This window comes from Medicago sativa, chromosome 2 (assembly GCF_051527215.1).
Source record: "Medicago sativa cultivar Bolivia chromosome 2, Bolivia_mono, whole genome shotgun sequence".
NCBI classification, from domain to species: domain Eukaryota; kingdom Viridiplantae; phylum Streptophyta; class Magnoliopsida; order Fabales; family Fabaceae; genus Medicago; species Medicago sativa.
In genome coordinates this window covers 83,109,223-83,171,229 of record NC_140750.1, presented here as the reverse complement: position 1 = coordinate 83,171,229, position 62,007 = coordinate 83,109,223, and the positions used below count along the sequence as shown (strand labels likewise).

General features: G+C 32.6%; 4 protein-coding genes, 2 long non-coding RNA genes and 1 pseudogene across 8 annotated transcripts; 4 read left to right on the top strand and 3 right to left on the bottom strand.

Annotated features, from left to right (window-relative positions):
- The first annotated feature begins 9,484 nt into the window (after positions 1-9,484).
- Positions 9,485-13,698, top strand: LOC146951595 (alpha-L-fucosidase 1-like; annotated as a pseudogene). The gene is made up of 4 exons (XR_015028093.1): positions 9,485-9,489; positions 9,540-9,755; positions 10,979-11,221; positions 12,124-13,698. The product of XR_015028093.1 is annotated as an alpha-L-fucosidase 1-like (transcript).
- A 2,992-nt stretch (positions 13,699-16,690) lies between these two features.
- Positions 16,691-20,834, top strand: LOC146951594 (beta-ketoacyl-[acyl-carrier-protein] synthase III, chloroplastic-like). The gene is made up of 8 exons (XM_085747593.1): positions 16,691-17,103; positions 17,434-17,582; positions 18,211-18,347; positions 18,940-19,045; positions 19,124-19,242; positions 19,614-19,678; positions 19,762-19,984; positions 20,181-20,834. Exons 1-8 carry the CDS (start codon positions 16,937-16,939, stop codon positions 20,400-20,402), a joined length of 1,188 nt encoding a protein of 395 aa, XP_085603719.1. The 5' UTR covers positions 16,691-16,936; the 3' UTR covers positions 20,403-20,834.
- A 1,639-nt stretch (positions 20,835-22,473) lies between these two features.
- On the bottom strand, positions 22,474-26,745 carry LOC146951592 (uncharacterized). The gene is made up of 2 exons (XR_015027952.1): positions 26,606-26,745; positions 22,474-23,855 (listed from the first exon to the last, which is right to left on the bottom strand). It is a non-coding gene; the product is annotated as an uncharacterized LOC146951592 (long non-coding RNA).
- LOC146951593 (ACT domain-containing protein ACR11-like) lies at positions 22,735-25,516 on the top strand. Its single transcript, XM_085747595.1, has 10 exons — positions 22,735-22,984; positions 23,489-23,540; positions 23,641-23,766; positions 24,083-24,177; positions 24,283-24,367; positions 24,462-24,521; positions 24,599-24,654; positions 24,752-24,857; positions 24,990-25,058; positions 25,251-25,516. The coding sequence occupies exons 1-10, from the start codon at positions 22,827-22,829 to the stop codon at positions 25,311-25,313; spliced, it is 870 nt and encodes a 289-aa protein (XP_085603721.1). The 5' UTR covers positions 22,735-22,826; the 3' UTR covers positions 25,314-25,516.
- LOC146951591 (uncharacterized) lies at positions 26,607-28,295 on the top strand. 2 transcript variants are annotated; one of them, XR_015027951.1, is made up of 3 exons: positions 26,607-27,537; positions 27,958-28,030; positions 28,113-28,295. XR_015027951.1 is itself a non-coding variant. In XM_085747594.1 (2 exons), exon 1 carries the CDS (start codon positions 26,607-26,609, stop codon positions 27,531-27,533), a length of 927 nt encoding a protein of 308 aa, XP_085603720.1. In that variant the 3' UTR covers positions 27,534-27,537; positions 28,031-28,295. The 2 variants fall into 2 exon arrangements, 1 of the variants encoding a protein (XP_085603720.1); XM_085747594.1 differs by lacking the exon at positions 27,958-28,030 and having other exon boundaries at positions 28,031-28,295.
- Positions 28,296-32,357: 4,062 nt separating this feature from the next.
- Positions 32,358-33,923, bottom strand: LOC146951590 (putative WRKY transcription factor 40). Its single transcript, XM_085747592.1, has 3 exons — positions 33,685-33,923; positions 33,214-33,561; positions 32,358-33,109 (listed from the first exon to the last, which is right to left on the bottom strand). Exons 1-3 carry the CDS (start codon positions 33,838-33,840, stop codon positions 32,660-32,662), a joined length of 954 nt encoding a protein of 317 aa, XP_085603718.1. The 5' UTR covers positions 33,841-33,923; the 3' UTR covers positions 32,358-32,659.
- Positions 33,924-43,592: 9,669 nt separating this feature from the next.
- LOC146951589 (uncharacterized) lies at positions 43,593-46,339 on the bottom strand. Its single transcript, XR_015025516.1, has 2 exons — positions 46,190-46,339; positions 43,593-43,786 (listed from the first exon to the last, which is right to left on the bottom strand). It is a non-coding gene; the product is annotated as an uncharacterized LOC146951589 (long non-coding RNA).
- Between the last annotated feature and the right edge of the window lie 15,668 nt (positions 46,340-62,007).

The following is a 62,007-nucleotide window of genomic DNA, read 5'->3' as shown; positions in this document are numbered from 1 at the left end:
CACGTAGGCATTTAGGTCTAGCCGTCATTATGTTGTTTATTTTTTTGTTTACCATTTTTTTTTCTAGTTTATGTTTTTTATTTTTTTTCATTTACATATTTTAGGTTTCCTCAAAAATCAAAATAGGTTAAGTAAAATATTTATCAAAAGGTCCCGCGATCATAGCTCAGTTGACGATGTTGCAATATAGGGACAGAAGGTTCGAACCCGGATTCCCCACTCATTCACTCACCATAGAGAGAAGTTCTATCCTCCCTTTCCTTTAAACCCACCATCGTCCAAACCTTTTCGGTCGAGTCCGGTCATATCCAAACTAGACATGGCAACGGGGCGGGTCAGGGCGGGTTTAAGCATCCCCGCGCCCGCTTCCATGCGCCCGCCCCCGTCTCCAAACCATATTGGGTGTAAAATTGAACACCCAACCCCGCCCCCAATGGGGACGGGTCTCCCGGCCCAGCCCCCGCCCCCACCCGCGAAAAATCTATTTTTTATAAAATATTTAAAAAATGCATTTTTTTTTTTTTCATAGCAACAAAAAACAATAATTATATTAATAATTAAAAATCTAATAAAATTTTTTCAAAAGAGCAAAATAAATTATAATAAATATGTTTCTAAAGAGTAATAATATATTAAAATAGGTTGGTGCTTATGGAAATAAGATTATAAAATTTAATAAAGTAAACTTTAAAAAGCGGGTGCGGGGCGGGGGTGAGTGTGGGGCGGGTTTAAGCATCCCCCGGCCCCGCCCCCGTACTAAAAACCAAAATTTCCCCCACACCCGCACCCAGTTAAATCGGCTTTTCCCAGTTAAATTCGAGGCGAGGGAGGCCGGGTCTGGCGAGGGCGGGGCTTGTTGTCATGTCTAATCCAAACTCCAAGATCAAGATGTAGTGATTTGATCGTGGTGCGCACATCTCTGCGACGGTGGTGGATCGCCACCCCTAAACCCCATTCAGGGTAGTTTTGTGAATCGACAGCACCACTACAGTTTGGCGAGATCTTCTCACTGTTGTTACTCCTTCTTTGACAAAGCTTCATCATGTACGGGTTGATTTCAAAAGGATTGTGTTTGATTCACGTGGGTTTGCTTATGCTTAATTAGTGTTATCTCCGTCTTCGGCGGTGACCATGAGTTTTCAGCAGTTTTGGTTCTTCTTCGATCTCAGCTCCATTTTTGTGGATTTGGCACTATGCTAGTTGTTTGTTAATTAGGGTGTATTTTCCTTTTATGGTTCAGGTTACGATTTGTTGCGATTGTGATTTGAATATCTTGGATTTAATCGCTTTCTAGATTCATGACCTGGATTTGTTGATGTATTCGAGGCTTTTTGTCGATGGATTCTCAAGAAGTTTGGGATTTGAGTGGTTTCTCGAAAAGTGTAACAAAGATGGGTTTAGGCATGGCAACAAAACCCATATCCGCGGGTACCCACCCGAACCAAATCCATTTTGATAGGTTTTCCCTGTTTTGACTGGGTTTGGGTATGGGTTTGGGTTTTCCCCAATTTCAAAATACGGGTACGGGGAGGGTAACGGGGATATAGGTAGGTACCCACCCCAAACCCATACACAAACCCGTTCCGAATGTATAAAATCAATTTATTACCCCTTTTTATATAAATAGAAACCGGAATACTAAATCATTTCACTCACACAGTTAAAGTCTGAGTCTTTCAGATGACACTCACTTATCATAGTTCTCTCTTATCTCCTTACATATCTCACACTTTTAGCTTCTCTCTTCTTCATCACCATAGTCATCGATCGTCATCGTCTCTTTCCTGGATAATGCATTACAACATTACACTCAGGGTTGAAAAATACCTTAATTTTTAATAAAAAAAATTATCCACTGCGAGGGATGTATATGGGGCGGGTATACTTGAACCCATCAGGGACGGGGATGGAATTCGATTCCTCATCTCCGTTGGGTATGGGCAGGGTAACAGATAAGTATATGGAAGTTGGGTATGGGGACGGGGAAGGTAAAACCAGTCCCCACCTCGCCTCATTGCCATGACTATATGGGGTGTTCTTGAGGGAAAAAAATGTATATTTGTACATCGAAAGTGGTAAGGGAATTTTCAATTTTGTTATGGTGATGATAATGAGATGGGCTTGTGGGTTGTTTTTTTGTTGGTTAGGGATTTGTTTGTTTATCTCTCGTTGTCGGATCATGGTGACCTCATAATTGGGTCAATCTCCACCGCCACTAGCTCGTGCTGATTTTGGGTCTCTTTTTTAGTGTTTAGTGGCTTTATATTGAGTTATTCTCGATGGTTCGTTTTTTTGGTTGTTTCTCACTCGTGGCTTTTTCAATTTGGTTCTTTTTGCACTACCTCTCTTCAGTATTCTAGTGGGTTGATTGTTTTTGCTTCGAGATCGGAAGTTAGTGTCTAGTTTCAAGTTTTTGGGGCTAATTATGGGATCTTCTCTTATTGACCGGAGTTGAGGGGTGTCTTGTGTCCATCTAAGAATTTCTCTAGGTCGAAAGCCTCTCATTCATGTAGAAGCATCTAGGTCGCCGTCACAATTCTCATTAAGCTTCTTATTTTATTTTTTTTGAGAGGAAGCTTCTTTTTTTGTTATGTTTTTTTTAATACTTTTTTTTATTATGTTGGATTTTATTTTTTTGACATAATATTTTTATATCTTGATTTACCTATTTAAGATTTCCTCAAAAATCAAAATTGGTTGAGTAAAATTTTTATTCATAGGTTTTTTTTTTATTGTTAGTATATTAGTTGTTATTTTAATTTTTATCTTAGTTTTTTCTTTTTGTCGAGATTTGAACCCATAACCTCCAACTCTTAACCTTTTGTTAAAACCAGATGAGCTATCCAACCCCATATAAGTTGATTAATATAAAGGTTTCATTTTTCCCTTAAAAAAAAGGTTTTATTTTCAATAAAAAATGTTTTATTAAAAGGTTTAATTATGGTGAATAATTATTCTCTCTAATAGCATATTACAATTGTTGATAGAATGAGAAAAAAAAAAGTATAAAAGAGTGCAATGGAAATAATATTGATTTTGAGAGAATTGTTACATCAAGTAAACACGTCCTGATTTTATATAGCCAATTAGGCAACCAAACTCCTAACTACTCTAACTAACCTGTATTAACTTTTACATCTGTGCTAACAATTGAGATTGAGCCACATGTTGTAATCTTTTGTACACAAAATCATGAAATCGCTACGAAAAGATTATAATTACAATGCGAAATCTTGAAAAGATCAGGTTCAACTGCGAAGAGTTCAGCGTCTAAGTTTGTTGAATTACCATATCCATGAAAGTCACAGAGTAAGACGAAGAAAGAGGCAAAAAGTGAAAGGTAAATGTAAAGAAGCTTTTGTGGTTGAAGGTGAGAAAGTGGAAAAAGAAACCTCTATGAATGTTCTAAAAGTTTACGTGGCTGAAGGTGAAATCTCTAAGAAGGATGATAATCAATTGTTGGTTAATCAAGAAAATCACACTTGTTATAATAGCAAAATTGTCACGAATAAGCAATTGATCGGAGCACATCGTAGACAACTCAAGTAACATCATTTTAACAAAGGTGATATGTTCAGGAGAGTCATAGAGTAAGACAAAGTAGAAGGAGAACAAAGTGAAAGGTAAAGGTATAGAAGCTTATGTGGTTGAAGGTGAGAAACCGAAGAAGTAAACTCTAACAATGTTCTAGAAGTTTATGTTCTAGAAGTAAACTCTAACAATGTTGTGGTTCCTTCTGCAGTCTTGATTGCATGACAGTGGGTGGATTGTTTGTTAATCAAGAAAATCACACTTGTTAAATTGTCACGAACGAGCAATTGATCAGAGTAAATCGTAGACAACACACATATCATCATCTTAACAATTTCTACTGCCTGAAATCTTCAACCTTTGCACTGCAAAAGACATAATGATCGGTCAATATTGAAAGAGCAAGTCACTCAATTTTTATTTGGCACAGAAAGCATATCAATATATTTTTTTGTTTTTAACTGTAAAAATTTATTTAACAAGCTAGTATAACACAAGAAGTGAGGAGACCATAATTTCGATTCCATGTCAAGAGCATAAAAATAGATAAAATTAATTAATGGAAATTTTTTTACCATCACTATAACTTGCTACTACCACTGACACATAAACCTAAATATGCGAACACAAAACCTTCAACAAACAAATTATATACAACAGTATCTCGATTGAATTCGTAAAAAAAACATTGAAGGTGAATAGCAAAGAATAAAGTTAAAATAATACCGAAAATTTTACCTGTGTTAAGTAATGGAAGAGGTTTAAATTGCATGAGATGCAAGAGTGCAGTGTTGTAAAAATGAGGTTAGCTAGAGCAAAGGGCTGAGTTTTAGAAGGGAGTAAGAATACTGATACAAGTATTTGACCATGAATCAAGCCATAGGAAGGTAGCAAAATCATATTGTATCTTTCGACACACAAGCTTTTGGTATTTGTTATGACACTATGCGTGTCTCTATAGAAAATAAATCATCACAACACATCACACATATAAACACCTAATTTTTAATATAAATCTAAAAAATGCAAAGCTACCTTCATGAATTAGAAAGTGTGAGACTCTATGTGAAAGATTAGAAAGGATTATGAGAGTGTTATAAAATAATATTGAAAAATGATTTTGTCGTCAAACTAAATTGAAAAAATTGCAAGCCAATAATTTATAAGCAAACTCTAGTCCCACTGACGAAAACAATATGGCATACTAAATTTATCATCGGCTATTTACTCAAGTAATGTGTGAATCCTCTCATTGTTGGGGATACTTAGATCACAACGTTTCTCTTATCCATATAATCACAACTCCCTCTAAATGTGGATCCACACTTGTTGCTTCTTTCGTCAGTACTGCGCTACAAACATGGAGCAAGATTAAACTGTTTAATTGCCAAGTACTCTTTGATTCTATTACCCTCGCCACCTTTTGTAGACTTCAATTGACTTGAGAAGAAGTATTCGACAAACTCATATTAGATTGTGTTTGCACTCACCTAACCTTCAATTGGCTTAGGAAACTTCGCATGACCCTAAAGATCGTATGTCAGTAATTTTATTAGATTACTTCTTAGGGTCTGATTGGTTCAAGAGTTTTGGAGGGGAGGGGAGGGGAGGGGAGGGGAGGAGAGATTTTTAATTTGAAGTGTTTGGTTCAGTTTTTAGAAGGGGAGGGGAGGGGTGGGGAGGGGAGCAAATTTTACTGTAGTGCCAAAATTATCCTTACATTAATTTAAAATCTCAATATTATCCTTGCAACAATATTTATTATTATTAAGTTATATTATTTTCAAACAACTTTTACTATTATTAGGTTATAGGTTATGTTATCTTATAAGACCATCTACAACAGAGCACTCCATTTTGGGTGCTTAAATGGGTCATGCATGTACAAATCATCTATTTTTCAATTTTCAATGATATTACTTAATAAACACTCAATTTCTCCAACCCAGCACCTCAGAAAAAAGTTAATAAATAGATCATATTAATAACCCAATGTCATTGTATTTCAACAAAGTTTATTGTTTTGTGTACAATTTATTACGTATGACCAACAAAAATTAAAGAGAGAGAGGGTGCTTATATAGCCACCCATCTTTATAAGCACCAAGCATTTTCTCTCCACAATGGGGGTGCTTATTAATTCCGGTGCTAAATAGGTGAAGCACCCACCATTGTGGATGCTCTAACAACTTTTATTCCATACACCCTCCGTTCACTATTACAAGCAAAAATCAATATTTTAGGTTCATTCATTAAATGATGTATGTGGTCCATAATAAAGATCATATACATCATTAATTGAATGAATCTAAAAAATAGATTTTTGCTTATAATAGTGACCGGATGGTGTATTATTAACAATTTTTTCTTGTAACAACTTTTATTACTACTTGTAATTGTAACAACCCTGTTACTAATCCATTATTCTGTCGTCTACATCGTGGTTATCGATTACGTCGTTATTGTTTCGTTACTTTATTATCCTTGTTTAATTAAGTTTAAGGGTTAAACAGTAAAATAATTTTAAAATCCCTCCCCTCCCCTTGTGAACCAAACACACTTTTAATTAAAATATCTCCCCTCCCCTCCCCTCCGTTAAAATTCCTCCCCTCCCCTCCCCTCCCCTCCCCTCCTAATTCTCGAACCAAACGGTTAACGTAATGAAAACTATCCTCTTAATTAAAGCAAATTATTTTCACTAATATATACTCGGTTAAACTCTTAATTTCAATAATTTACGTATAAAATAAAATAAAAATTAATAGAAATAATAGAATAATGTTGATATTTTGAATATGGTCATAAGTTTTCAAAATTTTATCATACAGTACATAAAAATTTGCTTCCGCAATTATAAACACATAAAATCTGCGACGACTACGGTCCAAATATTTAGCAGTATTTGCATAAAAAATAAAAAAGGTATTTGTTATAGAAACACCAGATTAATGTTAATATTTTGAAAATAATTACAAGTTTTTTTTTTTAAAAAAATAGCTTAAATGCAGTTTTACCACCCCCACCACACACACACACACACACACACACACACTCATATTTTGATTGAATCTGAATTTTGCTCCCCTTATTTTAAAACTCGGAATTTTACCCCCTTTATTTTATGTTTTTCAGGATTTTGCCCACCTACCACATTTGAGTTCATTTTGGCCGATGTGGTAGTGCTGACTTAATTATATTATACAAATATTCCACCTAATTAATTATTTAGATAAAATGTTCTTTTTTTTTTTAATGAAATTTTTTTGATTCAATAAAAAAAGAGACAAAAATAAAATAAAGAACCAAAAAAATACTATAAAAATAAAGAAACAATCAGAAAATATTAATTCAGTAAAAAAATATAAAGAAAACTAGGAAACGTAAAAAATAACCCAACAAAATAATAAAAAAATAATAATATAAATACCAGAAAAAATTCAATTATAATACATGAAAAAACTAGTTTGCACCTCTAAATATTTGCTATTTTCATGTATTTTCTTACTAGTTTTATGAATTTTTATCCTGCATTTTTTACTATTTTTCTGGTTATTTTTTTGAAAAAAATATTCAAAAAAATCCATTAAAAAAATAAATAATAAAAAAAGAACATTTAATATACATAATTAAATTATGTGTATATTTATATAATATAATTTAAGCCAAGTCAGCACTACCACATCATATAAAATGAACTCAAATGTGGTGGGGGTGACAAAATCTTGAAAAAACACAAAACATGGGGGTAAAATTCTAAGTTTTAAAATACGGGGGGAAAAATCTGTTGGGGGGTGGGGGGGGGGGGGGGGGGGGGGGGGTGGTAAAACTGCATATAAGCCAAAAAAAATTATCATGTCGACTTTCTCATATAAGCACATGAAATTCACAATGAGTGTGGTACAAATATTTAACGGTGTTTTGCATATAAAATATAAAATATTTTATAAAAACACTACGTTAATATAGATATTTTGAAAATAGTTATGAGTCTTCAAAATTTTATCATATCAACTTTCTTATATAGATACATAAAAACTTGTTTCCTCAAATATATACAAATAAAATCTTCAACAAGCGCGGGACTTAATCTCACCATTTTCCCTAATATGTACTAGGTTAAATTCTTCATCTCACTATTTTACATATAAAATATAAAAAAAAAATTTAATAGAAACAATGGATTAATGTTGATATTATGAAAATAGTCATAGGTTTTCAAAGTTTTATCATATTGACTTTCTCATATTGATAAAAGAAAAATCTACGAATATAAACATATAAAATCTGCAACGCGTGCTGTGGAAATATTTAACGGTATTTTGCATATAAAATAAAAGTTTAACAGAAAATTTACATTAATATTGATATTTGAAAATAGTCGATTTTAAAAAAAAATCATAACGACTTTCTCATATCGATACATATAAATTTGCCTCCGCATCTATAAAGACATAAAATCTGCAATGAGTACGGTGTAGATATTTAACTGTATTTTACATATAAAATAAAACATATTTAATTGAAATGCTAGATTAATGTTTATATTTTGAAAACAGATACGAGTTTTAAAAAATTTATCATATCGACTTTCTCATATGGATACATAAAAACTAGCTTCCTCAAATATAAAGAAATAAAATCCTCAACAATCACGGCGCAAATATTCAACAAATTTTTGCATATAAAAGGAAAAAAATATTTGATGTAAACAATAGATTAACGTTGATATTTTGAAAATAGTAATAATACTTCAAAATTTTATCAAATCGATTTTCTCATATCAGTACACAAAATTTGCAGCTGCAAATATAAACACATAAAACATGCAACGAACACGGTGCAAATATTTAACGGTATTTTGTATATATAATAAAAAAAAATTAATAGAAACACTAGATTAATGATTTTGTCACACATATGGTGGCTTAAATCAAGTGAATTGAAATCAAGCAAGACAAGGAAAACTCTTCTTGTTCACCTTTATTGATCCATCTTTTGGCTCCTTTGGAAATCTCTTGATAAAGTTTGAATCATTGAAGGAAATATCTACATTATATGGAATATATAGGGGTGTTAAAAAGCGAACCAATCTAATAGAAAAATTTTAAACTAAACCGAAATTGCAAAAAACTGCATTTGGTTTGGATGTATATAATTTTTTTTTACTCAACCGTATGGTTTGGTTTTTGGTTTTTATTTTTTCTTACCAAACCAAAACAAACCAAACCACAACATAAAAAAAAAAAAAAAAACTAATTAATTTTATGTTACCAAGACCAATACTGATAGAAACTCAATACTTAGACATAATTCAAAAGTATTTGAACACACTTATAAATATAAAATTCTATAGGAAAAAAAAATTAATCACAATCACTTGAATATTTGATATTATTTATCCTTTAAATTTTATTGTTGATGTAGTGTGTTAATATTAATTTTATTTACAACTATGAAAGAGTTTTTTTTTTTTTTTAACAAGTATGAAAGAGTTGGGAAAATATAGATAGACACCCTATTTCCATACCACTCTTGTACATGTACACACTCTATATGAAAGAGTACTTTGGATCTACATTGTCACATGTTGCATTTATGTGTGGGGGTTTAAGGGGTGTATGTGTGTCTATGTATAAGCAGTGGGAGAGTTGATCTCCCCATATATGTCGTTCGAACAAAAATGTAGAAAAGTCACCCAAATGAAAGTGCAAGTTGAGGAAAGTCAAACTTAATCTCAAACTAAGCATGAACAAAAACTTTGAAAACAAGAATAAGCTTCTCCATCAAAACCCACAATCCCAATCACAAAATCCAAACTTTCACTTTACTCATTTTCCCAATCCAAACACTCCTTATACAACTTCTCTGTTCATCTCTAACTCCAGTGAGTCTCATCAAACCAAACCCAACATCATTCCAGCTCCAATGGCACAAATACCTTCGCAAACTCCGAATGGGGTACTGGTCACGCTAACTCAACGCATCTCAATGGACTCACGTTGCTAAAGATTCTGGTTTTTCGCGACTTTGTTAAACTCCGAATGGGGTACTGGTCACGCTGACCCAACAAAACTCAACGCATCTCAATGGATTCACGTTGCTAAAGATTCTGGTTTAAATGCTAAGCATCATGATGGGTTTTGTTTGTGGCCTTCTGAGTATACTGATTACTTGGTTCGGTCGAGTGGTTGGAGAAACGGGAATGGTTTGGGGATCGGCATGAAGTAGTGTGTTATGGTGATACCTTGCGGCTCAAATGACTGAGTTGAGTTGCTCACTAGGTATTTGTCATTTTGCAGCTTATAGCACACACGTTCATTTAGAAAAAGATAAAACAGAGTTGAATTGTTTTTATATGTGCTATGATTCATAAGCTATATTGGAGAACTTATGAAAATAAGCCGAAAAAAGCTTGTAAAAATTGTCATTAACTATTTTCATAAGTTATCCAAAACAGTCTCACAAAATGTATGTAAATGGATAAGCCAATCCAAACTGGCCCTTAATCTTTAAATTTTGTGCTTAAGGAGTAGAAGTTCCTTCGCTGATTTTATTTTATGTCTTCATTGTTGCCCAATTGGTGAATTTTAATTGTTTGATGAGTTATTAGCTTCCATCTCATTATTATCACTAGGATCTAGCGTGAGTGGTTAGTGCGCAAAAAAGTGTGTTAGTATTTTAAACATCAGGGTATTGAGTTTGATTCCTAACAATCATAAAAAGCTTCCACCTTGTTATTACAACAATAAGTTTTTTTAGCTCTTTTTTTGAAAGAAATTAGTTTTTGTAGTTATCAAGCTAATTATTATGACTGTTATATGTATGTTCATGTGATCAGTTGGCGTTTTTTTTCTTCTTCACGTTTAACCCTGTGGTTTCCAAGGAAAAAGGGTCGTTATAATTCAGGGTCATTGTAATCCAGAGTTTGACTGGTAGGTAAGAAAAGTCTAGCAAAACATGGTTTCAACTAGGGATCAAACTTGGTTGTTCCCACTGAAGCTTATTAACCACTTTAGCTCAACCACTTGACTTGGTTGGTTAGTTTTTTATCCTTTTCAACTGGTATTAATTTATTTAAGAAATGTAATTGTTTTGCAAACTTGTAATTAATATGTTACTTATTGGAAGTAACTCTTGGAACAAACACTACTATAAAGTAAGTTTGTAACTTAATTCTGAAGTAATAAATTTAGGGTGTGTGCTCAATATATTTAAGCTAAAACTTATGAAGTAAGCCCGTACAATTAACTTGAGAATAAGTACGTCCTTTCTATTTTAGAACCATGCTAGTTTTAAAGGAATTTTTTTCTTTTAAACTATACTTGATTTTTATTTTTATATTGAGGAAGTTGTTATTTGTGATTGGTTTGGATTGACCGATTTGGTTTCTTTCCGTATGACAATGTATTGCTAATACAATGTGCATTCACTTTTGCATTTAAACCAGGTATGGAGAGATAAAGGACGTTTTTCTGGATGGTGCGAAAGGAGAAGGGGAGAAGAACATGAAATATTTCTTTGAGAGTTGGTTTTCTCTCATTCACCAGCTCTAACCAGGTGCCACCATTTTTTCTGATTCTGGTTCTAACACAAGGTGGGTTGGTAATGAACAAGGGGTTGCTGGATCCACTTGTTGGTCTCTTTTCAACCAGTCCGTCATTGAAATTGGTCGCGTTGACAATGATCCACAGTGAGTTCTCTTTCATACCAACACTCCTAATTAGTTTCCTTTGCTTTCACATTAGTTGGTTCATTATGTCCTTGTTTAAAATTATGTCGGATTCCAAAATCTGTTACATTGTTCGTCATCATCATATAATTAGTGCATTTTCGTAAAACAAGTTAATTATTCTTGGAGTTGAGCCTTTGTATTATTCATCCATCTGGACTCAAAGGATTTAACTTACTGTGATTAAGATGATTTATTGATTTCAAATGAAGTTGAAGTATGCAAGTTTCAATCATTTGCTCTTTGCTGCGAATATTAATGACAAGGCTTCACACTCAGGATGTAGATGGGTAGAAATGGGATTTGGATTCCTTGTTGTCAAGGGATTTACAGCATTAGATTAATTACTTTTATCTTTCTCTTTTAGCTAAAGACTGCATGAAATCCAATGCTGTGTAAATTCACTGACTGTGTGACAGTGTGTTCTCTTGACATTGACAACATGGAATCCAAACCCTAAAAATGCTTTCAAAGTGGCATGTGATAAATGTACTATCTGAGCTTAGTGTCATGGACTCATGGTTGCATAGGGTGAGAGGTCCATTTGTTTCAACTCAGATTAGGCTTGTTTGGATTGGCTTATTTGAGTTTATCTACTGGCATAAACACGAGACTGTTTGGGAGAGTTTATGAAAACATCTTATGACATGTTGTCCATAGCTATTTTCAGCTTATTTCCATAAGCTCTCCATGATAGCTTATTAAAACAACATATATGAAAACAATTTGACTTTAATTTATCTTTTGTTATAGAAATAGCTTATACATCATAAGTGTTTATGTGATAAGTGCTTATAATTTAGCTGCTTATCCAAATAGGACTTAAGATAGCTACTTTTTTAATGTTTTGGGGTATCTAACAGATACCAAAAGCAGGGAGATCCATTTGGTCTTGATTGGGTGCCTGCACTTTGTGATGTCTCTATCAGACCTGGTTGGTTTTGGCATGCTTCAGAGCATCCAAAGTCTGCAAGGAAACTACTCGAAATATACTATAAATCTGTTGGTCGAAACTGTAAGCTATTATTGAACGTCCCCCCAAACACATCAGGCCTTATTTCAGCTGAGGATATCCAAGTTCTTCGAGAGTTCAGTAAACTCCGCCGTTCCATATTTTCCCACAATTTGGCTGCAAGTGCTTCCCTTATTGCCAGCAGCATAAGAGGAGGAATCCAAGACACTCGCTTTAGTCCCTACAAAGTTCTCGAAGAAGGTATATACATATTGGACTCCTGAGGAGAACCAATCTAAATGGATATTGTACATAAATCTCAAAAAATTAGTATCCTTTAATGTTCTCCAAGTTCAAGAACCTATTCTTATGGGACAGGGTGATTAAATTTCATCTGAAGGCATTGAACCGGGACGGTTTATGGATGAGTGTTGTAAATGGCACCACAATTGGATATCAGCGGCTGTTGCTGTTTCCAAAATTAAAATCTCAGTATTTGAAGCTAGTTGTTGACAAGTCAGGGGCAGAACCTTTGATGTCTTACTCAGGGGCGGATCCAGACTTTAGGTACATGTGGAGCTAAAATTTCAAAGAAACAATAATGCAAACTACATTTAAAAATAAGAAATAATATTGTTTGATACAATTCATTACAATGAAAATCATCTTATATCCATTTGTCGAAAATGAGCTAAAATGACATTATCGTCTTCTATCCATCTGTTGAAAATGAGCTAAAATGACATCATTGCTAATTGTTAAAAGAACATCTATTTCTATATATAAGTTACAAGACGGTCATTTAGCCATTGATCACCCATTTTGTTACATAGGTTACTCTTCACAACTTTCATATCTGAAAAAAATACGTTCAACACTTGTAGTTGCTATCGGCAAGAGCAAAGCCAACTTTAAAAGTTTATGAACCATAGCAAATGTGTTGCACTTATTTGTTTCCACAAGATTTGCACAAATATCTAAAAGCCCTTTCAACTTAGCAAATTTTGGGTCAGAACATAATTCTTAAGTTGTGTGTGTAACGTCACTTTTGACACATCTATAAAATTATTTGGATAAAACTCAGTCATCCTCAATAACTTGTTCACATCAAAAACTGCAAATGACTTTCCGGGACTCAAGCATGAAACACACTGTAAAAGTTCAGTATTCTGGTGCTGCGTTTTATCTATTATAAAAAAAAATAAAAAAAAAATAAAAGAGAAAGCATGTGGAGCTATAGCTCCACATTGCCCCAACATGGATCCACCCCTGGTCTTACTTAGGAATCAACATGGATCCTATTATAGTTTTGACTAAGGACATGCCGGATAAAAAATCAGGTCCATATTTCAATGGAACCCAAGTTCTTCGCAGTACCATGAAAATTGATTCTCGAAGTGCTACAATGTAAACTTTTATGCCGTTGATTTGTTTGTAATTGTAAAATTTGAAAATATTTTAAAAGGAGTATCCACATTCAATTTTCCCACCGTGTTTATTATTCTTCAAGTGTGGAGTCAACCATGAATAGCATGGCCTAGTGAATTGGTTGAGAATTTAAGAGATAGTAGAGGCAAAAAAAACAAGAATTTGAGAGTGACTTAGGGAAAAACAAATGTGTTTTATTCATCATTCCAATGTTTACAAGGAAATGCCATTAATGTTTATACAACAAGAATGTGATTTTAGTTTTGTGCTGAGTGCAGTTTCCCTTGCATCCAATCTTGTAACATCTGAAGTGCTACTTTTGGTTGATCCATAGGAACCATGTGACCAGCCTCTTTCACCTATTTTTCCAAATATGTCGAACATTGGACGCACTTTTTAATTATTTGAAGTGTAAGTGTCTGTGTACTATGTAGATCAATAGCCTCTTATGCTTATGAATACATCCTTAAACACAAACCTTAAGGAAAGCCAAAGGTCCATGGCTTTTCAGAATTCCAGCTTCTTTGTTTTTTATTTCAAAAATATATTTATGTGCTACTTGAACTTTTGGAGAATGATAAAATTTTAGTCTTTTACGTTTCTTATAAAATAAGATTAATTTTTGTCCGTATTTTTAATTTGGTCTATGTTGATGGGTGAAAATAAAATTGTAATGTTGCATGAAATTTAAAAATTGTTGGAAATATGTTGTGTTTTAACTTTTTAACTCCATTTTAATGTTGGAAACAAAAAATTGTATTGTATAAAAAAACTGCATCAACCAATCCAATACAAACCGCATTTGTTTGGTTTGGTTCGGATGTTATTTTAAAAGCCAACCGAACCAAATCAAATTGCACGCTTTTTTATTTGCGATTCACATGAGTTTTAGCCTCAAAATCAAACCAAACCGCACCGCGAACACCTTTAGAATACACAACCAATAGTTTCCTTTAGAGAAATGATATTTTGACAACCATTTTTTGAGAACTTTTGGACAACTTTCTCTCTCATACTCACATGATGTTGTTATCCTCTCTCTTTCTTTTTCTCTCTCCATTGTTTTTGACCAATAAGAAGTGAGAAAAACAAGGTTGTCAACAAAGTTGTCATCAAATGGATGTCAAAATATCATTACCCTTTCCTTTATATTGGATATAACATTTATTATCCATATTTTATTCGATTTTTCCTTTTTGTAACACTTAATATGGTTTGTCTAATTGGATGATTTTTATTGTTTGATAGTGTAAAGTTGTTTTACACTGTTGGTCTATTCTAATGATAGAGAGTAATAAATGATCTGATAAAAAAATAATCATTAATGATTCATTGATATTGTAAAATAACTTAACATTGTAGAATTTTCGATCTAGGTTCAAATTCATACTTCATATGTTTCAGATTATGTCATTCTAACAAAATTTGTTTGTTCTAAATATGTAACTTTTATAATATTAAAGAATCATTAATGTTTATTTTTTTAATACGCTATTACTATTTATAAATTATATTTTTCTTATATAAATAAATTTGTATTAATTGCAGTTTAAATTTAAAAAATCATAGTTAGTTCACCCAATTGCAAATTTTAGATTATCCCACTCCCAACTGCCCCGACCACATGTGTATATTGCTATTTTTTTTAAAAACAAAAGGCCATGTGTGTAAATAGAAGAATTAATTAAAAAATAAAAAATGAAAATAGCAAAGGGATTGATTGGCACGTGATGCATCTTTCTTTCAAACCCAGAAGAACACAAACTCAAATCTATCTCTCTCTCTATGCGGCTCCTTTTGTTCCCGCTTCCATTCCATCATTGGCAACTTTCCAACTCTCGAACTCGCTCGCTACTCGGGTACCCGTTTCAAAATCACTTGAGTGTATGTATATATATTGTTTTGATTTCCCTTTTCTTTCCAGCTGGCTTGTCAAATCGCAACTATTTTTGGAATCAACGAGGTTGTTAATGATGTTTTCTACATTTTCATATTTATTGTTTTGATTATCACTATGTTTCTGATGTAGAGAATTGTTGTTTATTTATGTTATGTGTATGAGAATAGGTTGCTAATGATGTTTTTTTAATGAAGATTGTTGTTTTCCGTAAATAAAAAAACAAGAGATTGTTGTTGGTTGAGATGAAGGAGTATTTTTTATTCAATTCTTGGCATTTTTTTTTTTTAGGGTTAAATATGTTTTTGGTCCATATAAATATGTCAACTTTTCGTTTTAGTCCCTCTAAAATTTTCCTTCGACTTTTAGTCCCTAAAAAATTTTCCATATTCACTTTTGGTTCCTCTTTTAAAGTAAACTCTCATATGTAGAATTCATATTTTTGAATAAAATTTTGCAGAAAAACTCATAATATTATAAGAATGTCTCTAAAAAAATTAGAATTTTTTAACAAAACATGAATTTAATATGAATTTTTATATTTTTGACGGTTAAAAATTCATATTTAATTTATGTTTTGTTAAAAAAAATTAATTTTTTGGGGGAATATTTTTACAATATTCTACACATTTCTGCACAATTTTATTAAAAAAATACAAATATTAACTTAAAAATAGAGACCAAAAGTAGTGATTGAAAATTTTATAGGGACTAAAAGTTGAAGAAAAATTTTAGAGGGACTAAAACGAAAAATTGATATATTTATAAGGATCAAAAACATATTTAACCCTTTTTTTTTATTTTAAATATGTAATTACACATGTAGCATGTCAAATCCTTTAATGAAGTGTCACACAAGCGTTGACTCAGTCAAAATTGTCAAAAAGAACCACAATTGCAAAGGGGGCTAATTCATAAGGGAACAAAATTTTCATTTTTTTTAATAAGGTGTCAAAATTGCAACATTTAAAACTTAAAAAGCGAAAAATGCAGTTTAGCCAAATTCATTGTTAAAAATATTCCTCAATGCATCATACATATTTGTTTTATTTGAATCTGAACCGTTGGTTAATTATTTTGCCACGTGTCAGTCATCTGTGAAAGGGAAGTGGAAAACTGGAGTAGTATATTGGAACAGAGCAGATCCGAACTCAGAGAAAAGTAAAACAACACAAGACAAGAAAAACAACAACATTGGAGTTTCCTCAACCAAAATCGTTTCGGAGCAACCTAAGATCATTCATTTCATTTCATTGTTTTTAATCTCTCACATGTTCATCTTTCTTATGCCTCTCTGTTGTATTTCTCCTTCTCCTTCTTCATTCTCATATGCTATATTACCAAACTATAGCATATAATAATAATTTGTAGTACCATACCACTTTGATTTGATTTGTAAATGGCAAATGCATCTGGGTTATTCTCTACTCCTTATGTTCCTAACTTCAGACTAAGCCTTCCTTCTCTCTCTACCACTCATCGATTTCAAACTTTCAAAATTTTTTGCTCTGGAACTATCCAAGGTGCTGCTTCCACTCTCCCCCCTTCAAAATCTCCAAAACCCAGGTCAGTTTTTTACTCTTACGGATCTATATTTCTTTCAATTTTTTTATTATTTTTAATCACACAAATGGGTTGGGACCGAGGAATTGGACCCTGGAATTGTCTGTCTTTGGACTACATACCGAGTTTAGAGCTAAAAAAAAATTATATTTTTCAGCATTTTAGTTATTATAGGTTAGAATCAGGGCTTTTTCATGATGATTCTTAAGCTAAACATGGCCTAAATGTTCACATTTGTTCATGTTATTTGGGTTCGGATCATAATAAGAATGCTAGGTTTGTGTTTTTTTAATTTATTAGTATTCATGCAATTCATATGTTTCTACTTTACAGATTTTTGATTCAAGGGTGCAAGTTGGTTGGATGTGGTTCTGCTGTGCCAGCTCTTCAGATTACTAATGAAGATCTTTCAAAAGTTGTTGATACTAGTGATGAATGGATATATGCTCGCACCGGGATTCGCAAGCGGCGTGTTCTTTCCGGTTAGTCTTTGGTTTTAGCTCATGTTATTGATTTAAACAAGATAAATAAATATATTGGTTAGTTTACTTGCTTAGTTTCTGATTTTTGAGGTTTTTTCGGACGCATTAAGGGTCTTCGGCTGCTGTGCTGCGTTTTTATTTGGTCACAGTATTCTGTTTTGGCCTTTGCTGTTTGTTGTGTATCGGTCCTGGGCAGCATCCTGGTTAGGTGTTTTGTTGCTGCCTTTTGAGCAGTTCAGATTGGTTCCTTTAGTGTCTAGCAGCCGCTTTTGTCACCTACAGGATTTTTATTGGGGAGTTCCGCCTATATACGGCGCCCGGTTGTATTTATTTTTGCCGGCTAGTTTGTTGTGCTTCTTGCATGGACTATGCCTTAATAAGGTTTGCTGTTTCAAAAAAAAAAAAAAAAAAAGACTCTTGATGATGAATTTGCAAGATGTAGTTCTAAGATTAGGCAGCTTGAGTGTTGTTTTGTATAAGATGAAGCTTCCATTTATGGAGAGCATTGGTAGATTTACAAACCCTTTTTTTCCCAAGATAATCCCATAAGTATTTAGAATCTTTTTGGCTGTTTTATAGTATATTAATAACCTTCTTTGCTTGCTATTTGTCGTTGGTGTGCTTACAGGTGAAGAGAGCTTGACAACCATAGCGGGGGAGGCAGCTAAGAAAGCTCTCGAGATGGCAAAGGTTCATCCTGATGATATTGACCTTATATTAATGTGCACATCGACACCGGATGATCTTTTTGGTAGCGCTCCACAGGTATGGGTTCATAATGTGTCATATTGAGGATAATTCTTTACATTCTGTTGATGTCTTTGTCTTTAAGCTTAGATGATTATTATTTTTCTGAACACGGCTAAAATATATTGAACAAGCTAAACTCTGCCCAAGACGAGCAGAAAAGCAAAACTGATACAGCAGAACGGATTGCTGTAAAGACGAGCCGTTAAAGGCCAGAACAGCAGCAAAACCATAGCTAAAAAGCCACAAACAGGCACAACACACACACAAACAGCAGATGTGAACGAACACACCCACACCCCCACTGTCCACACGAACCAACCTGCACAAAACAAACACAAAAACTAGCCAACAGAACAGAACACAGAAACAAAGCCTAGCAGCCTGCCAGGCGAACCAGCCCCACTCAAAACCAAACACAAAAACGCAAGCCCCACGCCACTCATCTATTAATCCGTTGGTTTGCTTTCACACCCTCTAAGTGATTAATTGAGTACTTGAGAAATTATGATGCTGCAATATCCTTTTGAAGTAATGAACTTATTCCTTTGTTGGTATCTTTCAGAGATTGGGTATATTATTTTAATCTTAATTATCGTATGAGTTGCAGATTCAACAACAACTTGGCTGCACAAAAAATCCATGGTGTTATGATCTTACGGCTGCTTGTAGTGGATTTGTGTCGGGTTTACTATCAGCGGCATGTCACATTAGGGGTATGAATTGGTTATTTTGTTTTCTCAATGCCCGCTAAATGTGGTGAAATTCATTTCTGTTAAACTGTCTGGATGCAGGGGGTGGATTTCAAAATGTCCTAGTTATTGGAGCTGATGCGCTTTCACGGTATGTTGATTGGACAGACAGAGGGACCTGTATTCTTTTTGGTGATGCTGCTGGTGCTGTAGTAGTACAGGTAATTGTTTATCTTCATGACATTGTCCAATGTGTAACAAATATCAGTTAGCAATTTGAACTTGTTCCAATGTGCAACTATTAATTTGTTGGCCATGTTTGTCTTTTCTCTGTTTAAGATGATTGCAAAGTATTGAGCCTCTTTTGTAAAATTTAAGACGATAGAAAAATTTTGTCCTAATCCTTTGAACAAACTTTTCAACTGCAAATAAAATACTATACAAGTTCTGAGGCAGCTGTCCTTATATTTTCACAAGATATGAATGTTACTTAAGAACAACAGTGAACTGATTATTTTTTATTCAACAAGGAGAAGTTCTTTATGGTGTAGAGATATAAATTGATGTCATTGGTATTATCATTGCACTGCAGGCCTGCGATATTGAGGAAGATGGTTTATTTGGTTTTGATGTGCATAGTGATGGTAGTGGTGTAAGGTACGTGCGTCTCATATTATTGAGAAGGGTAATTCTCCTCTTCCTCTTAGCTATGTAATTAAGCACTTACTCTCTTCACGTAGGCATTTGAATGCTGGCATTAAAGTTGACGAGTCAAATAATGCATTTGATTCAAATGGTTCTTTGCGGGGTTTTCCTCCCAAGAAGTCCTCGTATTCGTGCATTCAAATGAATGGAAAAGAAGTCTTTCGCTTTGCTGTACGATGTGTGCCACAGACGATCGAATCTGCCCTTGAAAAGGCTGGTCTTCCTGTATCTAGTATTGATTGGTTACTTCTACATCAGGTACAAAGAAATTCATAAAACTAACTAAACTCAAGCATGTGATATTCTTTTGTATACAACAATTCATTAGCTGCATTTACGTTGTGTATCACTTTTCTGATTGGTAGGATAAATTCTAGTTGAAACTTGTAAGTGAAAACAAAATGTCATTTGAGTTAACTTGGGAATTTTGTGGCATACATGATAATAAATGCAGGCAAACCAAAGGATTATTGATGCAGCTGCGACTCGGCTAGAAATCCCCTCAGAAAAGGTGATATCGAATTTGTCTGATTATGGTAACACAAGTGCAGCTTCCATTCCCTTAGCTTTAGATGAAGCAGTTAGAAGTGGCATGGTTAAGCCAGGACAAACTATTGCAGCTGCTGGCTTTGGTGCTGGTCTTACTTGGGGTTCGGCAATTGTTCGTTGGGGCTGAGTCGCATATTTCACATCGGCATTGCATTTTCAAATACAGAAGATTTTCAAGTGCAAGTGCAACTTTATACATAACCCAATTTCTTAAACATACATGTAGAAATGGGGTTTGGTTAGTTTGCACTAGGATAATAGCCGGAGCATCCAGCACTTCCACAACTCATTACCTTTTTGTCTTCAATTCATATTGTCCTTGGTCTTGTTTTGTCAAGTACCAATTTTTCTTTTTTTTCTGAGGTATGTATTTGTTATTCAGATTTATTTTAAAAGAGGCTTACTATTTACTTTGTAATTGTAAAAAACAATGCAGCATGGACAGTGGTTGCTTGATTGTACTCTAGACATCTTTGTCAACAGTCAAGTACACCAACCAGCTACCTAATTGTAGACATTTGTTTTACTATCTATTAAATGCACCGCATAGGAATTTCAATATCTTTGCCTAATCCATGTGGTGTGGTAGTACTTTGATGACATACAATTTTGGAGGCAATAATGATGCCATAAAATCATCCTAGAAGTTGACGATGCATTATTATAGGATAGGATAGGAATTGTGTTTGAAATTTATGTTTAGTTTTGTTTGAAAGTAGTTTTTTCTTGCTTGGATTAGTTTATTCCACGTGAACTCTGGATGCTGCTAAGGAAAAAATAAGTCAAGTTACCACTTTTTAACTTAAAAGTATTAAACACTAATCTTTTAAAGAAAGGTCTAGAACCTGGAAGTGCTTATTTCTCTTTGGATTATATCTGTGACAATTTAAGAGTTTCTTGCACGGAACATTGGTTATGAGTTATGACTAATGACAAGTTTATGATAAGATAGGATCGTACCCTTAAATGTGAAGTCTTTTGTTCTTCTCTTCCACTCTCATCTTATGGAAGCGTATACAAGTCATTAACTGTTTCAAATAATACAAATCTCTCTTTGTATGCCCATACAAATGATATATGATGCGATTACAGCAAGAGATTTATTGGTGGTTATAAAATGGAAAACTAAGGACATTGCAGAGAAAGTCTTGGATGGTCACGGGATCAAGAAATGACATTTGATCACCCTCTCTTATGTTTTTATTCTTCTTTCACATTTTCCATTTCCTCTCTCTCCTCTCTTTAAATGTCATGAAGTGTCAGTTATTGGTTGGTTGTGACCAAGGGCAATGGTTTGGTCATGTGACCAACTAAGAATTACTCGGACATTGTAAACATTCGTTTTATACAAGAAAATTGTTAAATGACCTAATACTAGTAACTTTGAATATTTTGGTAGAGGATATTTCTAGACTGAATAAAAGCTTGCCTATAAGTTTGTTGTTAGTTGTTGTGGAAATGTACTTCAAATTTTTAACCACGTTAAGATTTTTGGGGTCTCTTGATCTCATTATCATAACATCATTTGTGCCCACATGACAATAATAACTGTAAATTAAAACCTTCCTTCAAAAAAAACTGTAAATTAAAACCTTAATTTGTCCTACAATGAATGTCACTTTTCAGTTTTGAATAGATCATTATTAACTTTTTTTTCTTTTTTTTATTTAGGAAAAAAAAACTTATTTTTTTCTAATTGTATTATGTAGTTAATAGTATGACCATCACTCTAAAATTACATATTTCACTTCACATTTTTAATAATTATGAATATACCATCACAATAAGGATAATTTGATAAAATTATTATTATCTTTATTTCATTCACATACTTTTCTTAATTTGTCAAAAAAGAAAAAGCAAATATGACCTCTTTGTAGAACAATTAAGTATTATTTTTTTCTTCCATTAGTTCTCTCCCCTTGAGAGTTGAGATAATCTTATTCGAGAGTGAAAAGAGTGAAAACACCGTCAACACTAAATGTAGACCACCTTTTTCAACTGATATTGGTATTTTAGCAAAGGAAGTATTATTATTATATTATGTAATATAATAGAAAATGCAAATGTAGACCACCTTTTTCAACTGATATTGGTATTTTAGCAAAGGAAGTATTATTATATTATGTAATATAATAGAAAATGCACACACATGAAGGTGAGTATTATTAGTATTGTGAAAATAAAAATGAGTAGTAGTAGCTCAAATAGTTATTATTATTATTATAAAATAAAAGAATAATAAAGTGAGGAGGGACCAGTTTTATCTGCTCCTATCCAACATAACAAGGATGGTATGGCACAGTTGATTCACAGAAATATATAATATCCACCAAACGCGTCACTTTTTAATTAGTTGTACAAAAACATATCATCAAGATTAGAAGTGGACGTCACATATTTCATCACATTATTATTATAGAGATATAGATAAATTCATTCTGCTCTCTCATTTCCTCATATATCTCCATGCTATCTGCTAAGCCATGTCTTCTGTCTCATTGAACTTATAATTTTTCTCTCCTTTTCAAATCCTTCAACTCTTTGAAAAATGGCTGTGGCTATGGCTGCTTGCAGTCTTGGACTTCACTTGAGTTCTGATAATAACTTCTTCAGACCTTTGGAAAAATCCATTTGCAGTGCCTCCATCTTGAAGACCACTTCTATGTATGATACTAGTAAACTATCTTTCAGTCTTCAAAAAACTAGGTAAGTACTTTTGGTTATTATTATTTTGCTACATATAAACTCTTTCTTTATAAAAATTTATAAATATCTAGTATAAGTAATGTGTCTATCACTTGGTACCTCTGCTTAAAGTTGCTGATTCTGGCAAGTAATTTATCTTTTTACTATTCAGTCTTTTTGTTGGACTATATTTAGATATAGAGGTGTGTTATTTAGACATACAAAAGTCGGACAAAGTAACACGTATAAAATACAACTAGGACGTGTTTGGTGTTAGAAACGAGGTTTGAGAAGAAAAAAACTATATAAAAGTTAGAAACTATTGTTGATATCGGATTTTGTGTCCGAGAAACATTTATGTTAGGTATATACTTGTTAATTGGGCTGATCGAAGGCGTGATGAGTAAAGTACTTAAAAAACAGCACATCATTGATTAATATATATTCAACTTGGGAAGTGACTGCTTGGATTGCACCTCAAATGAAGTGTCCATTTTGTGTTAATTGTATGTACCATTTTCTCAGATTATCATCTTCAGCAATTACAATCATCCCTCGAGCAACAGCTGTTTCTGAGGTATTTGGCAAAATCAATCTTTTGCAAGTGAATAAGTCATGCAGAATAATTATATAAGCTTGTCACCAACATTTCCTTTTAACTCTCGTGTGGAGAACAGGATGGAAATCAAGGTGTTGCTGATACTGTCCCAACACCTATAGTTATAATTGATCAAGACTCTGATCCTGATGCAACTGTCGTCGAGATTACCTTTGGTGATCGCCTTGGTGCTCTTCTTGACACCGTAAGCATTTCTCTCAACAAATCAATTGGTGCTCCATCTTTTTTATACATCACTGTGTAGCACCGACACTTCAATTCAATGCGTATTCACTGTCCAATGTGTCAGTTTCAGTCTATGTCAATGTTTCATATAATATATATGCAGCACTGCATATGCATGTATCTATATCTATATCTTATATTTAAATGTCATTCTGCATCTTCTTTTTTCTTTTTTTTTTGAAGAAAGCATGTCATTCTGTATTATTTTAAAAAAGCGTTGAGATGTGGTTGAAAATAAACTTAAATCAAGAAAATGGTCTTTACATGTGTTGCAGATGAATGCATTGAAAAACTTGGGACTGAATGTTGTTAAGGCAAGCGTGTGTCTGGACTCTTCTGGCAAGCACAACAAGTTTTCCATCACAAAGGCGTAAGCACTATTCCCTTGTATTGTACATGTTCGTTTTATGGATCAAGATTATGATTAGAATCTGCAGTAATTTATTTGGAGATGCGTGTGGAACTTTGATTGCAGTGATACAGGTAGAAAAGTGGAAGATCCAGAGTTGTTAGAGGCAATCCGTTTGACAATTTTAAATAACATGATCACATATCACCCGGTACCTATGCTTCTCAGTTGTCCTACTACTTTGTAGCATGATTTTTAATTTAGAGTTATAATTAGAGTTACATGTTTTCAAACTGGTTTTAAAGGAATCAAGTGCCCAATTAGCTCTAGGAGCAGCTTTTGGACTTATGCCTCCAAAGGAGCAGGTGATGAATTCAATACTTTTCACTCATTTCTGTTCACAACATGCATACTTATTAATTTTCTGAAATACCAATTTCAGCTTGATGTGGACATAGCGACCCACTTAACAATCACCGATGATGGTCCTGACAGAAGGTGGTGATCTTTATATACATGTGTGTGCACGCACACTCACAAATCCTTAAGTAACATGTTCTAGCTACTAATTCTGTTTTTGGTGTTTGTGCTGCAGTTTGCTGTATGTGGAGACAGCTGATCGGCCTGGATTATTGGTTGATCTTGTAAAGATTATTACTGACATTAACATTGCTGTTGAATCTGGTGAATTTGACACTGAGGTAGTTAAATACATTGCCAAAATATTCATGCCCCAAATGTAACAATTAATTGTATATTATGATCAAGTTTCTTAAAAAATCATGTCTCAAACTCTCAGTTACATTGAAAACTTAATTTGTTGTAAAATGTAGGGGCTTTTGGCTAAGGCAAAGTTTCATGTCAGCTACAATGGTAAAGCCACCATCAAGCCTCTCCAGCAGGTAATTGGTTGATGCATGCTGCATGTTAATTTGTTGGATGAATTGGATTGTAATGATATATATAGAAGACTTAGTTTATTAGGTGCTAGAACTTAGAAGCGCCTTAATTTACATGTTATCAGAAAATGAAACTTGATTAGTTTCGGAATACTGAACTGAACTGATTAAAATGCATGTGTACCTATCTGGCAGGTTCTTGTTAACAGCTTGAGATACTTCTTGACTCGTCCTACAACTGAGGAATCCAGTTTTTGAGTGGCAAATTGTCACAATTGCAACACATTTTATTTGCTTTGGGAATATAATAACCACAATATTGGCAATGCATTTGGAGGACAAATGTAGAATATTGTTAGCCCAAAGCTGGAGTACATTCCACTCAATCAACAAATACAATTGGATAGCATTGCAGAGTCACCATATTGTAAATTTACTAGTCATAATCTTCTTGCTTTGCACTTCCACGGCTTTATTCATATTTTATATAATTTATTAGAGTAATTTTTTGAAAATTATTACATATTACATCTATCTAAAACATAATAAAAAAATAATTTTATAGAACATAACTAAAGGTAATTACATTAACAAATGTAATCACTAAGTTTTTTTTGTTTTTTTTATTTTGAGTAACTTGGGTATTTTTTTCATCATACTTAATAAGAAGAGTTGTTAACCCTTTGGATATGTTGTTCAAAATTATCAAAATGTAAACTATATAAAACATCTTTTAATTGTGTACAAAAAAAAAAGATATGGAATTAATAGACCTTACAAAAGTTGGGCAATCTATATTATTATTACGAGAATAAATCATTTCATATCTATTTAACTTCAGTTTGCTTATTGGCATAAGCACTTGTGGGATTTGAAAGAATATTTTCATTTTGAGACGTGGATTTGAGAGAACTTATGTAAACAACTTATGACATATTCATAAGTTATTTTTAGCTTATTTTCATAAGATCTCAAGATAGTTTATGAAAACAATTTATAGTTTATACAACATACTTACTTATCATCTAATCATTTAATATCATATCATATTTTCACATTAATTTATTTTAAAATAAATAAATTCAAATGTTAAATAAATTTTGCGTACATGTTATTAGTACCCAAACAAACTTCAAAGTACCTAAAATATACTTTAGTTAAAACCGTGCATAACTCTCAGACGACAATTAAACTAAGATCGAGGGCGTATTAAATTGAAAGAGTAAGCTATTAAATTGATCCTTCTTTTTAAAATCACTTTCAAAATTAGTCTTTAATTTTGTTAATATTTCAAAATAGTCTAATCATTTCATTAATTAAAATAATCCCTCACGTTAAAAAAAAAAAAAAAATTCGTTGATATGGTCATATCAATTCTTCATTATACTTACTTGTGATATCAATTCCGATAAGTATTTACTTATTGTCATGTTAATCATTACAAAAAAGAAAAAGAATTATCGTCAATATTGTATTATAATATATTAATTAATTAAAAAAAGTGGGTTGGATAAATGAAAGTAAGAAAGTTATTCAAGACAGAAAGTTACCATGGAAGAAGAAGAAGCGAACATGGAAGGTGGTAACATGATGCACGAAGAAGAAGATCCATACGAATCCTTTGGTATATCTACTTCCCAACAACAACTTCTCGACACCGTTCCCTTCGTCGGAGACACTCTCACTTCACCCTGCAACTGCAACAACCTCCACCACGATGCCGAGATCATCCCATCCTCCACTTCTCCCGTCATTCTCCTCTCCGCTCCAGACACCCAGCAGCAGCACGTCGATAACCAAGACGTTTCTCACACTCCGCCGGAGGATCCACCGCTTCCATCTTCCATAGTTGATGTTTCTCAATGTGAGTTTAATCAAGCTGTTATTGATGTTGTTGATGATGTTCCTCAAATGTTTGTTCATTTTCCTGGGTTTGAAAAAGATTCTGAATTAGGGTTTGTTGAAAACTCACGCTTTCTTGAACAAGATCGACTCAGTGAGTTTCCCGAGATACATCCCGATGAATTTAGCATTTTGGATAGAGCAATTTCTGATGTTGATAAGGCTCCTACCAAAAAGTTGAAATTAGGGTTTGATCCTTTGAATGTTGAAACCCAACAAGTTGTTCAAAATGATGCTGAGGATGTTAACATGGTTGATGTTGAGGGAAATGAGTCAAGTCAAGAGGAGGAGATTATGGAAATTTCTAGAATGCGCAAGGGTCCGGTGTTGGATTTGATGCCGGACTCAATCCACTCTTCTTTCGAGAAACCAACTGCAAATGAAAGGGGGTCCGGGGAGGATAAGGAGAAGGAGACGGTTACTGTTTTTGATGTGTTGAAATTTCTTGCGGAGACCGCTGTTAAAGAAGATGATGGTCTTACTTTGTTGGAAACTATAAAACGTGCTGGTGTTATATTTCCTCGTCCCAGCTGGTGGCCCGATGATATGAAATCTGAACTCTTCAACTTACGATGATTAGGTGAAGAAGCTCTTTTCTTAACTGACTTTTTGGTTTTTTTTTTGAGGACATTGACAGTGCTTTCATGGAATATTCTCAATAGCATATGTTCTTCTTCTACTACTAATTGTGTTTTGATATTAACCTATGATGATATTGTATGGTAGGATTATAGTTTCTATCATCTTTTGAATGTTGACTATCACTTGTAACTGTGGTTCAGAACTTAACTTGTTATATATTCTAAAATAGTATTAAATTAAACTAATGTTATTGTTGCTTGTTTATGACTCTATCATGTCTAACTTAAATATTCCTTCTTTGTTTATATTCTAATGTTATGTTTATCACGTGTAATAATGGCATTAGAGTAAATCATCCTTAAAGCACTTAAATATTTCTTTTGTTTTCAAACTTTTCTGCTGCTTACCGACCGAGAAGAATATGATAATGAACCATGATAGACGATTGCTTCCTGTCCCACTGATGAATATAAAATAACGATATGGTTCAGGTAAGCCAAAGCAATATGAGATAGTTTTGGTCAATGCCATCTGTAGTCATATTAACAATCAGGAAAGTTTCATAACTTGAAGGAAAGAAGACCAGGCTGTGGAATCTACAAATTTCAATACGTGCATGTGTGTGAGTTTTTGTATGTTTCAAATCTTTATATGTATTTGAAAATCAGTGACTGGGCAATTCTAATTCTGAATTCTGATGTTGTACTGAGCATATTGAAATGGCCATAGCCAGTTTTGGCCATCATTTACCATTTACCTGATATGTGTCATGGATTCGACAAAATCACTTTAACCTAGAACTATTTAAGACAGGGACTAGTTTTCCCTAGCAAGAGAGAGGCATCATTTACTATCTCCTCTGCCATTCTGTTTTCTATGTTTTTTATCAACTAAGTTCTGCAATCTGCATTACCTACTCGTTACTTGATCAGGGTAACAATGCTGAATTAGTTTAACCGTAGTTGAACTTGAACACCTGAGGATTAGGTCACATTGTCACACCAACAACAAATCCTAAAATGATGGATCTGGTGTAATACATACAGCCTAAGGGGAGATGAAATTAACCGATGTAAATTGTTTGAGTAAACGTTTGATGAAGGTAATTTTGAAGTTTAAACTTGATATTGTTACTCCTTTAAGAAGTTTGATGAATAACTTCCTATGGATTTACAATGTAACGCAAAAGTTACATTGTATTGCCTCCCTTTAACCAAATTCCTGCATTTTCACTAAAATTGTATTTGACATGAGATAAAAGTATGTTTGGACATTAAATCAAACATAACCAAACGTACAATCTATGGGACCATTCTATTACGAGGCTGTGTTTATATTAATCTATGGGACCATTCATAATATTAGATATTTTGTTGAACTCTATATCAACTGATAAAGGATGAAGCTTTGAACTTGCTTCTTTCCAAGGCAAACCTCGAGATTACTTCTACCGGATATCATTCAAAACCACATCTCACATAAATTTAGTGATTCTAGGTGTGCTTCCAAGTTTTTCATTGGGGTTTTTGTTAAACTTTGCTTGGCACACATGTTCTGGGGAAACTATTATAGTTAGTTTGTTATCACATAAGATTGATCCAGTTTTCAACCAATTTGTTTTTTATAAAAATTATATGTGAATGTGTAGAATTAGGATCTGGTACAATTATAAAACTACAGAACTTTGAAATTTACTTTGTAAAAGGATCGGCTAAGTGTTATGTCATAGGATCGACTACACGAAATATGACTTTGAAAACAGCTTGTGAACTATTCCGTTGTTACATCATTGAAGAAGTTTTGTTGCTTGATTTAGAAGTTTTGGAAGAGCCATAGTTTAGAAATTTGAATTGAGCAATCTTTGACAGTTCTTTAAATTGCTTGATGCACAAGAGTATAAAAGACTGAGCTGAGCCTGATTTGCAAAAGCATAATCAATTGGACATGTTATTCCATTCCTACTTAATAGATCAAAATGAGGAACATGCCCCCTTTATCTTCTTCATATAAAGAGATCCTGTGTTATGCTTTAAAAAACGATTCAATTATAAATCACGTTGTCCATATTTTCTCCACTGATATCCATCTTCCACTATCTAATGAAAATTAACACAAAACAATTATATGTTAAGCACAATGATGTTGTGAGATCAAAATGTAATGTCATACAGAGTGTACACCGCATTAGTTATTGCTTGTTACAGTCAGAACTCATGTTGAAAGGCACAATTGAAATTACTAAATTACACCAATTTTTTCAATAAATATAAGTATATTATATTTTGGCTTAATTGCACTTTTGGCCCCCTATCTTTCCAAAACTTGCGGTTACAGCCCCCTAACTAATTTAAATACAAAACGGCCCCCTAAGTATTGAATCTTTGACAGTTTTGGCCCCCCAAGGCCAAAAAAAATTAAAAAAAATGACACGTGGCACCTCATTTAGGGTGCCACGTCAGCGTTGGAGGCCAAAACTGCCAAAGATTCAATACTTAGGGGGTTGTTTTGTATTTAAATTAGTTAGGGGGCTGTAACCGCAAGTTTTGGAAAGATAGGGGGCCAAAAGTGCAATTAAGCCTTATATTTTTGTTATTTTTTCAATAACACATGTGATTAATCAGAACTCATTCATCTGATTTAAATCAATAGTTGAAATTGATTTAATTTATCTAAACTATCTGATCTCAAATTAATGATCGAGATTTCTTATTGTGGAAACTATGTACTTTTATCAACGTTGAGAGTCCGGACCATCCTCCCTCCCTAAATACCACCCAACTTTTATCACTTGATCATATGTAAGTTTTTTTTTTTTTTTTTTTTAAATATTCCCTTTTCTATGTTCTAATGTTATGTTTATCACGTGTAATAATGACAATAAAGTGAACCAGCCTAAAGTACTAAACTATTTCTTATTTTCAAATATTTCTGCTACCTACCGATCTATCAGAGTATATTTTACTATGAAAAATGAAAGAGGCATGCGGCCTGACCCACTGATGAATATAAGATAGGGTGAACCATAAAATAAAGACAACTCTTGAGGATGACAAGAAGACAAGTATGAATCTGAAGGGTGTACATTTATGTCTTTATACTTTATACTTAAGCCATTTCCATGTCAAATTATATCTTGAAGCAGAAGTCATATGCAAAGACCTTGTAAGGGGAAGATTGAGTAGGATATACATTCATTCATGAGTTAATAAACAATGTAGCACCGACACTTTTGATGGAAGGCGTGTCAGGTGTTCGAGTCGTGCCGATGTCTGACACCAGTGCATGTGATTAGATTCAAAATTAATTCATTCTTTTTCAAAATTTTACCAATGTTAGTGTCGTGTCTGTGTCTGTCATTGCTTCGTAGCTAATAAACGACCACATCAACTCTAAAAAACAAAGACAAATTAAGCAAATGAAAGGACCAACTAAGGTCAATGGTCATATTAACAATTAGGCAAGTGGCACAAGTTGAGGGGAAGAAGCCCCGGCTGCGGAATGTACAAATCAATACTTGCATTGCATGTGTGTGTGACTAAGTTTATATATGTATGTGTTTGTACCAATCAATATGTGTTTGTGAGTGTATGTATATTTGTACAAATGCATATATGTATTTGACAATTTGAAATGACCATAGCCAGTTTTGCCCGTCATATTATATATTATGTATAGGAATAGGACAAGACCAGGACCAGAGGCAGGTATCCTAGAGGTATTCTTTAATCTTCTCTTCCATTCTCTTTTCTATGCTTTTGGTTAATAAAGTATCAAGAAAGGAGTCTTATGGTCAACTAAGTACATCAAGGTAACATAGCAATGCTGAATTAGTTTAACAGTATTGAGTTGAACAACTCTGGATTGAAGTGCTTTATACTTTCTATACCTACTTGCAGGAAAAATCTGTGTTATTATAATATTTTAGTTAGGTATTCTAGACAAATTGGCACCGGGTCACAACAACAACAAATCTGAAGATGTTGGATCAAATTAAAAGATTTGGATAAACATGATTTTGAAGAGTAAAATTGATTTGGTTACAAATAAGTTGAAGTTTTTGGACGGTATTTTTCTCAAGACTACACAAATAATATAACACAAGCTTTTTTTTAGGATACATAACACAAAAGTTAAACGTCTAGTTGTTGAGAAGTCTTATATTTGATGAGATATGGTCTAAAAATGATTTTATCGATGGTTGACACTTGATTGTCGTCACCTTACAAGTCGGTTCTGTAGGATATCAAAACCTATCTAAGATCCATTTGCAAAATTACCATAACCAAAATCCTGCATATTCACTAAAATTGCATTTGACAGGAGATAAAATCAAGGTTAATTAATACTCTATTCTGAAACTAAACATACAATCTATGGGACTCTAGACAACGAATCAAGGATGGAACTTGAAAGATTGAACTTGCTTCTTTCCTAGGAATCTCAAGATTACTTCTACTACTGTATATCATTCAAAACCATATCTCACTAATTCAGCCACTCTAGGTGTACTTCCAAGTTTTTCATTGGAGGTTTTGTTAAAACCATTATAGCTAATTTGTTATCGCGGAAGATTGATCTAGTTTATCGACAATCAACTTGTCTTATAAAAATTATGTGTATGCATGTATGTAGAGTTAGGATCTGCACAATTATAAAACTAAACATGACTTTGAAACTAACTTTTATTATAGGGTCGATCGACTACCCGAAATATCTTAGGATTGCAAGATTATTGATAGTAGGATCATTTGATTTATATTTCATTATTTACGATACTTAGATTAATGAAGAATATAGTTATAAAGGTAAAAGAACTCATGGAAGAAGTTTTGTTGCTTTGTTTAGAAATTTTGGAAGAACTTAGTTCAGAAATATGAATTGACCTATCCAAGCTAGTTCTTTTCCTTGCTTGATGAAAAAGATATAAAAAACTGAGCTGAGCCAGATTTGCAAAAACATAAACAATTGGACATGCTATTCCTTTCCTACTTAATGAATCAAAATGAGGAATATTCCTACTTTCTCTATGTTGTATTTACACATATAGAGATCCTATGCCATGTTTTAAAAATGACCTGTTTATAGAACATTTGACTTGACAATAACATTTTCTACTTGAACTAATTTTGGTGTAACATTTTTCCTGATATGGCAGCAGCAAGTGCTGCTCTGAAGTTAAGATCCTTGGTCAATGAAGTAGCCATCTGTTCCACCAAAATCTGTGGTACTTCCATTTTGGGATTATTTATCATCATATTCTTAGAAGGTTCAGAAGAAGGTGCTTTCTTTGTCCAATCAAGTGTAACTGTACTTGGTGCAGAAGAAGGTACTACTGGACTAATTTGGTTCCTACAACGATTGTTTGTCGGCTCCGTTTGAGAAGGATGAGGATGATTATGCTCTCCTTCATATGTTGCAACCACAACTGATGGATCATCCACACTTCTTTGCACCTTCTTCTTCACTGTGCAGCTTGGAGCAAATGAGCATTTGAAGTATGCTCTTGGGGATGGATTATCCCTTGTCACCTTTTGTCCATATTTTCTCCACTGATATCCATCTTTCACAATCTGAAAATAAATTAACACAAAAAATGTCAAACAAAATCACTTACAAGTCATACAACCTAATGAAATGGCTTTGCAAATTAATAATGAAGAAAAATGAATCTTACAAGGCTTGAATCAGATGATTCTGTCTTGAAATAAACTCTTGAAACTTTAGCCTTAATGCAAGTTTCTACTATTTGCCTTGGTTTCTTGCATGATTGATCTTCATCACTTGAACTGCTCTCAGAGTTGTTTCCAGTTACTCCTCCCATTAGATTGTTACTGCTGCTTATTTCATCAGATTTCCTTTTCTGAGATGGGCTTTGCTCCTTATGATCAGGATTCTTTCTCATATATTCCATCAGATTGTTTCTCAATGTGTTGTAATTCTCACACATCTCAGTCAACATTCCTGTCAACTTCTTGTTTTCTGCACTCACTCGTTTCAGCTCCTCCACCAAGGCACCACTTGACTGAAAATATCAATATTCATGCAACTTTAATTAGTAAAAACCAAAAACCTCATATATCTAGTATTCATAATGTACTGACTAATAAGAAAATCATTCAGAACCAAAGTAACCAAACTAACTTACCTCTTCTTTTGCAGAAGATATACTCATCCCTAATGAGAAAAAATTGTTTTCCACCTCATACTTCTTGAAGCTTACAGGAGGTTGTTCATGAACCCTACTGCGTGGATTAATGTTGAGATCCAAGGAAGTGTTAATCCATGATGATGAAAAATCCATATGTCAAATAAATTATTCAAACTATATAAGTATGACTTTCTTGATGTTGAAAGAAAAAGAGATGAAGAAGATGAAGTCTTTGTGAAGTGAGGGAGTGAGAGAAGTATGTATATATATACTCTTTAGTTAGAAGAGGCTGCCTAGACTAGGTAGAAGGCAGTTGGTGCTAAGAAGAACACAAGTTGAACAAGGAAGCTGTGTGGGAAAGAGACTTTGGAAAAAGACACATGGAAATTATGTTATGTCTCTTGCATATTATATTGTTTATTCATTATTGTGTAGTAGCAGTGTTTGACTAGTGTTCTAGACCAAAGACAGATAAGAGGAACGTGTCTATATATTATATGCTTTTATGATCACTACTCAAGGTGTAAAAAATTAATTATTCCTTCAACGGGTTACTTCAACTATACGAAATAAACAAGAAAAAGAAAATTAGAATTAGAAAGCTCTCATATCATAAAGGGGTGACAATTTTTTTTTTTATAAGAGCCAAAGTTAGGAACTACAAAGAAAGTTTTATGGCCATTAAACCTATTCAACCAAAATTTAGCAAAACTTAACATATGTATGTAACTTTGTTGGTCTCACGATATGCATGCTGAAATTTGTGACTTATGAGTTAAACAAACAAACCAAATTTGAGAAACTATACGAGAACAAGGGTGTGTTCTGTTCTCTACTATACACTCCTTCACTATTTGCTTAATTCGTTCATGTGAATCTCATTCGATAATTATCCTCTTAAAACAATTAAGTAAGGGTGTATTTGTTTCAAGTTTATCAAATTTATTTTTGGGAATAACATTCCTTAGAATACAAAGATGAGAATTTTATTTCAAGGTATTTAAGAAAAATATGTTTGGTTAACTTTATAATATTCCTAGGAACCATAAAAATAAGGATTATAATAGGTAACTATATCTTTCTTTCTAAAGCTTGTCTGGTCAAGCAATCCCTAACCCTAATTTTAACCTAACTTTTTCCCTCCCATTTCAACGCAATAAATTCGCAGATTTGACCTCCTCACCCCTTTGTCACGCAATAAATGTCATTCATGTTTGAATTTCTCATTTAAATGTCCTTAAAGCATTTCGAATTCTCACATTTGACCTTCTCACTTCTTTGTCATTCATTAAATGCACTTTTGCCATTCATATCAAATTCGAAAATTCTCTCCTCATTTAAATGCAATTGTTTGACCTTCTTCTTTAAGATTAATCTTTTAAATGCTCCTTTACCACACAATAAATTCTAACATTTGACCTTCTCACCTCTTTGTCACGCAATGAATTTCATTCATATCAAATCCGAAAATTTTGTCCTCATTTAAATGCAATTGTTTGACCTTCTTCTCTAAGATCAATCTTTTAAATCTTTCTTTCTAAAGCTTGTTTGGTCAAGCAATCTCTAACCCTAATTTTAACCTAGCTTTTTCCCTCCCATTTCAACGCAATAAATTCGCAGATTTGACATCATCACCCCTTTTTCACGAAATAAATGACATTCATGTTTGAATTTCTCATTTAAATGTCCTTAAAGCATTTTGAATTCTCACATTTGACCTTCTCACTCCTTTGTCATTCATTAAATGCATTTTTGCCATTCAAATCAAATCCGAAAATTCTCTCCTCATTTAAATGCAAATGTTTGACCTTGTTCTTTAAGATTAATCTTTTAAATGCTCCTTTACCACACAATAAATTCTAACATTTGACCTTCTCACCCCTTTGTCATGCAATGAATTTCATTCATATCAAATTCAAAAAATTTATCCTCATTTAAATGCAATTGTTTGACCTTCTTCTTTAAGATCATTCTTTTAAATGCTCCTTTACCACACAATAAATTCTAACATTTGACCTTCTCACCCCCTTTGTCACGCAATGAATGACATTCATATGCTCATGTCTATCTCTTATTATTAAAGCTTAACCCCCTCAGCAGAAATCATCTTCACCCTCTCACGGGTCAGCATAGTCAAGGAAATGTGTGTGTTTTTTTTTTTTGAGGTATTTTAGATACATCATATTTTCTTTGAGTCAATCCATGTTTTAGAAATTTCTAATTGGGGTTTTTCAAGATGTAGATAAAATCGAATTTTGATTGTATTACACGAGATTCAGATGTGGTTAGTTCTATGTATTTTTCTTATATGTTTTTAAGTTGTTTCTGTTTTTAATCTCAGACTTACCAATGATGGTTTAGAGATGTATTTTTGTTTTATGTTTTTGGTAACAACGTGTAAAATGTTTCCTTATCCCAAGAAAATATAATGAATATGTCTTTTTTGCTTTAAGTTATATGTCCACCTTTATTTTGATTCAGTATATATAATATACTGTATTTGTAAATTATCCCATCGATATAGTGTTAGAAGAAAATATAAAAGACAAAAAAATTGTGCACTGACATAGCGTAAACAAAATTTAAATAAGTTAAACAAAGTTTGGATACGAACCAAAGCTATAAGACATCAAACAGGCTCAGACATAGTGTAAAATTTGAGCAAGATATATGCTTTTATACCTCAAAGAATATAATTAAATCAGCTTACTTTTCTACAAGTTAACAAATATCGGACATCACATAATATATAGTTTAAGCAGGTCACCTACATATAAATTTAGAGGATCTAAAATAATCAAATTTGAACAAGTTCAACTCAGTTTGGATACATTAATAGTACTCAAGTTTTAAAAAGTTCAACTTATTTTATGATTTTAACATGCATCCATATGGAATTTCAATCCGAAAATGGCTAAGATACTTTTCTATCATTAGTTATCCTTTTTTAATGTAAGTTAGTTGGTCATATGGTAAAGCACACCTGACTGAGATTGAATGTATATGTTTGAAACCATTTATTTTAAGTAACATAATATTAAATGAACGTGTAACCTCTCTTGAGCCTTAGAGGTTAGCATGTCTCAAATATCTTACCTCCATTATCTTCATTCCCATTTAGAGTTTATAAAAATCAAAGATAGTTATATATTCTATTGTAGTAAAAATTTGCTTTGTAAATTGTCCATGTAAATCCAAGAACGTGTTTGCACAAATTGTCCATGTCTCTTATTTGTACTTTAATGATGTCATACTCTAACGATGTCAACTTAATACTAATTATGTAATACATCATATTCCTTATGGAACTATTAAATTACAACACAGTTAGATGATATAACTTATTCGTCGCTTTTCTTCGTTGGTTGGACCCGTGCATCGCACAGGTCGATGTTCTAGTATGAATTTATTCTCATCTCCATGGAAACTTTATTCTCACCTTTTCCATGGGAAAATTTTTCTATTCCCACGAACATTTTATACCAGGAATAAAATTTAGTAAACTTGTAACAAACATAAGAATATATATTTCTATCATTTTATTCTCGAGAATCAACAAATATAACTTGAAACAAATACATTTTAAGTGTTACGATTGTTATTAGCGAAAAACCCAAAAAAAAAAAAAATGAAAGTCACATTTGGGTTACGAACAATTCGACCGCGCTATTAGTAAGTGCACCATCACTATGGATTTTGATCCACCCATCACCATGTGTATTTCACACACTATTATGAATTCAACATTTTCATTTTTAAAACCTTAGCAGATGTTTAAAAATATTGGTCGATGTTCACTATTTTTTTCATCCTCAATATTCACTTTCAATACATAGCTATAATACTAAATTCCTACAGTAATACATCTTATTACTTTGTCATATTTCAACATGTCATATTAGAGCTCCCCTAAAAAAAACGCGTCATATTAGAGCTATAGCCTATAATGACCTGTTGGTGATTTCGAAAATAATGGAATCACTTTAGAACCAAAAGGTGTAACTCTTCATGGAAATCATTCATATACATTGGAACCTTTGGCAAAGGGATGCTTAATGAACATTTGCATTGATTCAAATGTATATGATTATAACCTTTGGCAGAGGGGTGCTTAATGAACCATAACATTGATTCAAGTGTACATGATCATAACCTTTAACAAAGGAGTGCTTAATGAACCATAACATTGATTCAAGTCAAAGGGGTGCTTTCTCTCATGTGAAGGGTCATACACTATAAATGATTGGCATTTGGGCAGCAAAAACACACTACAACACACAATTTTGGACAGAATTTTGTTACATTAGCAACATAATTCTTCATTATTCTCTTACTCTAAATCATCCATCAATTCTCTAATGCATGAGTGAATTGCTGGAACCATAAATCTGTAAAATACTGTTAGGAGATACGCTTGGTGTGGTTGTGCAATACATGTCAAGGAACTCATAGTATCCTGAAGGGGATTCGCCGGTCATTCCTTATTGCATCCAATATACAGTTATTGGTGGGGGCGAATCGAACCTAAAGGTTAGTATGGCAACCCCATACGCTTTGAGTTTACATGCATAACTATTAAACTTTTCAGGTTTCAAGTGCAGCAGCCTCTTCCCAACAATCAAGATATACAACAATCTTTCGAATTTATGTGCACACTTCATCGTATTCATCTTCATCATCTTCTTGGTCAAGTTATTGCAGCAGACCCCCAACACAAGTTTCAACATGACCAACACGTTAAGGTATTAAGGGGTCAAAGTATAATATATTGTAATATAGCAATTTTTAAGGGACATTTTATCATGGACGCAAAAATATGTCTACTAAAAGCACTATTTTTAGTAAAATAGAATTTAATTATAAACAGTGCATTTGTTTTTACGTTGCTCTCTCCACTTAAAATGTCCGTTTTGTGGTGATATTAAAAGGAAAATATTTGACATGAAATATACATGTCGGTGAATTCTTAGGACAATAGAATAGAATGGAATTCTCTCAAAAAAAAAAAAAAAAAGAATAGAATAGAATGGAATTCAAAGTCAAGCCGCCATGAAAATTCTCTCTGTACAAATACTAGTTAACAACTGGCCAATTACATTCCAAAGAAAAAAAACTAAAGAAGTTTACAGCAACTTGTGGATTCAGCTATGTCGACGTGTCTGCAATTTGAACGTTATATATATATATATATATATATATATATATATATATATATATATATATATATATATATAATATAAGAGATACTGAATTACTAATATTCAGATAAGAGCAATGCTAGGGACACTTGCTCATACACTCTCTCTCAAACACTCTCTCAATGTATGGTGCCACATGTCCAAATTTTTAAGTCCTCACTTGTTTACCGGTTTTTAAAGTAATGCAAGGGAATTTATTATTTTTATTTTTAATAATTACCATCAGAAAGGTCAGTTCGCAAACGGTTGCAATCCGACGCCGTCATGTACAACCACAATGGCTTCTGTGTATGGAAAAAGGATTACACAACCGCCATGTACAAATCTCAGTTCCATAACTTTTTCCTTTTTGATTTTTTTTTTCAATATAAAAAGTATGCCTATCAATTTAGTACCATTTTCTTCACTCAAATCGGACTTGTCATTTGTCATCATCGGTTAGTAAAAAAATTATAAAAAGCAAGGCAACTATTGTTAACGAAAAAGATGCCATAATCACACTTAAATCTTCTATCAATTTTGATTTGAAATATCAGCATCACTCCAATTTTTTCTGGGCTGTACTGGTGGGAGGACGAGATCTACTATTGTAGTCAATCAAGCTCCGCCGCACACAAAGAATTTGGCCGGCGGAGAGGCCATTAAAGTAGATCGGGAACCACAACAATGGGGAAAGATGTTCACTTGTCTTCCATTATTAAATCCCACTTCAACTTCATCCCGTCGTCTTCTCTGCCGTCATCATTTTCCATGATTGTTCCGTCGTCTTCCTCCACTGCTCCTCCCTCCTCTCATCACTCTTGTCTTCTCCGATGTGTTGGTCTTTGGAGCCGCCGTGGTTGTTTAGATGAAGTGTCATAAGAGGGCGAGAAAACGTGTAAAAAAGTAGAGAATAAAAAAAATGTTGAAAGTATCTCAACCTGTTGAACCAGTTAGTAGGTAAGAAATTGAAAAAGAGGGAAACGTGGCACCATACATTGAGAGAGTGCTTAAAGAGAGTGTATGAGCAAGTGTTCCTAGCATTGCTCTTCAGATAATATTATATCAATCAATAGTCAATAACATTTTATTCTATATATATTTTACAAAATTGCTCCTTAGATGAAAAATTTATATTATATATAACATCTATATAATTTTTTACATAGAATTTAAAATTATTTAATATATGCTATTGAGATGCGTCAAGAGTAAGGTCTAATTTTAACAACTTTTTTTTTTGTTACAGTCTTTTAACCACTTTCGTTATATATGTTAATATTGACAAATCTCAATATAACATATCAGATCATTTCATATATATGAAAAAAATGTGGAGATTATAAACGTTTGATATATATCTAATATAAACATTTATCCAACATTCAGTTTTGTAAAATTTGATCCAACATTCAGCTTTCTAAAATGTGTATCAATTAATATATTATTTAGCGGTATAATTTTACTGAAGTGTTACACCAGTACAATTTTATCAACCATCATGTAATATACTCACTTTGATCTCAATTGTAAATAACTTTTTTTTTTTGATTTATTGAATAAAGGGTTAATTATGTTTGTGGTCCCTACAAAATTGCGACCTTGTAAGTTTAGTCCTTACTTAATTTTAATAGCATTTTTAATCCCTACAAAAAAAAATTTACTTATAATTTTAGTCCCTGCTAAAATAAATTTTGTTTAATTATCCTTAAACTCTTAAATTTTTTAACGATTCTTTTTATACAAGTTTAGAACATTATGAAAGGTTCATTTACTAAAATCTATAATTTTTTAACATGAAATAAATTAAATATGAATTTTTTAAAATGACAAAAGTTTAAGATATAAGTAACAAAAATATGGACGTAGAAATCAAATTTTTGCGATATTTTTTTCGAAGGACCTTTTAATAACGTTCTTAACACGCCTGTAAAAAATTTGTTGAAAAACTTAAGAGTTTAAGCATAAATTAAACAAATTTGGATTGAGTAAGGACTAATATTGAGTGCAGAAATTTTTTATAGGGATTAAAAATGCTATTAAAATTAAGTAAGGACTAAACTTACAAGGTCGCAATTTTGTAGGGACCAAAAACATAATTAACCCTTGAATAAATATTGTATGTGGTCAATGTTACAAGTCATATATAGTATTTATTCAATGAATTTAAAAAATGAAAAATTATTGATGATCGAGATCGGAAAAAGTATATATATAATTTAGTTCATCTTCTATGTTACCTTATCTTGATTTTTTTTTCATTTGCTAACCTCTGTCTTTTTTGGAAAAAGAGACTGACTAATCGAGGATTGGTTTTTTGAAGTGAATAGATTTTAATGAAATCCCTAAAAAAAAAAAAAAAAAATCCTGAAAATTGCTTTAACTCATGGATTAAACTTGGATATATTTGAAGGTTCTATCTTAAATGACTTTATTTTCTTAAGAATTGTCCGTCTTATTTTAATTATCACTTTTATATTTGTCTTTTTTTTTTTCCTTCAAAAAAAATATTTGTCTTTTTTTAAAATAATTACTATCACTTTAAAATATTAATACACCATTTATTATTATGGGTTAAATATGTTTTTGGTCCCTATAAATATACCAACTTTTCGTTTTAGTCCCTCAAAAAATTTCCTTCAACTTTTAGTCCCTATAAAATTTTCAATCACTACTTTTGGTCCCTGTTTTTAAGTTAATTTTTGTATTTTTTAATGAAATTGTGCAGAAATATGTAGAATATTGTAAAACGAATTCCCCAAAAAAATTAGAATTTTTTAACAAAACATAAATTAAATATGAATTTTTAACAGTAAAAAATATAAAAATTCATAATAAATTCATGTTTCGTTAAAAAATTCTAATTTTTTTTGGAGAGATTCTTATAATATTATGAATTTTTCTGCAAAATTTTATTCAAAAATATGAATTTTACATATGAGTTTACTTTAAAAGAGGGACCAAAAGTGAAGATAGAAAATTTTTTAGGGACTAAAAGTTGAAGGAAAATTTTAGAGGGACTAAAATGAAAAGTAGGTATATTTATAGGGACCAAAAACATATTTAACCCTATTATTTATCACAAATAAAATAGATTTAATGTTCTGCTTATACATATGTAAAGAAAAATGTTACGTTCTCTTTTTTGGTGGTCGACCTTGCATATATTCTGTATTGTCCCTACCAACTGAGTTAAGCTCGCTCACTAGTTCAATGTTTATATATATATATATATATATATATATATATATATATATTGAGGGGTTACATCATTTTTTTTTATAAAGACATAGACTTAGTTTATATATACGTATATTGGTACATTCATAATTTTTTTTAGGGATTCATAATTTTTGTTGTTAGTTTGTACTTTTATTGTTAGGTTTATAATTTTTTTTTAAATAAATGCATAGAAAAATAATAATGGATAGAAGCATATTTTAGTGCTAAGTTTTTTTTTTCTGTAAAGTATATAGTACTTTTTAATGAAAATAAATTTAAAATAATTATATAAAAGATACCTTAAATTATTAAATTTTAAGTATTTTAAATATTTTGATAAAAAAAATATTTTAAATATTAACTGATACAATTGTTATTATGAATTAAAAATATCATTTTATATTATTTTATATTTATCAGCTAGTTAAACCGCTAATTTTATAAAACACTTCAATTAATTTATGAACTAGTATTAGTCATCGGCTATAAGTCATCAACTAACCTACTATAATTTATTTGTCACTCCCTCCGTCCCTTAATGTAACCTTCCTTTACTTTTTTCACATTTTTTAAGAAAAGCTGACAGGGTAATTATTATGTCTGTTTTGTGTATTAATATTACCATATTGTCCTTTGTTTGTATATGTATTAAATTTGACTTTTTAAATTTAAAAACAAGTTAGTAGTATTAATTAGGGGTATGTTTAGGGAAAAATAATATATGCATCTAATAATTTGAAAAGGGGGTTTAGATTTATGGACAAAAATAAAGTCAAATTAGTGTTTAAATATAAGGACGGATGGAGTATTTTTTGTCAAAAAAGCGGAGAGAGTAAATAAATACTCCTTACAAAGAAAAAAGAGACCTACACACATTACCATTATGGATGAAAAGTCAAAAGAGATAATAGAAGAAAGTACATAAAATGAGACCCACAGGTTAACCATGACCAAAGTAATCAAGCACTAACAATTGGCACCCACTATTAGCAAATTGGTCAATCCATTGAATTAAGAACTCGAACTTTCATACGCATGTTCACATTCATGAACTGGCTTATTTTTCCTCCCATGCATGTCCTTTTCCAATTAATTATATGGCACCTCATTCTGGAAAATTATTATCACTCATTGGAATTCAAATATCGTGGTCTCACATCCCAGCACATCCGAGAAATTTATCACCTAAGCATTTTACTGTTATAGTGATGGATTATGTAACGTCTACTTCTATTAAAGCGATAATACACGCAAATATAAAAAATATTCAAGAAATAGACGCTACGTCTCAACAATATCCAAAACAACATCAATCATATACACCCTCCGGTCACTAATATAAGCAAAAATCCACTTTTTAGGTTCATTCAATTAATGATGTATGTAGTCTATAATAAAGACTACATACATCATTAATTGAATGAACCTAAAAAGTGAATTTTTGCTTATATTAGTTACCGGAGGGTGTATATAAAATATCTCAACAGTCACAGCGGATACAAATCATACATCTCCAACATATACATGTCATGGTCAAAATACACCGACAAATAAAGTTCTCCACAACTGACACTCTAAAACGACAAAAGAAAAGACGCCTAATCAGGGCACGTCCTACTCTAAAACACGGCAGCGGAGAAAGCTCCCGCTATCCAAACATCCAACAAGCAACTCACCAAGCGACTAATCCTGCACAACGTCTACCCATCCATACAGACAGGTAGGCGGTTGAAACCACTGGGGTAAGCATTACATTAATCATAATCAACATATGAAAACATAAGCATTCAAGGATTCATACATATCACATATACATAACCATCCCTCCTAGAATACTAGCATCACATGATTATTACCCCCATTACTTGCACTTCAAGCTATCACATTATTATCATAGCATAACAGACATATTTGATCTCTGTTCAAGTCATCGACAAAAGTTCATCATTATCAACATCAAACAATTAAAATATTACTCACCTCATTACTCATCTAGCATGCTTAACTCAACAAGTATAATTCATCATTTCAAAATTACAAGCAAGTAATCATCATTATCAAATAAATCATCACAACATATGTATATACATATACAATTCTCATCTCATCATTATTATCAAAGTATCTATCATCAAATAGGTCCACCAAGTGTATAAGTACAAGAAAGTGAGACATGCAATTAGAACATAGTTCAATTATTCACAACCGTCAACAAAATCCACCAATGTACATATACACCAATCCACGCAATCACAACATTCACCAAATTTCACCAATACACAAATTCTTCAAGTCATATATTCAATTATGTCACAACTCATCAACCATTAAATTCCAAATGTCACAAGTATGTATTCATCAAACACACTTATCATCAACAATCACCATTCACATACAACAACAAGATAACATTTTAATATGCAATGCGCCTACACTCGACACATATATGCATGTGGTACCATAACAACAGTCATTAGATGTCAACCGCACATCTATGTAAGAGTACACCTCCTCTTACAACAACTATGTAAAAGTACACCTCCTTTTACATTTCAACATATGACTCAATATGATATGATGCATGGACATACAACAACGACCCGATAATGCACAACTTCACCACAACAACGACAATGTAAAAGTACACCTCCAATTACATTGACTATCTCAACAACATTGCATTATCAAGTATACATGTCTACACATTCAACAATCATAATTCACATAAGAGTCATCATCACATAAATCATCATCAACTACACAATATCCCACAACAATCCCACATACTTCTCATAAATCAAGCAAAGTGGAATAATACAACATTTATTATAAACATCATATTCAACCTTCAACAACCATTCATATATCCTCAATTAATCATATAAAGTCATTCACAAAAGATTTGCCAAGTAATTGGACTTCAAGATTATTTTCGACAAGTTCGTCTCTAGTTTCACCATTTTAAAATAATTGAAGTAATTAAACCAAAACCAAGTAAACAAGATTCAATGCCTCAACTAAGTATACCTCTAGGCTACATATAAGTACAGTAGAGAATACAATTACGTTTCACCGGCTAAATGCGACGAAATCATGAAAATCACAAAATCCGTCTCACTTTATCACTTTTCAAGAAATTTCCATTTTCATTTCAAAACAAGTTAGATCCATCACACCATCAGTTGAATACTCTAAAACACCTTAATTGAACTTAGATAACATAAGTTTGAAGTTAAGAAACATTCCATAAAGTTTGGGTTGACTTAGAAATAGTTATGCGGAATTTTCGTAAAATTTCCCTAAGACCTCCTTGGAGTATTTTCCTCATAACTCACAAACCAAAAATCATTTTCAAGTCAAACCAAAGCCTCTGGAAAGCTAACAAAATTGTCTACAACTTTCATGTTTACGTCAAAAGCCAAATCAAAACAGAAATGTGAGAAAAAGACGCAAGAACACAGAACAGGCGTGCTGTCTGAACAGTAGCGCTTTTGATGAACAGTACGCTTCTGATGAACAGTGCACTTCTGAATAGTAGTGCTGTTCAGAAATTAAACTTTCAGATTTTAACCCATTTTCACCCAAAAATCCCAATTTTGATCATTCCAAACCCCAAAACTTAATCCCAAAGATGTTTATAGGTCATATAACATTCAAAACACTTAAACATACATAAATTTTGAGATTAAAACATAAACACAACAAAATTCATCAAATCACCAAACTTCCACAACTTTCAACAACAACAACAATTCTCATCACCAATTCATCAATTCATGATACCCAATGTATCAATTCATCAACAACACATGTTAAAACAACAACAACAACATTTGAACATGAATTCATCAACAATTCAACAACCACAACTTCATTCATCATCAATTTCATACAAAAACATATCATGTCCATATCTACCCATTTTGACATACAAATTCAACAACAACAACACAATTAACATTCAATTCATGTACATAATCATGTCAACAAAATTAAGCACGAAATTCTACAACCAAAATCAAATTAAGCACTTAACCACAATTATGCAAAGAATTAGGGTAGAATTAAACTAAAGGATTATGATTAAAGTCTAACCCCCTTACCTCAATTCTTCTCAACACCAACTAAGGTTTCACTTTAGCTCCAATCCTTGAAGCTTGACCTCCCTCTAGCCTTCTCTAGATCTCCTCTCCAAACCCTTGTCTTCTCTCTATCTCTATCTCTATCTCTTCTCAATTGAAAATGAAAATGTTGGCAAAACCATATTTCCTCTACCAACTAGAGCTTATATAGGTTCACCTAATTGGGCTTAACTCACCACACCTTAATGGGCCTAACCCATTTCCATTCTAACCCACAAATGTTACTACTCACTTAACGGTAAAATGTAACACTAACGGTCAACTACCGGTAATTAAAATAAATTACTACAACTCCCTAGCACTTAGTAAAATAACAACTCTCACTAAGCACTAAAAATAATTCTCAACGCAATTACTAAATTACCCCTACTCTCAAAATGACCAAAATACCCCTAAGTCCAAAATGTCTAAAATACCCTTCTAACACCGAATTCTACAATTCACGACCAAAAGTACACACAGAGGCAAATAATCACATAAGAGCACATATAACACACATAAATAAATAATAAAATAAATCTAGCGAAAAATCGGGCTGTTACAGATTACACGTTCAAATTTCAGAAAAATAGCTGTGTTTTTTTTTATATATGAAAAAAAGTGAGTCCTCAAAATCAAGTTGGTTAAACTCAAATTTTTACATCAACTCGCTTAGTTTATAACGGTATCGACTTGTAAATTTGACTCATAAATTTTCATGAGTTTATCTCATATATTAAAATTAGGGAAATGCTAACAGATGCCCTCGGGTACTGGTTAAAGATATAAAAAAAGAAATTATATAGTAGTTAATGCATTGAAATTGTGTAATTAATTTATAATAAAGTCAAAAACAGTTTTCTTTTATAGTAATAATTCATTTTATGGTATGCCTAATCAGTACCCCGGAAGCACCAGTTAGCAGGACCCTTAAAATTATTATATAAATAAACGACATACATGCTCATATAAAACTATAAATGTGTTCGTAATTCAAGATTTTAACTTAATTGATATAGCAAATCGCCATAAAGTGAGACATGCTTATGAAGTTGTATCAAACGACATAAATTATCCCACAAAGTTAAAAGAACATCCAAAACACAAAAGTTCAATAAGTTTCTAAAGAAATTAAATGAAAAACAAAGAAAAAAAAAAGTACAGTTGTTTAAAACTTGATAAAATCTAAATAAAGTAACTCAATTTTATATATTTCACGGATTTTTTTGGTGTTGACCGGGGTTCGAAACCAGACCTTAACCACAACTTAAATCGCTGAAAATCGGTTGAATTTTTTTTTTTTTTTTGACAAAAGGTTGAATTTTCAATTTCATTTAAAATATTTACCATTACAGAGTTCACATCTAAATACTTAAAATCAAGCACGTTTTCGGACTTTGACAACATTGTTCAAAAATTGAAGGGATATAGACAAATTCGTCGTTAAAGGGATTGAGTTTTTATAGGGGTTTAAAGAGATTGAGTTGATCAGTAGTTTTCAATTTCATGAAATTATTTGTCAGGAATTTGAGAAATCAAATTGTCTCACACCTGCAATTTTGAGTATAACAAAATAATGAATCTAGGGAAAACGCTAACCTTATAAAAAAAATAGCTATAAATTCCTTCTTGCTTTTTTTTTTTTTTTGGAAAAGCACTAGCCATATATTCTTTAAAAATACATGATTAATTACTTTACATTATTAATTAGAGTTTAATTTCTATATATTCAGTGGAGGATTCACGCTATAGCTAAGTGTGGTTATAGCCACACATTAATCTTCAAAATATTTAGTATATACTCGCACACATATCACATTCTATTCTATGGCCTAGTGGTAAAGGTAGATTTATATTTTTGCACATGTTCTGGGGTTCAACTCCCAACGTTCTTCATTTATACAATTTTTTATTCATTTAGACGATTTTTTTAATATAAAATATAGTATTATAAATCAAAGATACTTCATTTATACAATTTTTTATTCATTTAGACGATTTTTTTAATAATTTAACCACACATGACTGTATTGTCTGCATCCGCCCCTAGTATATTGTATGGCTGAAAATATTTTACATATTCATCCATAATATATTGCAACCTTCATAGTTAAAAAAACATATTCATTTGTCATCTGTGCATTCTTGTGGCAATATATTATTAGATACAAGGTTTTTAAAATCGAGTTTTAACTTGTAAAATCATCCGATTTCACGTTCTTAAGTACGAATTTTGAGTTTAATCACATGCAAAATTGAATATAAGCAAAATCGGAGTTGATTATATACGAGTTAACATGTAGTAAACTTTGTGAAATCGAGTAAAATCAAGTTCATTTATTTTGATTTTATCCGATTTTGAAGAAATTAACTCTTTTTTGTTTGTTTTAAATTTTAGAAATTTATCAAACACTTGTTTTTTTAGATGGTTTTATTGGATTTTGTTAAGATTTGATGGGGTAATTATGAAGTTTGATATAAGTTTATGAGCATGACACTTCATTATGACCATTTGATATATATTTTTTGCTTAATATAAACATGTATCTATATAATCTTTTTAATATTAATTATTTTACCAGTAAAAATTTGAGTTTGACAACTTTGATTAATACATGTGTAAAAACATAATGCAAATTTGAGTTTGTCACAAAAGTTATCAAAAAATGATTGTATAAGTCAAATACTATCATTTTCTTAATAGTAATAGTTGTTCATAGCCCAGGTGGAAATTTCATTTTTGGATTTTCTTGTAATCTCAACGCTTGGTCGAGTATTTTTTGCAGAGTTTTGGGCAATTTCACATGGGTCTAACATAGAGTTAAAAGTACTCGTGAGCTTAACTCAATTGATTTGAACAATGTATAATATATGCAAGGTGCAGAGTTTAAACTCCGACCACCACAAACAAAAAAAAACTAGAGTTAAAAGGATATTGTTGAATCAGATTTGCAGGAAGCAATTTCACATATAAATCTATCGTGTGGCCAAAAAAAATGTTGACTTTTTTCTGTAGACAACGCTTTTTATAAGTTTGGGTCTACGAAGCCTAAATATGCATACGGGTGCGGGTACGACACGATACGGCTACGTGGATACGCGAATTTTTTAAAATTTAGGATATGATACAGTTATGATACGCTAACAAAAAACTTATAATAAAACAAACTTATATGTATATAAAATTCTTGGTGAAAATAAACATTGATTAGTCTTCATTATTAAATTATTATAAAAGTCACAATTTTTTAAAAATAATACATGAGATCAAAATAAAAAAAATGTTAAGTTTTCTTATAAACCATTTTATATTTTCATATGTTGGGATATCGAGAGAAGCATCATTAAAAGAACTCAATATAAATTTTATTTAATGTTGATTAACTGAATCACCTCTCTCTCGTTACCTTCATCCACAAGAAGTATAATTTTAAGTAGTTCATCGAGAAACAATTATATTTATGCATATCTAAAATTGAATCATATACATTTCTACTAAATTTTTACAACATTGTCTCACTTTTTTTACCCTTCATCTTTTTCTAGGATACGTATCTGTGAAGTATCTGTGAAGTATCTTAGAAGTATCCTCGTGTATCTGTGGAGTATCATATAAGTATCCGATAAAATATTTTTTAAAAATTAAAATAATTAATTCCGATATTTCGTGGGTACGTATCCGCAAATATCTGTGAAGTATCGCTATCCGATACTGATACATCTCCGCTTTGGAGTATCCGGGCTTCATAGGTTTGGGTTAAATAGATTGGTTTTTCTATCATGTACGTTGCAAGGTTTAAAAATAGTAAGTTTGTATTAGAATTTATGCATTTTATATTAAATTTATAATTTTTTTAATGAATAATTGTTTTTTTATGGATTAATAAAGAATTGTTTTTTTTAAAGATAATAAATAATTATTGTTTTTCAATAAAATTTATTACTTTTTGTTTCTTTAACATGTGCACTATTGCACATGTTAAACAGACCCCGAATAGAATTGTATAGCTTTAAGATTTTCTCTGTAGTCCTTTAATTTGCTTCTTGCTCTCGTGTTTGTTACTCCCTCCGTCCCGGAATAACTGACCCATTTTAAAAAAAAAAAGTGTCCCAAAATAACTGACTCATTTCAATTTTCAATACAACTTTCATCATTCCCAATACAATATAACACTAAATAATACTACTTTTATCATTCCCAATACAATATATTCCACTTTCCCCTTTATTTATACACTTTTCTTAATCTGTGTGAAAAACCAAAGTAGGTCAATTATACCGAGACGGAGGTAGTAGTTAATAAGATCTCTATCACCTTTTATGGGTTTTCTAAAAATCTTGTCGATAGTAACCGTTTCTTTTTTTTTCTTTCAAATAGTTAAAATTTATTTTTTAAAATGAAAAAATAATATGTCTAAGATTTAAACTCTAACTTTTACATACAACAATGCATTATTTTTGTCAACTAAATTATGTTCACAAAGAATAACTGTAACCCTTTCTATTAAAAACAAAAAATACAATACAATCGGAATGTGATGTCACCTTTTAATATATCATAAAATGTATTTTCATGGCTTTTCAATGTCAAAAAGAAGCACAAAAGAGGGTCAATTCCAATTGCAAAGTTAGTGATGTCATGCGTGAGATAAGCACTGCTAACGCCATCTAATCTTTATTTATTTATTTATTTTAATAATATCGACGCCATCTTTATTGATTGATGCCCCCCTATATCCTATACATGCATATTTATCACGATTTTATTAGGTTTATTTTTTAGTATTTTTTTTTTATGTGAATTGAATTTCTTCATGAATGAGTGTAGAAATTAATCTATCGAATTAGATAATGTTATAATAAATAGCAAAATGACTAAAAACATCACTAAAGTTAGATTCAAACTTAGAATCTCATATTGAATTAGAAAATATTTTTTATCGTCTCAACCAAGTATTACTTTTTTTTTTGAAGAGGCTAAAATGAAATATATTACTACGACAATTGGCCCTCCTAGCACAAGGAATGCTTAGGAAGAAACACCAAGAAATACATAGAGAGTATCAGTAATATTTACAAAGCACCACCATTTGCCAAAAAACAAAACATAGAAAGAAAACAAAATTAGCCTACACCGAGAATGGTAAACGGATTGAGCCACCATCCATGATAATTGAAAGGAAGAGAAACGGTCTTCACTTTCAACCACCTAAACGTGATCGCCTTAATCTTGTCCACCACCTGCGGAATAGGACTTTCTAAGGTATTAAAAATTCTGTTGTTTCTTTCTTTCCATATTTCCCACGTTGTTGCAAACCAAATAACCTGTAATATCGATTTCCTTGACTTAGCAAGACCGCCAAAATGACTAAATTGAATAAAATGATCTGCCACATTTGCAGGCATAACCGCAAAAACACCAACCCACCGATAAATATAGTTCCAAACTGAGGCAAATAAATTACAGTGTAAAAATAAGTGAGAAGATGTTTCGACCAAACCGCAACCTCCTACACAAGATTGAGCATCAACATCAATGATTTGTCGACGAAAAAGATTGTCCTTGGTCGATAGTCTATCACGGAACAAACGCCATGCAAATAACACCACCTTCAAAGGAACGTCCTTATGCCAAAAGACAGGAACCTGAACCTCAGAGCCAATATGAAACTGATCATTCAAATACTTGTAAGCACTACGAACTGTGTAATTAGAAGATGAATCCAACCTCCACAACCATCTGTCATTCCTAGTAACCTGCAGATTAACATTATCAAGTAATAACCTAAGTTCCCCTACCAACTCCTCCTCCCAAGCAAACAACCTACGTCTCCAAACCCACGCTCCACCATCTATCCCCCACCCTAAAGTACACATCACTGACACCGACGCCTCCTTCAACATTGACAAATCAAATAATCTCCTAAATCTGTCCCTAAACGACACACCTCCCACCCAAGCATCAGTCCAAAACAAAGTCTTAGTACCGTCACCAACAACGCGACTAATATGACTAACAAACCAACCATCCTCACGCAACAGACATATGTCCCTCCACCACAGGGAACCATCACGGCCCCCTTGACATAAACGACCATCCTCCACACCGTAACGCGCCGACAACACCCTATACCACAAACTATTCCTATCCACCAGCAACCTCCAACACCACTTCCCTAATAAAGCAGTGTTAAACTCCCTAATTCTCCTTACCCCCAAACCACCAACCTCCTGACTCCGACAAATAGACTGCCAATCAATCCAAATAATTTTCCTGTGGTCTACACTTCCCCCCTAAAAAAAATTATTAAAAATAGATTCAATAGAGGAGATGATACCTGATGGAGCCTTGAAAAAAGAAAGAGCATATACAGACAGAGATGACAGGACAGACTTCAGCAAAACCAGACGGCCTCCCAAAGACAAATACCTCGACCTCCAACCCGACAGTCTAGAATTAATACGAGCAATGAGAGGGTCCCAAAACGACAATCGTCGAGCATTACCCCCAATTGGCATACCAAGATACATGAACGGAATAAACCCAACCTTACAATTTAAGACTACCGCTGCCTCAGACAACCAGGAACCTGGAACATTCACCCCTACCAACATACTTTTAGAAAAATTCACCTTTAACCCAGACAGTTCTTCAAAAAGCAAAAGAATAGCTCGCATAGATCGAATATTAGCCCACGATTTTTCTCCCAAAATTAACGTGTCGTCGGCAAATTGCAAGTGCGACACTACCATGTTATCATGCCTTCCCACTTTGTAACCATTAAAAAGATTGTTGGCAATTAAAGATTCCATCAAGATATTAAACCCCTCAGCAGCAAGAAGAAACAAAAAAGGCGAAAGAGGATCACCTTGCCTCAACCCCCTCTCCAAAGTGAATTCCTCTGTTGGAGACCCGTTTACTAAGACTGAAGCTTTTGCGGTTCCAACACATTCTTTTATCCACTTACGCCACAACATCGGAAACCCCATCTTCAACATAACATCCTCCAAATAATTCCAGTCAATAGAATCATAGGCTTTTTCGAAATCAACCTTAAAAAGAATCAACTCCTTCTTACATTTTTTTGCTTCATCGACAATCTCATTAGCCACCAAAATCCCATCAAGAATTTGTCTACCTTTAATAAAGGCTGACTGTGTGTCAGAAATAACAGAGCCAATTACCAAACGCAGCCTATTAGCAAGCACCTTCGCCAATATTTTATATAAACTACCAACCAACGATATCGGGCGAAAATCATTAAGGCTTTGAGGATTGTCGACCTTAGGAATAAGCGCAATAAAAGTACTATTTATCCCCTTCGTCAGCTTACCGTTCCTATGAAATTCAACCAAAAATCGCATCACATCTTCCTTTAACAAATCCCAAAACTCCTTGATAAAACCGAAAGTGATTCCATCTGGCCCCGGGCATTTAAAATTATCACAATCCCACACAGCATCCCTTACCTCATCAAGCGAAAAAGGCTTAATCAAATCTTCAACCAAGTATTACTTATTTTATAATCCTAATCATTTGTATTTTTATTTACGATTTTGTTAGTATTTAATTTTTGGTGGTAAGTATAATTTTATTTTTCTTCTTGTTTTGTTTTTCACGTGTGCCAATTACATTATAAATATGTTTGTATTAATTGTTGGTGGTAAGTAATTTTTTTTGTTGGTTTGTAGCATATTGTTTGGTATTGGTTATGTTATGATTCAAAGTGGAATATAAGGAATTACACTTGGCATATTATAATTGGTTGAGGTAAATGGACACATGGCTATTGATCTTAAGTTTGGGTTGTGTATAAATAGGAAAATGAGGATCATTAGTGGGTATGAAAAAAAAATGATGAAAGTCTCTCCTCTCTCCCTTTGGTACTCTCTAGTAGAGTAATTTCTTCTATCTCTTTCTTTCTCTATTCTATGTACTAAGAACATCAATTTTAATTGAGTTCTAATCTATCAATTTAACCTTTCATTTCACAATTATCATTTTATTCCATTATCAATTTTAGGAACCATTACAGGTTAGGTGTCTCTTCGGCTGATACCGTTGTTATAAAAGACCATTATGTGCAGTTTGGACAGCTGGCATGATTTCCTCGTTTTTCTCATCCCTTTCTGAAGTTGATATGGTTCTCGTACGTTTGGATAATCTAGAACGCAAGGAATAATAAGATCTACAACAACAATGATTTTGATTTGCATTAGATGCTCGACAAAGTTAAGTTGCAATCATTTTTGTGGTTAAAGGAAAAGATGATTAATTTCGCTTTTCATTATCATGATTGGTTGCGAAATCCCTTAACTTGCATGGGAATCATTTTGTAATTCTTGTTGATGGTGTGTTTTTCGTGTCGTTGTTTTTATTAGTAGGTTATGTGTTTTAACTCTTCGTGTCTTACTTTAGCACACTTTGTGTGGGGTAGGTCGCTTTTGGGATTTAATATATATATTATTTAACCCACTTGGGTTGCCCTAGTGGTATTGACGTGGGACCTGGGAGTGTGCTCCTCCTCGAGGTCTCAGGTTCGATTCTTCCCAGCGCCAATTTAGGTGGGCCAATTTAGCTTCTTCAAAAAAAAAATATCTTATTTTGCCTTGTTCAAAAATTAAATGTGAACATTTCTTTCAAAAAATCTTTCATTTGTTACGATGTTCAAACATCGATCCTTGCAAGTAATATTATAATAGCTATCAACCGAACTACACTTACGAGACAAAAGAAGGTTAATCATTTTTGTAAACTAAACTAGGGAGAATACAAGGAATATGGTTTGAAATTTGGATATACAACCAAGTAAAAAAAACGTATTATATCTGCAATTAGAAGGGGGAAAATAGTCTTGATACATGTAACGCCTTAGGTGGCAATACCACTGTTCGAACACCTTATTTGAAAAATTTTATATAAAAATAAAATAAAAAAATGGCAGCTCCTACAATTTCTTCTTCGACGTCATCCTCCTCTCATCTCGCCACTACTGTCATCACCACTCTCGCCACTACCACAAACACTCAGATCTGACTCACACACATAAAGAGAAAGAGAAAGTTGCACATAACGATTGGAGAGAGAGAGAGAGAGAGAGAGAGAGAGAGAGAGAGAGAGAGTGAGAGAGAGAGAGAGAGATGTTTGAGTAGGGAACAAAAGGCCTGATAGGGAGGAAGGGTAAAGGATGTGGTCAGTGGGCGACTGTGATGGAATCCACATAAAGTGGTGGGTCATACATTGATTTCACCCAATAAAAGAGTGAGTGCTCAAAAGAGAGTGCTGCTAGTATTCCTTATATATATATACTCCCTCCGGTCCTATTTATAAGAGAAAGTTAGGTCAACAAAAGTTAATGTATTTGGACTTAATTTTTAACTAGATACATTGACTTTTGTTGACCCAAATTTCTCTTATAAATAGGACCGGAGGGAGTATATGGGAAATGTTAACTTGTGCCATTGGGGCATAAGTTAAGAAATCAAATGTGGAAATTTTTTCTTGGCAATTGTGCATTCAATACCTTAAAAGTTTAAAAGGTTATATTCTCAATGAAAAATTTTATTATTTAATTCTATTTTAAGTTTCTTATCTTGTGCCTTAAGGGCACAAGTTAACATGACCCTATATATATATATATATATATATATATATATATATATATATAGAGAGAGAGAGAGAGAGAGAGAGAGAGAGAGAGAGAGAGAGAGAGAGAGAGAGAGTTCAGAGAATAATGTTGAGGTGAAATTACCAAAATGTCCTCTACGTCACATAAGGGTATAAATTGGGGTTTAAATATAAGGTCATGTTAACTTATACGTTTAAGACAGATGTTAAAAAGTTTAAAATGGAATTAAAAAAATATTAAAAAGATAGTTTTTAAAACTTTTAATACACAGCATAAATCATTTTTGCTTCTTAAAAAAAAATACACAATATAAAAGAAGAAAAAAAACTTCAAAACATTTTGTTTTTTAACTTACGTCTCAACAATACAAGTTAGATTTTTCTCTTAAAAATAAAGGATGTCCATAAATAATTATTCGAAAAAAAATGCAACCAGCGTGCAGTGCACCAAGTAAACTAGGGGTGTTCAAAACCGAACCAATCCAATAGAAAAATCGCAAACCGAACCAACCCAAACTGAAACCGCAAAAAACCGCATTTAGTTTGGATGTGTTCGGATCACTTTTTTCCTCAACCGCTTGGTTTGGTTTGGTTTGCGGTTTTCATTTTACCAACCGAACCAAACCAAATCAAACAGCAACATAAGAAAAACACTAATTAAATCTATGTCACCTAGACAAATACTCGTAGAAAGTCAATGGAAACACTTTTATACATGACATATTTTTTCTCTTGTTAAGTTTCTTCTTTGCTTTTTATTTCAAAATGGTATTTATGTGCTGTTTTTTACATTTCTTACATAATAGAATTACTTTTTGTCCACGTTTTTAATTTGGTTTATGTTGTTTGGTGGAAATGAAATTGTAATGCGGAATGAATTAAAAACATTGTCGAAAACATTGTTGGAAATAAGTCGTGTTTTACCTTTTTAACCTGGTTTTACTGTTGGAAACAAAAAATTATATTGTCTAAAAAAAAACTGAACCAACCGATCTAAACCAAACCGCATTAGTTTGGTTTGGTTTGGTTCATATTTTATTTTAAAAGTCAACCGAACCAAACCAAATCGCATGCTTTTTTACCTTGCGGTTCAGATGACTTTTAACCTCAAAACCGAATCAAACCGCACCGCGAACATCCTTAAAGTAAACATGTAAACGTCAGCTTGGTTGGTATAATCCACCACCCACTAGATATTGTTCAACTAAGTGGGCCCATGTTTGTCGGGACTGGAACTCCAATTTAGACATTCTTCTTGAATTTACTTTTACAAAACAACCATAAAAACAAGACCAAAACAAAACAAAAAAAAAGACTGATAATTGAAAAAAGTGGGCCCATGTTTGTCGGGACTGGAACTCCAATTTAGACATTCTTCTTGAATTTACTTTTACAAAACAACCATAAAAACAAGACCAAAACAAAACAAAAAAAAAAGACTGATAATTGAAAATTAAGCAAACAAAGAAATGAGCACGAGGATTGACTTCTAAACGACTGACTAAATAAAGCTAATTATTTCTGTCATTTTCTTATGTCGGTCCAATCAGCACAGTAATAAAGTTTTGGAATTTCTTTTTTCTTTAACAGGAGTTTTTTATTTTATCCTTTATTATAAAAGCTAGACTTGGTTAGCAAACATGTTGCCCTAATTTGCCTTAATCCCTAGCATTTTTCCCTCCTAAACATGCTAATCTAATCTCACCCGTTGATTCGATCTCTATTCTCAAACTCCTCATTTTCTCTCATATAACTTAGTTAATGCTAATTGAAAACGAATAACACACTTTTAATGCAATTGAAAACGAATAACACACTTTTAATGACAATTGAGAACGTAGTTAATGCCAATTCGATTAACAACCCCCTACAAACTTTTAAACCATATCCTCTCCTCATGTTAACTTGAGAAACTTTCAATATTAACGATTGCATACCAATTATCCTCTCCTTCCATCATTTTTACATCAAAACAGTTTAGACTTAACAATGGAAAGTGATGCACTAACTCTCTTAGCATTGCACTGCTTGAAGGGTACAATGTTTCATATTCTTTCTTGATCTCTTATGTGTTGTTTCGTTTATATTTTTCAACTTGCGCTAAATTTTTTGAATCTTTGATCTTTTTCGCTCCATTAGATCCAAATCCTATAGCGGATTTGGACAAGTTTGTTAACAGATTGTGAGTTCAATATAGAACTCTTCGACTTGAGTTCCATGTAACGGATGTGAGTGCAAGACTACTAATACTGTGTTTTTATAAATGTAAACAATTTAAATTAAAAGTTCATTTGATCATTTTTGTCGCTTACGAATTTCGGATGTATATGTTTTTCAGGAAGAGTGAAAGAGAGATTAGCACGTAGCTATTACAGAAATCGAATTACTAATTTGACTGTCATCCATGTAACAATTCAAATTTCAAAATTTTTTGAAATTGATTAATGATATTTGATTGTGAATAATAGAAACTTATTGCTCATTATTGCTAATCGTTAACATCATTGTGAATAAAAGAAACTTATTGCTCATACGAAATGGAAAAGGTTAGTAGTGCTAATCGAATAAAAGAAAAAAGTAATGATATTTATGGAACTTAATAACGTTTCATTTCATGAAGAGGAAAAGAAATATTAGCACGTACTTATTTCAAAAATTAATACGTATCAAGGTTAATTGCTTTTATGCAGTATGCACTAATTGCTTTTATTGCTTTTCTTATAGGAATTGCTTTTAATTGCTATAACTAATTACTTTTAATTGCTTTTCGTATAGGACTTGATTGCAAAACCGTTTTAGGTGCATATTTTCGTATAGGAATTGCTTTTAATTGCTATAACTAATTACTTTTAATTGCTTTTCGTATAGGACTTGATTGCAGAACCGTTTTAGGTGCATATTTTCGTATAGGAATTACTTTTAATTGCTTTTATGCAGTATGCACTAATTGCTTTTCGTATAGGACTTGATTACAGAAACGTTTTAGGTGCATATTTTCGTATAGGAATTACTTTTAATTGCTTTATGCAGTATACACTAATTGCTCTACCAATTACTACCTATTAAAAGCAATTATGACTGCAATGATGATATTAACATAATACTCTCCAACATTTATGCAATAACTGCATTTAATTGCTTTTATGTACTATGCAGTAATCCACAAAATGTGTGAGAATTGCTTTTATTTACAAGGTTAGTAGTGCTAATCGAATAAGAGAAAAAATTAATGATATTTATGGAACTTAATGACATTTCATTTTATGAAGAGGAAAAGAAAGATTAGCACGTAGTTATTGCAAAAATCGTTTATGAGAGTTAACTGTCCTCCATGTAACAAGTCAAATTTCAAATATTTATGAAATTGATTAATGATATTTGATTGTGAATAATAGAAACTTATTGCTCATTATTGCTAATCGTTAACATCATTTTGAATAAAAGAAACTTAGTGCTCATACGAAATGAAAGAGGTTAGTAATGCTAATCGAATAAAAGAAAAAAGTAATGATATTTTTGGAACTTAATGACATTTCATGAAGAGGAAAGAAAGATTAGCACGTAGTTATCGCAAAAATCGAATTAGAAATTTGAATGTCCTCCATGTAACAAGTCAAATTTTAGATATTTATGAAATTGATTAATGATATTTCATTGTGAATAAAAGAAACTTATTGCTCATTATTGCTAATCGTTATTTCAGGTCATGAATAGATGGTAAATTAGTAAACTTTCAATGATTAATGATATTTCATTGTGAATAAAAGAAACTTATTGCTCATTATTGCTAATCGTTATTTCAGGTCATGAATAGATGGTAAATTAGTAAACTTTCAAAGAAGACTTGCCAATTACCTATTTAAATACCACTTAGTTGTGAGAATACAACTATTCTCTTCTTTAAGCAAAAATAACATGGCCAACATTTTCACCCCCATTTCAGCTGATATAAAACTAATATCAACTATATATGTTTACATTATTGCGATTGATTCGATTAACTTCTACGTGGTATGACCCGTGCTACTGCACGGGTCAAGAGTCTAGTTTTTTATGAACAAGAGATGTTTAGCAACAACTAGGCTTAAATCAATTTTTTAATTTACAATGTGTTGCGATTGAAATTTTAGTATTTTTTTTTAAAGGTCATATATTTTTGTTCTCTCTAAATATCTAAACTTTTTGTTTAGACTTTTTATAAAATTTCATCAAATAATGATCCTATTAGACTTTTTCGTTTTCATTTCTTGTCATTGCTTTTAGTTCCGTTTATCAGAAGCTAGTATGAAATTGATAAGTGGCCTTGAGCCCTTGATAAACTCGCTAGGTCAGTTCTGCAATTTTTCGAAAAGTAGCCCAAGTGGAGTGGTACCAGAAAGTCTAAAAAAGTAGGGCAGTTCTGCAATTTTTCGAAAAAGTAGGGCATTTTTGAATTTTTGGCAATAAAGTAGGGTACAAAAAAAAATTTCTCATAAAGACCATGTTTGGATTAGGGATTTTCCCTAGTGCCAAACCCATGTATTTGCTATGGGAATAGCTGATCACCTTGATGAACCCCTCTCTTGCAAGGTAAATAGTCAATTATGTGAGTGTTGATTGTAATAGATAACTTAGTAAAGTGGATGGTAATTAGTAATAGGGTCAACCCCATTTTAAAAATATAGCTCCAAAAATATATTGTCATCCCCAAAGACTTCCAAAACTTTTGGCAGAATCATCCATTATACGGGGTCAAAAGCTTTTTTAACATCAAATAAGCAATACCCACACAATCAGCTATGTGCACCCCTTTCACAAATAAGCGTTGGACCAATAATAGTTAACCTGCCAGCCAAAACTTTGGAGACAAATTTTAAATAGAAATTTGCTAAATTTGCTAATGTAATTGAACAAAATTGCTCAATTTTATCCGCACCCGTTACTTTTAAAATTAGGACAACTAACTTGGAGTTGAGACTTCCTTTCAAAAAAAAAAAAGAGTTGGAGTTGAGACTTGGAAGCAACCAACCATGCCAAAAGAAATCCATAATCTAATTAAAAACATCAATAGGCAATTTTCCGATAGTGCTGAAAGAAGAAACCACCAAAGCCGTCGTGACCGGGAGAACTATCTAGATCATTGAAAATTTTTAGGCGCTCAAATTTCTTTCGTTGTTAGCAAGTTGGTATGCAAAGAAAAATCACCTTAGGAACCGGAACCAGAGAAATGCCAATGCGAGCACCTTTTGTTTTACGTTGTGAAGATTTTTTTGGTGGTGAAGATTGACTTCCGGATGTTGAGAATCAATAGTCTCCCACGAAGATGGGATCCTACGTGTCGTTTTTGGTGTAGATTTGATTTTTTTTTCTTTGCTCCTTTGGCTGGCACCTTTCTTGGAGGTGGTGACAACATTGTACTCTCCGGAAACGCTAACAACCGTAAACCCTCTTTGATTTCTAGTTTCATTTGGTATGGAACTCTTTTGAGACGTTCTTGAATACCACTCCACTCCTCCGCGACCGAAAACAAATCTTCATTACTTTATTCTTCACCCATATACAACTTATGCCAATGCGGGTGTATCTCATCCAATTGAATAGGCTTGTTGTGACAGATTTTCATAGCAATGAAGCATGCACAAGGTACGCCATACGACATCCTTTGAACACAACCGCAAGTTTTCTTCTCGATGCACAAGATTTTCCTAGCACACTCTTCTTCCACAAAAATATAGTTCATGGCTTGTCTAGACATGTTACCCCCCAACCCAGAGTATAAAGTGACATCTTTGTATCGATGTTCCAAGACCGTAACGCTCCTACCAAACGATGAATGTATCTCCCCAAACTGGATTGACAACATCTCATCAATTTTTTTCCAACAAGTACCCAAATCACCCTTGGAGGTGGACAAATATTCTTTCACTACACCATGAGCTCCTTCAACTCTGTTCGTGGTCCTGCACCCAAGATGTAACACAAGGTCTGTCCATGCCCTCACTAGTTTGTCCTTAAAAGGCTTCAAAATGGTAGTTTCAACATAGTGAAGAAACTTTGGATAATCCTTACAAGCATCTTGGAATTCCAATAGATTATCCGCATATAACTCTTAAGTAGGAGATTTCTTCAAAAAAAAACTCTTAAGTAGGAGATTCAACCAATTTTTCCCATGCATCAAATATGGTATCAACTA

What these genes read in the sequence shown, in the direction of transcription:
- LOC146951591 (XM_085747594.1), top strand. Translation starts at nt 26,607, where the DNA reads ATGGAAGAAGAAGAAGCGAACATGGAAGGTGGTAACATGATGCACGAA.
- LOC146951593 (XM_085747595.1), top strand. Translation starts at nt 22,827, where the DNA reads ATGGCTGTGGCTATGGCTGCTTGCAGTCTTGGACTTCACTTGAGTTCT. An exon ending in GAGCAACAGCTGTTTCTGAG is followed by an intron (nt 23,541 to 23,640) that starts GTATTTGGCAAA and finishes TGTGGAGAACAG; the next exon opens with GATGGAAATCAAGGTGTTGC. An exon ending in GATGATGGTCCTGACAGAAG is followed by an intron (nt 24,655 to 24,751) that starts GTGGTGATCTTT and finishes TTTGTGCTGCAG; the next exon opens with TTTGCTGTATGTGGAGACAG.
- LOC146951594 (XM_085747593.1), top strand. Translation starts at nt 16,937, where the DNA reads ATGGCAAATGCATCTGGGTTATTCTCTACTCCTTATGTTCCTAACTTC. An exon ending in CAAGCGGCGTGTTCTTTCCG is followed by an intron (nt 17,583 to 18,210) that starts GTTAGTCTTTGG and finishes GTGTGCTTACAG; the next exon opens with GTGAAGAGAGCTTGACAACC. An exon ending in AGCGGCATGTCACATTAGGG is followed by an intron (nt 19,046 to 19,123) that starts GTATGAATTGGT and finishes GTCTGGATGCAG; the next exon opens with GGGGTGGATTTCAAAATGTC.
- LOC146951590 (XM_085747592.1), bottom strand. Translation starts at nt 33,840, where the DNA reads ATGGATTTTTCATCATCATGGATTAACACTTCCTTGGATCTCAACATT. An exon ending in TATCTTCTGCAAAAGAAGAG is followed by an intron (nt 33,562 to 33,684) that starts GTAAGTTAGTTT and finishes TGATATTTTCAG; the next exon opens with TCAAGTGGTGCCTTGGTGGA. An exon ending in AATCATCTGATTCAAGCCTT is followed by an intron (nt 33,110 to 33,213) that starts GTAAGATTCATT and finishes ATTTATTTTCAG; the next exon opens with ATTGTGAAAGATGGATATCA.